This window comes from Ictidomys tridecemlineatus, chromosome 2 (assembly GCF_052094955.1).
Source record: "Ictidomys tridecemlineatus isolate mIctTri1 chromosome 2, mIctTri1.hap1, whole genome shotgun sequence".
NCBI lineage: Eukaryota > Metazoa > Chordata > Mammalia > Rodentia > Sciuridae > Ictidomys > Ictidomys tridecemlineatus.
The window spans coordinates 226,212,225-226,284,313 of NC_135478.1; the positions used below are offsets into that span (position 1 = coordinate 226,212,225).

General features: G+C 41.2%; 1 protein-coding gene across 5 annotated transcripts; it reads right to left on the bottom strand.

Moving 5' to 3' along the window:
* Window positions 1-2,499: 2,499 nt before the first annotated feature.
* On the bottom strand, window positions 2,500-47,968 carry Rheb (Ras homolog, mTORC1 binding). 5 transcript variants are annotated; one of them, XM_078040852.1, is made up of 9 exons: window positions 47,522-47,968; window positions 26,530-26,595; window positions 25,873-25,944; window positions 19,726-19,793; window positions 13,310-13,392; window positions 6,460-6,516; window positions 6,291-6,338; window positions 5,530-5,611; window positions 2,500-3,013 (listed from the first exon to the last, which is right to left on the bottom strand). In XM_078040852.1, the coding sequence occupies exons 1-9, from the start codon at window positions 47,571-47,573 to the stop codon at window positions 2,921-2,923; spliced, it is 621 nt and encodes a 206-aa protein (XP_077896978.1). In that variant the 5' UTR covers window positions 47,574-47,968; the 3' UTR covers window positions 2,500-2,920. The 5 variants fall into 5 exon arrangements, with proteins under 5 accessions (XP_077896978.1, XP_077896977.1, XP_005326743.1 ...); XM_078040851.1 differs by lacking the exon at window positions 26,530-26,595 and adding an exon at window positions 27,901-27,972; XM_005326686.4 differs by lacking the exon at window positions 26,530-26,595.
* Between the last annotated feature and the right edge of the window lie 24,121 nt (window positions 47,969-72,089).

Sequence of the window (72,089 nt, forward strand, 5' to 3'; positions counted from 1 at the left end):
AGCAAGTGCCGAGGTTGTAGGGCCAAGAGCCCCCTGCTTCAGGGAAGGAGCCACACCAGTTTCTGGGCCAGTCAGGGCAACAGATGGGAATGCATGGGGCAAGATCATGTCTGGCTTTAAAAGGAGGGAAGTGTGTATACAGCACAATTATTTGTGAAGAGAGTTCTAAAAAATAGCAACACAGTTTGTTGGAGACCATGGCTTTGGCTTCGGGGTAACCGTGTGGAGGGGATGCAAGTGGATGGAATACAAATCACATCACCCAGGACTGGCCCTTGGGAGCTGGGTGGGGTGGGGGTGGGGGTGGTGGGGCTGGGCAGGGGACTCAAGGGAGGAACTGAAGGAGGCTCCCAAGGTGTTAGCTTGAAATATAGTATTTAACTGAAAATATTTTAAGCACAAGGCTGGCAGTTCCAAGAATTGCTTTAGAAGCTTAGATAACACAGTAACTTACAGGGACAGGGTGAATTTTGATCATTAAAAAAAAAAAGAAAGTTTTTTTAAAGACAGGATCTGGATAAATTTCTTAGGGCCATGCTAAGTTGCTGAGGCTGGCCTGGAACTTGTGATCCTCCTGCCTCAGTCTCCTGAGTTGTTGGGATTACAGGCATGTACCACTGTGCCTGGCTATTGCTCCTGTTTCCAGTTGTGTATCTTAAATAATCACTTAACATATATAAGACAGTTTCCTCATGTGGAAGTAGGTGTTACCTACTTTACAGGGTCAATGATTGGTGAAGCAAATGAACATGGGATTTGCACTAGTGGTGACTGCTGTCATGACTTAGGGCCCCCCAAACCTAGCACGGTGTTTGGCACATGTAAGCAATTCAACTGTCTCATGGTAGGGTCACTTCTGGGCCCACAGTGGCATCTCCAAGGCTCAATGTAAGCCCCACAGGGCTACGGAGCTCTGCTGTGTTGATAGCACTTCAAACAGCCCCTGGCACATTGTAGGTGCTCAGGAACCAACCAAAGAGCAGGTGGACCACCCCATGCAAAGGACTGACACTGTGCTCCCTGCAGCCAGGAGGTCCAGTGCTTTAAGGTTCACTTCATGAAAACAGAACTAATGTCTAGTTTCATATTTGTACAACCTTCTAGTACAAGATTCTGTGAGTTTTCTTTACATAGAAATAACTTTTTAGATGCAAAGGCTGATAGGATGAACTGGATCCACATTTAATGTTGGACTCATATATTTTGAACCAACATTTTTAGTTCTAAGATTAAACCCCATTAATTACTGTCCAAATTAATACTTCAAAAGTATATATTTGGTGGAGGTCTTCTAAGGCTTGAATTTCATCCAAGGATGATAAATGACATAAAAACCTTAAAAGATTCAAAAGAATAAATAGTATGCTCTAAAACTACAGTTTTTCATTAAAAATCAGTTGTAAGCTAGGAGTGGTGGCATGTGCCTGAAATTCCACCAACTCAGGAGGCTGAGAGACTGGAGGACTGCAAGTTCAAGGCCAGTCTCAGCAGTTTGGAGAGGCCCTATATCAAATCCTCAAAATAAAAACGAACCAGGAATATAGTTTAGTGCTAAAGCACTCCCGAGTTCAATTCCCAGTTTAAAAAAAAAAAAAAAATCAATTGCAAAGCAAAAGTATATTAATAGAGTCAATGGTAGCATTTGCTGATGCTAGAAAACAACCCTGAGAAATTTTAACTGGGAAGAAGTCTTAATTTAAAAACCACAGCTCAACTCCAGGTTTGACTTAAAAGACCAGGTGAGGGCTACCCCAGCCTCAGCACTCATCCTCACACCTGGACCTGAGTGAGGCTACGAAGTACTAGGATAAGATGATGGAAACACCCACATCCTCTAAACTGCCAAACACTGTGGAGAAAGCAAATCTAAAGTGTCTCTTTATTTACTTTTAGGTGGTGCTGAGGATTGAACCCAGTACCTCACATGTGATAGGAAAGTGCTCTGCCACTGAGTTATAGCCCTATAGCCCTAGCCCTAAGGCTAGGGCTTTTGGGGTACCGGGGATTGAACTCAGGGGCACTGAGCCACATCCCCAGCCCTATTTTGTATTTTATTTAGGGACCAGGTCTTGCTGAGGCTGGCTTTGAACTCGTGATTCTCCTGCCTCAGCCTCCTGCTGGGATACAGGCGTGTGCCACCACACCTAGCCTTAAGGTGCTTCTTAATGGCTTTTCTTCAACTCACACACGGAAAAGGTGCCGGGGAATTCCATGGCCCTCCCTCCCTGCTCTCAGCATCAAGTCACAGTTCAGGGCTCAGAGCTAAAGGGGACAAGAGTCATTACTAGGGAACTACCTCTGCCCTCAAAGCCTCTCAGTTCTGGTCAGCAATCCATCCCATCACTGTCTGGGCAATGACAGTGCCCTGTGGAGAGAAGGTACCTGGGAAAGTTATGGGCCATGTCTTCCACTCATTCCTGGGATCCCTCAGAGTCCTCCTGAACAGCAGGAAAGAAAGTAAGGTTTTCCTTCAAAAGTCACATTATATAGCACAAAGAATTAAGGTTTGCAGCTATTTATTTACAAGTATACATTTAACACAATGAAATAAACACTGATATATTGAAGCCTCCTAGTTAATAGTAGTGTAACAATATGTATCATTTGGATGATTACATTATTTTAAACAACAAACTACACTGAAAAATTAATGCCGATAAAATTCTTGGTCATAATATTATTAAGAAATACAATATATAAATTGAAAATATGATTGCTTAAAATTTGAACATGGAAGTGAATTCATTTGGACAGAGTCAGAGTTTAACATAATCTGAGGGTTGGGGGGAGGGCTCTGACCCAAATGATATCTTTCAGGTTAACAGAAGAAAAAAGAAGCATAGTTTATCTTAAAGGATAACGGGCAGTTGGCTTCTTCAGGTAGAATATATTCCCAGTGTCCTCAGGTTTGCAGCAGTTATTACATCACTGAGCACGAAGACTTTCCTTGTGAAGCTGCCCCATCAATTTTTTCTGCCTCCAAAATTATCCTTCTAAAAACATCAACGGCAGTCTGAAAAGGAAGAAAAACCAGTTAGAAAGCTAGTTTTCAAGTAGTCAGTTTCACTGTGGACAGGATGAGGAAAGAGCTCCCACCACCATGGCTGCAGGAGGGGGCTGGAGGGCTTAAAGAAGTCCCAGGACTTTGGGGCCTCCTCATTTGGACTCCCATTCTGTGCCATCCCGTATCTTCCTCAGGGTCCTCTGGACCTTCAGGGCCCTCTCCCTTGTAGACCTTGCTTTCTTTCCCTGCAGCTTTCTGTTCCCAAATCCCTGGCTCTAGGAAGAGAGGTGCTTTTCTTGTCCTCTCTGTCCCTTCAGCCCCTCTCTCCCTACACCTTCCAGCCAGCTTCGACTGACACCTGCAAACCCCAAATTGCCTGCCTCCCTGCAGTCCTCCTGGTTACCACCTGTATATCACCACATCTGCCTCCTGACTCCTTCCAGCCCCACTGTCTCCTCTCCTCTAATGACTGTGATCTCTAACAAGAACCTCATGGTCCTTCATGAGAAGGTGTGCCAGCTTGAGTGGGAAACCCTCTTTCACTGAAGGACTAGGCAAATTGCCAATCCCTTCCTTTAAATGCACTGTGATGATGAAAAATATGCCGTTCTCAAAGTCCCACGGGTGGGCCCCAGCCCAGGTGTCATCATCACCAGCAGCCCTCCTCCATTACCCACCACACCATCTTCCTAGTCCATTTTCTCTTCAATTCCCAGATTCTCAATCCACAGGAACCTGATGTGCTGATCTACATTTTTCCTGTCCTGCAGCAGATTCTTATTCTCATTTTCCTTCTGGGCCAGCTTAGATTCCATAGTTCACCCTTGTGGTCACTGAACTTCATCACCCTTCTCTCCAAGTGTCCACCTGCACAGTGCTGCAGGCACAGCCCAGAGGAGCACACAAAATGGCTGCTCACTGTACACCCACAAGCAGGAACTTGGGGGACTCTTGGTGCTGCCCAGCAACCTAACCACAGCCCCCCACCCCCATCACTCCCAGAAGCAGGCTCTAGGTCTGGCCCTCTCCAGACTCCCCCGCTCTCAGCTTCGCCTGATAACCTGCTTGACATTTCACTGGCAACAGAAGCTCCATTCATAAGAGGACTCTGCATCTTCCATACACCAAATGGACCCACCCACGTACTCTGCCTTCCAGCCTGTTGGTATGAATGATGTACTTGTGTTCCTGACTGATCTCAAGCAGGAGCAGGGACCATCCTTCTCATTTAATCAAGGTCACTGGCTTAGGATCACACCTCACTATCAGAAAACATTGTGTACAGGAAAAAAAATGAGATTTGGGTTAGATTTAAATTTAGTCCTAGTTCTCCTATCATACAGAGAGATCTTGGGGAAACTTATTTAACTTCTTTAGACCTTAATTTTCTCATTTCTAAAAAGAGTTGATTCAACTACATAAAGACAGAGCTGACACCCAATAAATGTTGAATTCAATTTTTAAAATGTAGCCATCTCTCATTTACTAATCTCAACTTTTGTTACATAAATTCTTACTATCTGTATTCCAGAACAGAACAGATTCAGATAAATTGCTTGCTATATGGAACCTGGAAACCAATTACAGATTTAATATCCTCCAGGTGTGAACACAGGAATGAAAGATTTAATGATCAAAGGATACCTGGATTGATAAAAACTCACCGAACACAAAAACATTGTACTCAACAGTATGGAGAATATAAAGGTGAGTGAGACTCTTGGATCTCAGAATGAATTAGGGGTAAGAGAGAAGAAACGACTCTAAATTTCAGGTGGATGAATCAGGAAGGGGCCAGTGAGAAGATGAGCCTTGAGGGCTAGGAATTTCATCATGGGGGAAGAAGAGGAACATGACAAGAAGGATGCCAGCTGACTGCTGGCCTCATTGACTGGCCACCAGCCACTCTTGCTGGATTGCAGTGTCCTCAGAAAATGAAAACCATATATTTATCTTGCTGGAAGATCAAACTAGATCATATACAGAAAACACTTTAAAAACTAGGCAACACCATGCAAATGTATGAAGACAGGAGACAAGGACATTTCGGGACACAGACAAGACTGAGCAAAGTACCCACTATGTTTAAGGGAACAAGAAGCACGGGGACATGTGAGACCCTGTGAGAGAAGTACAGAACCGAGCACTGGGGCATGAGGGCTGCTCCACACACAATGCCAGGAACTGGCACTTTGCAAGCAGAGATGGCACCATCGGTTTGCAGGTTTAAAAAATTCAGGGCAGCAAAGAGAAGTGGTGAGAAAATTGAGGGCGGGAAATGAGCTTGGACACTAAAATATGCACTCAAGAACAGGAGTCTGAACTAAAGTCACAGAAGAAAAAGGAAAAGGCAAATATGTGGAGCCAGAGAGAACAGGCTGACATCCTTCCTAGGACATGCTGCAGGGACGAAACTGGTAATAAAATGGCTCCTAATAATTTCTGTGTTAAAAATAATAAATATATGACTCACTTTATTCTATAGACTGAGAAGGTATGCAAAATGAGTTTTAGAAACTACATACCTGATTTTCCTTAGCAGAAGATTCCAAAAAAGCTGCATTCCAAGATTCTGCCAAAGCTTTCCCTTCTTCATAACTGATCACCCTACAGGAAAAAGAACATTCCAATTCTTTGATCTTTATTGGATAAAACACCTCATTACAAAACAGGCTCCACTTTGATCGATTTTCTTGTGAGGCAGAACCATACCCTGCTAGACACCACCAAGAAGAAACAGAAGAGCACCGATTATGCCTGGGTTGGGGAATATAAAGGACCTTGCCTTATGGGGTTACCCACTCTCCAGCAAGCTCTGGGTTTAGAGAACATGACTACATTTTCCAGTATTCCAATATCTGTAACAAATGCCTACTTCATAGCAGGGATGTGAGGGCTCCCAGTTCACTTGTGCTGAGCAAAGGTTGCACAGGGCTCCTCCTCCCTGCTACTGGGCTCCCTGGGTATGTGGACCCTGCTTCCCAGTTCATCACTACAATCCCAGCCTCAGTACTCAAAGTATTTGGTGAAAACAATGGATGCTACTTTTGTCACAGCAGATAATCTCTGGAGAGTTTTCTACACAGTTTGCTGCCTATTCTAGAGAAATGTGGTGGTATTTACATTGTAGTTTTGCTTCTGCTGTGCATGACTGCAACACTGCTAAACAGAGAGAAACACTACAGCTAAAAAGACTATCAAACAATACTTAAAACTGGCAGCTCAGTGACTAAATCAACTTGGACTTGATCTTATAAATCAACAAATGATTTAAAAGGCGACATACCTTTCCATATGCAGGTCTTTCTTATTTCCCACCAACATAATTGGTATTCTATTTATAACAAAAAAAAATAAAAACCAACAAAACACAAATTAGTGACAGATTTTATCACTCAGATGATGCTATTATAATAAGTTCATGTAAACAAAAAAGATAAAATAGTGCTACTTACTGTACTTTCCCCACCATATCCAACAATTTGCCATGGATAACTTTAATCACTTCAAAACTATAAAACAAAAAGTATGAAATCAGACATCTACTTTAATGTTTTCAAGTGTAAACTGTTGACAGTGGAAGAAAAATAGCAACTAATTGTTTTAACATAGAATTATTTTCCCTACCAATCCTTTCCCACATGTATGACACTCTTTTTTTTTTTTTTTTTTGTAGTTATGGGAATACCTAAAGGGTAACAGGTGAGACATTAAATGGGCAAGTTTAACAAGAGGCCAAGAAACACAAACTTTAACCTCAACTCATTTAGTAAAGAACAAAGTATTTAAATATCAACTTGTAGTGCTTTGCAAGCTGTTGTGTCTCGCACTCAGCCCTGACATCTCCTTTTGTTTACTAAGCATAGTCACTCTTTCTGGGAGAGCAATCTCTTTATTCAATGTGCTGATGGTTTTAGACTGTAGTTGGGTCTCAATCACACATCTCTTGGACCCAACTATGCATTTTTATAATGTCACAATGATAACTTAAAATCTGCCATTGAGATTATTTATGCCACTGACTGCTGGCAAATGACCACAAACCATTCTTACCCTCCCCCAGAAAGCCCGTCATCAGCATTAGCCAGCACACTACAATCAACCTTCACAGCTGTCCAGAATCAGAGTCTGACTTCTTACCCCTTTCCTCACCCTGGCCCAGCTCCGAGCCTCCCCTATTGCAGCCTGCATTACCTACTGCTGCCCCTTCCCTCCAGCCTCTGCTCAGCACAGCATCCAGAGGGATCTGCAGCAGCAGCCTTTAATGGGCACCCACCTCAACTTGGCAATGCCCTCCCACCACTGACCTATACCCCACCTAACTCCATCCACCTCCATCCTGAGGTGACGCCACCTCTTTCTACCTACATCCATCATGCCATTCCTCTAGCACTGCCAGAGCCTCCAGTCGCCTTCCTGACACTTGGAATGCTCTTTCGGTTGAGATTCCCTCACTTCTTTCCAACTCTCCATTCAAGTGTCACTTAGAACTTTTTTGCTCACCCTACATGAATTCACAAATTCCCTCCATACTTCTCATGCCCTTGCTGCTTTCTGTCTCTTGAATAGAAACAATCTCCAAGAGGGCAGGGATTTTGCTTTGTTCACTGCTGTCTTTAGCTTTGGAACAAGTACGCCTGCTGAATGCATTCCACACTATGCTATTTTAACCTATGCACACTGTTACTTGGGTAAAAACCTAAAATAAACTTAATTGCCTTCCCACCACCACAGGTCAACAATGGATAGGATGTCCCAAGCACTGCAGGCTGCATTACAGAACCCTGGTTCCCCTAGAATGTGCTGTGTTTGCCTGAATCTAAAATGTACAAGTTCTTGGAAGATGGTGGTCAGTCACATGAGAGGCAGTTGAAAGGACTGGGACTGTAGGTGGTGTGAGGCTGGTTCCTCAGCTGCCCTGCTCCGGGAGCTATACCCTGTGCACTCTCCTAGAGGGCAGGACTTGGTGACTTGATTCTAATGAACAGAACATGATAAAAGTAATAAGAAGCCATTTTTAAGTTTAGGTTATTGGAAACTGTGGCTTTTGCCTTGCTGAACATTCTCTGTCACTTCCTGTGTCCTGATAGAAAGTACCACCTGGTAAAGAACTGAAGGCAATCTCTGGCCAGCAAAAAACTGAGAACTCATTCCAACTCTCAAGGAGCTGAAACCCAACAATGGCCACACCAATGACCTTGAAAACGCCCTTCCCTAGCCAATCATCTGCATGGGACAAAGTCCTAGCAGACTCTAGCCCCTGACTCTGCAGCAGAGAACTGAGCTAAGCTCCATCAATGTTCCAGATCTACAGAAACAATGAGGTAAGTTGTGTGTTGTTTTAAGCTGCAATATTTTTGGATAATTTATTATGCATCATCATACAGACATTCTTTTAAAGGCAAGTAATCTCTATTTTTGCCTTCAAATAGTGCCAATTTGTTATGTGAAAAAAACAAAACAGCACTGTTTCTCTATAGGTCTTAAAAGACCATGTTAGGGCTGATGAGGGAACACTGTAGGAGACGAAATTCAGAGCCTGTCTACAAGATGAGACAAGACAAAAAGATATCCTGGAATGGACCAATTGTGCACAACAAGCCAACAACTCCCCAATCCATTCCAAGAGTCCCATGGATTCCCCTTAACCTTGAAGCAGAACTTGACTAAAAGCTTAACAGACATGTTAGACCCTCTCAGCCAACCCCTACTTAAATGACTAAAAGGCTGACAACAGGTCAGATGGTTGAAGTCAGCAGATTTTAAATTAGGATGTTAGCAATTTATATGTTTTTGAAAAGTTGCATTAAAAAAATGACATAATGCCTTGCACAAGAGAAAACAATCAGTAATAATCATTCTGAGAAACGCTGTCAGTGCACCACAGCTGCCTCTAGCTAAAAAACATGATAAAAGATCCATTTGTTCCGAAACACCTGTTTATGCCAGTTAAATTCATCATAAAGTCACAATTTATACAATAAACTCTTAAAATGAGTATAGTTTTTTGTTTCTCTAAAAACTAAAAGTCAAATACTGTGGACCAATTTACTAAAGATACTGTTCCTTGTTCCTTAGTGGGGGCAGTGGTACATGCCTGGAATCCCAGCTACTCAGGGGGCTGAAGTAGGAGGATCACAAGTCCAAGGCCAGCCTCTCAGCAACTTAGCGAGACCCTGTCTCAAAAGAAAATGAAAAGGGCTGGAGGTGTAGTTCCGTGGTAACCACGCCCCCCGCCCCCCCAACCATACACACAAAGGAAAGAGACAAAACACTACTCCTTAAGAAGGCAAGAAGGTGCACCAAAATTACTGCCAAAAAAAAAAAAAAAACTAGGGGAAGAAAATTGTACAAATCTGTAAATAGTCCAGAATTAGACTGTTTCACAAGTATCTCATTCTTAAGAAACTGGAGATCAAAGTTGTCACATTCTGTGCAAGTGATATAAGAAAGGGAGACACAGAACATAAACGAGTAAGCTCAGACTCAAAGGCAATGATTCCAGAAAATTAATGTATTTATGCTTTAAAAGAAAACACTATAGAGATTCATGATCTCCTTTATTGATTTTTTTTTCCCCATTAACTACTTTTGTGTGTGTGGAACTAGAAACTGAACCCAGAGGTGCTCTACCACTGAGCTATACCCCAGTTATTTCTATTTTTTTGAGACAAGGTCACTAAGTTGCTCAAGCTGGCCTTCACGTGAACTTGCAATTCTCCTGCTACTTTTAGCCTCAGCTTCAGGAGTAGCTAGGATTCCAGGTGTGTGCCACCACTCCTGGGTCATTAACCAAAGTTTTTTTTTTTTTTTAGTGGTTGGGTACTAGTGATGGAACCCAGGAGTGTTTAAAAACGGAGCCACATCTCCAGCCCATTTTATTTTTGAGACAAGGTCTTGCCAAGTTGCTGGGGTTGGTCCTCCTGCCTCAACCTCCTGAGTCCCTGGAACTACAGGTGTGCACTGTCATGCCCTGCTAACCAATGTTTGTTAAGTATGTATCCTGAATGCCTCAGGCAGGAGTTGTTTGTTTAAACAGACCTAATTCATAATTTACAAAGGTGACTCATCCAACATTATCAAAGGGGATAAATGAAAACCCAAACATTCCATTTTTCAAATCTGGGTTCTTTTCTATTTCTAGGATTAATTAATTAATTAATTTTTGGTGTGTGTGTGGGTGGGGGGGGTGTGCTAGGGATTGAACCCAGGGGCACTTAACCACTGAGCCACATCCCCAGTATATATATATATATTTTTAATTTTGAGGTAGGGTCTCACTAAGTTCCCAAGGCTAGTTTTGAACTTGCAACCCTTCTGCCTCAGCCTTTGGAGTGCCTGGGATTACAGATGTATGCCACCTGTAGAAATTATAAAATGGAATATATTCTTCCTTTATATTTGGTCAGAAGAAACAATTCTTTAGGGACTTTATGATAAAAAGGTATAACTTGATAGCTCTGTTTTATTTCACAAAATAATGAACAATGATTATAATTCAGGTAGAGGCTGAATTCAACAAAGACAATAGTTCTGATTAACAAATTGACATTTTCATAAAGTTTTATACAGATTTCTTTTAAAAAAATAAACAAACAGCACTCCTCCCTTATTTTCTCATGTTTGAGATGTACTGAGAATCCTCATTAAACCAGGATGAAAAACATCACTCAAACAGAACACTCCTACTTCACAAGAAAAAACATGGTCAGAACTTGCAAAGGTACCACTGCGATGACATGGGACACTTTTTTCTCTGCTTTGCATTAGGTCATAACACACAAAGTCCTTAGTGAGCAAGTTTTCATATTTTTAAATCTAGTTCAATAAATTTTCCCCAGTGACAAATACGGAGTTTCCAACTTCAATGTCATCTATTCTATGGCCACCAAAAAAGGAGGTTAAAAGAAAAAAAAGTAATAAACACATTAAGAACATTTTTTATCCACTATTTTAACTCCTCAGAGTGATAATTATAAAGTAACAAATGTTATTTTTAAAAAAATTATATTTACAAACAATGAAAAAAACCTGAATAGTGTTTTCCCAAGTAAATCAGAGAAATAATGGAAAATTCACAATCAAATCTGATCTTGCAACATTCATCAAATTATTGGTATATTGTTTTGGTCAAGGCATTATATGTCAGGTATATAAATTGAAAATTGTAGAAAATATTTTTTTTAAAAAAATATTTATTTTTTAGTTTTCGGCGGACACAACTCTTTGTTTGTATGTGGTGCTGAGGATCAAACCCAGGCCGCATGCATGCCAGGCGAGCTCGCTACCGCTTGAGCCACATCCCCAGCCCTTAGAATATATTCAACAAATGAAGCCTGGACTAAGTTTTGTGTGTAACAAATAAATTCTAAAAACACATAACACAAATTAGAAAAATATTTGTAAGTAGTATGAAAAAAAGAATGAACGTTTCACTATTTAAGGTATTCTTCCAAGTCAAAAAGTAAATTAACTCTGGTACCAAATTAAAAAGAAGGCAGTGATTTTATGTATAAAATCTAATCTTTTTTTAGTGACCAAAAAAAAAAAAAAACCAAAAACAAATAAACAAAAAAACCCCATACAGGTAGAAAAGTAAGTCCTTCTACTATTGAATAAGGAATCTTATATAACAACTTACTGTTTTCAAATAGTAAGAAACATGGGAAAATATATATGGTAAATAAAAATATGAAACCATGAAAAATAAAGTATAAAACAGCATCCAGAAAGCAAATATTAACAAGAGAACAATCTACACAGAATAAAACAAAGACCAGAAAGAAACACTCGAAGATGCTAATAATATCTATGTTTGGGTGGCCTCCCCACTTTCTATTTCTCACATTTCGCCAGTTCTCTTTAACACATAGTTCTAATCCTTGGTTTTGTCTCACTTGTAGGCTTTCTCAGGGACTGCCAGTGTGGGGTCTATTCACAAGAGTGGCCACAATATCCAAACAGTTTATAGTTAAATCTTAACATCTCAAAGTATGTTTCCCTGCCATGGAGAAAAATGTTAAGTAACACATTCCTAGAGAAAAGGAGACTATAATTTTCACTGGCAGGATAGTGTGCAGCGATAAGGATCCTAGACACTGTCCAATATGGCAGCTGACAGCCACATGTGCCTACTGAGCACCCGAAATGTAACTAGTGTAATTGAGGAAATGAATTTTTAATTGTAGCCATTTAAATAGCCACATGCAGCACACTACAGACTTCCGTCACTGTTGGAAGTTCTACTGGACAGTGCTGGACTTGATTGTGGCATTGTAGACGTGGATATGAATCACAACACTGTCACATACCGTCAATGCCCCACTGAGCAAGTTACTTTACCTCTCTGTCAATCTACCTCTTGTCAATTCCACCTTCTACTGAAGGTAGAAAACAAAACATTTCTGATCAAAGATTGTTTACGGTAGCAAATAATATATTATTAAGGCAGACTGCATAGCAAACTCCCTCCCACTGACAATGACATTTCCATTAAGTCGAAGAAAACAAGCTATTCCTAATGCCCAGGGGTCTGCTTCTACATAACCATCTCCATTCTGTTCAGAGTCACTAGTGACAATACTTGCCAGCTTTGGTAATGGGAGATAGCATAATAAATACATGGCTAGAGGAACCAAAATCCACCTTAGCAACAAAAACAGTGGCTTCATTTTTATATAGATGAGGTTTTATTACATAAAACCTCATTTTGCAAATTCAAAGAATAAAGTATTCACCAAACTCAGCTGCCCAAATTGTATTGGAAAATCTATTCCAGATCAATATGGTGAAAACACAAAACCAATTCACAAATCTCCCACACCTTTTCTTTTTTCTTTCTGGTATTGGAGGTTGAGCCCAAAAGTGCTTAATCACTGAGCAACATTCCCAGTCTGTTATTATTTTTTATTCTGAGACAGGGTCTTGCTAAACAAGCTTATGCTCGCTTTGAACTTGTGATCCCTCTGCCTCAGTCTCCTAAGTCATTGGGATTACAGATGTATGCCACTATGACCAGCTGTATTTCCCATTTTAATTAGCAGAAAAACTCAAGTCATGTTCCATCACTATCTAGGCAACCTAAAGTAAGAAAAAAAAAAAAAAAAGATTTTATTCTATTAACATAACAGAATTTGTATGGGTGACACTAATTTTCCCCTTAATAACCTGACTGCTTTGGGGGGGGGGAACCACTAAAATACATTTTGTATAATAATCAAGTCTAATTGTTACTACTACTAATTTAGCATCATCCTTTAAAAGGATTTGTGCTATCTATGTGTAACAAATAAACTGAAGCCTTACCTTTTGATTGATGTAACAGAATACACAAGAATATAACCATTAATATCTATGGAGTATGTCTGAGGAAAAATGGAATATTCATCCTGTGAAAGAAAAAATAATTAAAGTCTTCATAGACCATAACAAACACACATTTACCCAAAGTTTTTCATATACTACAGAAATCAAAAAAAATCAAAGAAAAACAAATAAACACAAAGTGTATTATTATCCTAGAAATGTAGTTTTCATACTGAAGATTTAAAAACGGTTTAGAGGTGATAATGTGCTTAATGAAGACATTCATCTTAGACCTCATAGGAAATTATAATGCCTACTAGTTACACCTATCTGTATTTTCTTAAACTGTCAAATTATGGCTTGTCCTATTCTCTGCATGTAAGTCAATTGGCCTGGGCATCATTTTATGGGTTGTTTGAAAGCTGCTGCCACCATTTGAGGGAGAAAGAGGAGAGTAAAAAACTATTAGAACTAATCAGTGTATTCAAGACCTTTGAGGACCAAAAGAATTATTTCTGAACAACTTTAGGAGTTAAATACGAAGGTACACACTATGCAATAACGTCTCTAGTCTTATGAAGCAGTTTCACAAAATTTTGCTTTAGATACTAAATTGTTAAAGTGTATAAAAAGTTCTAATATCAACATAGATTTCATCACCAGGAGTCACTGGTACAAACATTTCATCCTCAGTTGAATGTAACTGTCAACATACCACATACCCCAAGTACCCAAACACTATCAGAGAAAACTCACCCCACCATCAGATCAAGCAGTGTCTGCTGACTTTGCAAACCCACAGTATGGTCACAACTACTGTTCATGGCCCAGAATCATGGGTATTGTGGCACACATCTGTAATCCCAGCTACATGTGAGGCTCCCAAGTTCAAGGTTAGCCTGGGCAACTTAGGGAGAGTCTATCTCAAAACAAATGCTAAAAAGGGCTGGGGATGTAGTTCAGTGGTAGAGCACTCGCCTAGCACGTGCGAGGCCCTGGGTTCAATCCCTAGTACCACCAAAAAATAAATAAACAAACAAATGGGTTTTGTTTTAAACTTCTTTGATATTATTAAAAAAATAGCCATTAATCATAAAATAGCTTTTCTACTTCATAGAACTTACTATAAATGCAAAATTAAACAACTGCTTTCATTATCAGTACAACTTTCATTAAACCAGTATTGAAGATTGAACCTACCATTGAGCTAAACCCCAGCCTTTTTTGGTGTGTGTACTGGGGACTGAACCCTGGAACACTTATTAACCACTGAGCCATGTCCCCAGCCCTTTTTTGTATTTTATTTAGAGACAAGGTCTCATTGAGTTGCTTAGGGCTTTGCTAAGTTGCTGAAGCTGGCTTTGAACTCGCAGTCCTCATGCCTCAGCCTCCCGAACCACTAGTATTACAGGATGCACCATGGCGCCTGGCCTCCCAGCCATTTTTAAATTTTACTTCGAGAGAGGGCCTCATTAAATTGCCCAGGCTATCCTGAATTTGCAATCCTGCTTCAACCTCCAGAGTAGCTGGGATTACGGGGTTGTGCCACTATGCCCAGCTCAATATTGACATTTCAAATCAGTAAGAATAAAAATGTATAGGAACAAGTACAGAGCAGTCTTGGGATGGTTGGTTATGTCAGATCTGTGATATGCACTTTGGCAAAAATGTAGTTGAGAGGAATCAAGTATTTAAAGATGAAAATTTAGAGTAAATGCAAAGCAGGTGGGAGAAATTTAAAAAAATCAATTAAATAAATGAAAAATCAATAAATTTCAATGTAAAAATGTTCTTCCTGGCTGAAATCTCAAACAAAAGCCATAAACAAAAAACAAACTGAGGGGCTGGGGATATAACTCAGTGGTAGAGCCCTGCTTATTAAGCATGCATGAGGTACTTGGTTCAACCCCCAGTACTATCATAAGGAATAAAACCAAAACCAAACCCAAACAAAAAAGACAAACTAAAAACAAAACAAACCTTGCATCTCAGGTCATAGACAAACTGCTAATTTTCTGCACCATAGTAAGGGATCTCTTAAGTCAATAAGTAAAGACTAAGCACCCAATAGGTAAAAAATGGCAAAACACACAAACAGGATAACTTACAGAAAGTGAAATACAAATGTCCTCAAACATAAGAAAATAGCATCAAAGTCCCTTCTAATAAGAAAAAAAATTAAAATTACATTGGGGTGCGATTTCCCTCCATCAAATTGGCAAATATTTAAAGATCTGGTAACACATGGTGCTGGTAGGGGGCTGGGAAGCAGGCATTCTCATTTGCTGATGGCAAGAATGTAAACTGGCCTTATGCAATATCACACCCATAAGTTTCCTTACATATATACTCTTTCAGATCTAAAAAGACACCTGGCATGACACCTGAGACATTCACAGCAACATTATTGGTGGTGGCAATAATGGCAACAACTTAATACTAATTTGCATATTCATGTACAAAATACTTTAGAAGCATATACCAAAAACAAAGAATAGGGGTTGTGAAAGATGCTAAGAGTGGAAAAGACTAAGTTTTCTATTTATTTTCCTATGCAAATTTTATTTTTGTACCATGTGCATTTAAACTGATTTTTTTTAAAAAATTAAAGGTGAATTTAAATTCCATTTTAAAATTGACCATTACTCACTGTCTTGTCATTGAATTATTTCAATTACTAAAATAGAACTTTTTCTCCTCAGAAGTGGGGATTGAACCCAGGACCTCATGCATACTAGGAAAGTGCTCTATAACTGAGCCATATCCCCAGCCCTTTTAATTTTTTGAGATAGGGTCCAAGTTGCCTGGGCCGGCTTTGAATTTACAACCCTCCTGCCTTAGCCTCCCAAGTACCTAGGAATGAAAAGTCCAGCGACAGCTCACATTCTTACTCAAAAATTCATTTAAGGTGTATGCTTTCACCTCAAAATTAGGCCAAGCCAAAGTACTTTATACAAACTAAAAACAGTCCTGTTTTTAAACTAAGCTCATCATTATCCCTAGCTGGGCAATGAAACCACAGTGCTATACAGTCATGTACCAAGTTAACAATGCTTTGGTCAGTGAGGGACCAAATATATCGTGGTGGTGCTGTTAAGATTACAACTGAGCTAGAAAATTCCAATCCCTTTGTGATGCTATAGTTGTAGCCATCTTAACAGAGTACCACAACACACTTTGTGGTGATGCTGGTTTTATATGACTGTACTTCCAACCCAGTTGTATAAAGATATACAACACATATAGTCATATAATCACCAATGAAGATGACAACAGTTACAGGTTTCTATACTTACACTATAGTATGTTTTTTGAAATTTTACAGTATACTCCTTCTATTTATTTTAAAATGGGGAGGGTGTAGCTCAGAGAGCACACATTTGCCCAGCATGTTCCAGGGCCTGAATTCAAATTCCAGTACTACTCCTCCCACATATAAAAAAGAGAGAATGAAAAAAATAACACTGTCTCTTGAATCATTTTTCTCTTCGGTTGTTTTGTTCCCAGCCCTAGGAGCAAGTCTATACTAGAGACACACACATACACTGTACAGCCTAGGCTGCAGTAGACTATGCAAGTAAAGTGTACTCTATGATGTCCACACAATGGCAAATGGCCTAATATTGCATTTTTCAGAAGATGTCCCCATCTCATCTACTGATCAAATACCACCTGCTATCTGTGTTGTAATTTAGCAATATATTGAGTGTAATTTTACTCCTAAAAGGAGTAACAAGTAAACAAATTTTCTCTGCATCATCTTTTTTCTTTTTAGGGGGATGGAATCTGATTACATTGTCCAGGCTAGTCTGGAATTCCTAGAATCGAGATATTTTGTCGGCCTCCCAAGAAGCTGAGACTACAGCACCTGGCAACAGATTACTTTTAAAAGAATTTGCCCTTTCATCATTTCTCCCTACTATTATCAGTCTTAACCCCAGAACTAGCTCAGTTTGAATGCAAATGTAGGAGTTTCATTTTCATCAGGTTTTCTACAGAATGTGGAGTAGAACCAAGGCAGGAAGATGCCAGTTATTTCACCCTCATGAATCATAAATACAAGTGTATCTTATTATTTTTATCTCCCAACTGAATATTATCTTTAAGAACTATCAGCTGCAACAAGAACCAATTATTCAAAGTCATCAAGTATAGGTATACTTTTGTGTAAAAATTCTCTAAACACTGTTTTCCAGTAGTAACAGAACCCAGAGAAGCAGCAGAGCTGGTAATGTAACCTCTGCTCCTGTTCTATCATATGCCATATCCTCACTCCTTTAAGTGTGATTCTTTCAGTTTCATTATCTGTATTACAATATCATTAAAACACTTGCGAATGTTTCAAGCATAGGCTCTAGTGTAGAATAGTACCTCCAAGAACAGATCTTCTAGGCTGATAAGGAAAACTAGCATCAAAACATTTCCTCTCCAGCTCTGCCAGTGTCTAGAACCCTGTGCTACCACACCCCCCCCCAGACATTCATGGCTGTCGATATCAACTGTTATCACCTAGGTCTCTTCCAGTCTCAGCACAAGGACTAGAGAGAGTAGTGTATGATAATAGTCTATGAAGGCAGATGACACCGTCTCCACCCCTTTAAAGATGAAGGTGAGGGCCCAGCAAGGCTCATTCACTTTCTTGAGGTCACTGGGTAAGAAATGCTGTGTCTCAAAGCCAGGCAGTGGAACTGTCCACACTCTAGACACCTGGGAAGCCCTGGGTCCCTACTGGCTTGATGTAAGTTTCTACAGCAATATTCATGGAAACGATTTATCAGTTTACATACTTACCTCTACTTTTCAGGAGCTTAAATAAGTTCTTAAAGAAGATTTCAAATAAGGATATAAAAGCAAACCAAAATCTTAATGCCAGAATCCCAATATCAATGGAAAGGCCATACTTATTGGCCCAAGATACTCTAAGCTTACACCTGTTGCCATTACCAGCAACACCCCCTCCACTAAATGTCTTGGCTCAGGCAATAAATGATCTAGTTACCTTAACCATAAAGACAAGATACAGGATCTCATACAATTCCCTGCCCAGAGGCTCAGGGAAATCTTGTCAACTGCTTCTCCTCTGTTCCAGTTAGCCCCAGTTTACATTCTGCCACAGAACAAGTGCCTTGCAGGGCAGAGCCCACGATGGCTCTGCTTGAACAGGACTGCCAATACGTCCTGATTATACTAAAGTTGTATTATATCCACCACCAAGTATGATCACATGGGGTGAGGGAGGGAGGTGCATCCCACAGCACTATGTATCAGCTCAGAGATGGACACATTTGGTTTATTTTCATCCAAGCTTTCAGAATGCAAACTCCAGGGTTTCTCCAGTGCTAACACCACTCAATATAGCTATTTCTTGTTTTATGAGGGGGACATACTTTCCTTCTATATTCACTTCAGAACATAAAGCAGAGGGAATTTATTCCCAGACCACAGGACACATTACATTATCCTGGGTATACTCCAATTTCCCCAGATTCCAGAGAAGTCTTCATTCAATATGGCAGATCAGATTATACCACCCACCTTGCTGCTAGCCTAGTCCTTTGTGATTATGAGATGCAAGGGAAGGAGGTGTGAGGCACTGAATTCTCAGCTCTTTACACTCCCCACCCTCCAGTGAACAGGGACAAATTCAATCTAATAGAATGGTTTCTAGTAAAGGCGGTCCTGGGTGCCATGGAAACCAGGCAGCTAAGCTGTCAAAAGGGCTTTTTTTTGTTTGTTTCCAGCAATACTCTTCTGTCTTTTCCCTTGTTCCCAAGTCAGTTCCCCTGGTGATCCATTTTACACATCACTGCTATAATGATTAACCTGTGAGTGTCCTTTTGGAGGGATAATTTAACTTGGGGCAATCACCTACTGTCTAACAACTCAAACTGATAATCTTTAATCTAGTAATCACTTTCAAATCTGTTCTCATCATATAATCTAACTACATAAACTAAAGACAGCACTCAGCTGGATCTTGGGCTCCAATTAAAGCAGTGTTCCAGTGCCCAAGTCTGTGTAAGTGTAACCAGCTATTTTTGCCCCTTACTCTTCTCTTGCTGGTCCCCTGAGAAAGATATGCTTTTGCTCTTAATGTAGGAGAATACATAGGATGGAGGGAGCGCTGATGCAATTCTCTTAATACAGAACTGAGGTTCAGAATATAGAAAAACACCGTCCTGCAGGAAGTGTCAACCCTCACAATGCTAAGAACACACAATCCTAAAGTAGAAAACCAAGTGACTTGGAAACCTGCCATACATGTCTTAGAAAAGACAAAACAGATAGCATATTAACATTCTGTTTTACACAGAGCATGAGGGGTTTTCTTGGCATCACTGCAGTGTTTGGAACTCTATTAGGCTCGGGCCATTGGACATGCTGCATGAGATTCTGAGGCTCCAGAGGTCACTTACTTGCCCAGCCGTGTCTACAAGTTGAAGATGATATTCTTGTCCATTTACTGTGATCAACTTTGTGAAAGCTACAGGGAAAAAGGGAATTAAGTATTAGTTTAAATAAATTAACTCTAGACCACTTAAAAGTTTGAATAATGACAACTCATCAAGCACAGGGTCCCTAATAATCTCACAAAAAGGTTCCATGAATGAAAAGAAATGAGTCTTTGGAGTTGTATAGATTCTCCCCTACTTCCGTTATTTAACTAAGAATCACTCAGGCTGACCACAGCTCAGCTTGGGAAAACCCGGAGTCTTTTCCAAAAGAAACTGTAATTAGACCATTGATATCCAAGAAAAATAATCGGAACGCTCTGTGATGAGTCCTTTCTCTTGTAAATAACTGAAATGTACTTCATAAAGTCTGAGGTCTAGAATGAAACAAAACCACAAAAACTTTCCATTAATGTATAGGTATTCTGGTATCAAGAGCATAAATAACTAATATTAATTGAAGTGCTAAGAATTTTTAAGCACATAAAAATTTTAAACAATTTTATCAACAGATAAAGCAACAATGGAACAAATGCTCTGTACTGAAACCACCATTCCTTCTTAAAGATCAAAGCAATTGATCATCAACTTCTTTACCTTACCAAGGGTGATGGGGATCAGATTTTAATAACTTTGGGAAGTCAATTCAGAATTCTAAGGAGAGAGGCTCCAAATAAACATTCACAAAAAAGAGGAAAAAACCATCAACAGTAACAGAATATTGTATACCCAGTCCCAGCCTATCTTGGCTGGTCATTCCCTGTGATCAGAGCCAGGTAGCAGAATACACCCCTTGCACACCTGAGGTCCTACTTTGTTCTCATACCCCAAAAGAAGAACAAAACAATAAATGCAAATTATTCAAGAAAACTTTACATTATAAGGAGGAAGACAGGAAATCCCATCTTAACTATAAAAGTTCCACAAGAAGAGATGGTGGCTAACATCACTAGCTTTACTCTCTTCAATACAAGCAGGAGTGCCAGCAGGCCAACACTGTACACTATCCTCCAACCTTTTCTGAAATGATCACTTTAAGGAATCAGGTGAACCAGATAAAAACTGAACCGGAGTATTTCAAGATGGGAAATGCCAATGTGACCTGTTCACTGATTCTAAGAAAGAACTGCATTGTGATTTTTCCAATTTGGGATCAACTGGCACTGCAGGACCTTGAGATCACTGTCAGCCAGTGGGCTATCTGTGAGAACCTTTCAGTCAGGTGTCAAAAAGTGTACATTGCCAGGCATGGTGCTATATGCCTTAATCCCAGTGACTTGGGAGGCTAGGGCAGGATTCCAAGTTTGAGGCTAGAACCAACAAGACCCTGTCTCAAAATAAAATAAAAAGGGCTCAAAAGGTAAAGGGCCCTAGGGTTCAATCCCCAACATCACCCTACCCTCCACACAAGTGTGTGTTTCAATTTGATGAAAATTATGAGAAACATTGGTGAGCAATAAAACCAATGACCCTTAATTAGAACTCAGCACAGATGGTTATGATGTGTAAATAATTATCACAAAATTCCTGAAACAAACATCATTCATTCATTCAAAAACTACTTCTTTGCTGTCACTACCAGCAGCACTGTTCTATGTGCTTGAGATGCTATAGGTTCCTGACTGGGAGCTGACATGTCATGAAGAGACTCACATACCTACCTACCCTGCTTGGTATCCAGTGTGATCTGGGGAAAGATCATTTGACACAGGTCACATGGGAAGTGAAAAAAAGCAATAATGTCAAAGCACCTGAAGCTAAGAAAGAAGGCAGGTAGATAGCTAGCTGGAGAGTTATACAGTTTGGAAGAGTATAAGGTGGCCTTAGGAGACTTTGGATCTTTATTCTCAATGTGATGGGAAACCATGATTCTTGAGTAGGGGAGTAACCTGATCTGATCTATATCCTTAAAAGGTCACTCTGGTAATATTCGCCTGAATAACAGGTGAAAATGAACACAGCGGTAGTCAAGCAGAAGCCAACGACACAGTAACCAGCAATCCTGACTAACCAGACTGCTGTGATCTCTAAAAGATGATGACGGACTGGATTGGGGGGGGGGTGGGGAGACGGACGCTGGATGTGCTCAGAGGCAGAACCAAAAGGATCTGACTGGTTAGAAGTGGGTCATGAGAGAATAGAGTTGGGATGATTCTAAAATTTGGCTTTAACAGTAAGATGAAGAGAGCTTTTGCTAAATCTAAGAAAAGACTGGGGAAGAAAACTGGGGGTCGAAGAGAAAGGGGATGAATAGTTTGGTTTGTTAAGCTTGCAATGCTTATTAAATAACCACGATAACGAGGGCAGTTAAATAAAGATATCAATGAAGAGAATGAGGCTGGGGAGGCACATTTGTGGGTCTATAGCAAACTGAAGAGGGAAGGTCGGGAGTGCAAAGCAACCTATACTGCTAAGTCAGGGAGATGCACAAGATCAGTCAAGGAGCCTGGGGAAGTACTGGCCAGTGACCTAAGAGCAAGAGGGCAAGAAATATATTGTGCATAAGAAATAAAGGAAAGAAAATACTAACATTCAAGGAGATCTTCACATATAAAGGGATTTAAATTCCTTTACACAAAGCAGAAAATGAAACTGAAGACCTTCTATTTTATCATGGGAAAGGGCCTCTGCTGGTACTGTAGAAAAAAATGGAAGAGAGGACAGAACAGCAGCAAGTCTATTCTGTCCTCTAATTCCAACCAGGAGTAGAAACAGAAAGCTGACTTTCTCTTGATATCACTTTCCTTAAGCCTTCTTTATCCTCCTTTTTCAATTACTAGAGAAATTAATACACTCCATTCTAAAAACCCTCAAATTCCCTTAAGTAGATTAATAGCTATTTACCAGTAGCAGCTACGAGGCAAGCTAACAGAGGTTGCTAAATTTGGCATTCATGAAGTGAGATTTGTGTTACTAAAGTAACACAAATCTCACTTTGTAATGTGCTCAGTGTTGTTTTTAATTCATATCCCACTGAGAAAATCTAGCAGCAGGCAAGCTTGATAACACTGCAAAACGTCTAGAATTCCCCAAATTCTCCTAGGAGCTTTATCATTCATCAATAGTGCTACTGTGAGATGGCAGAGGTTATAAACTATTGCTATTTTTGCTTTTTAAATGATAAGCTCACATTTGTTTAATTTTACTGTATCAGTAAGTCTGTATTTTGTTTGATTAATGCAATAGTAGATGACAAAGCACTTCTGCATATGCATATTTCTGGCCTAAAAGTTTTCCCAAACTACAAAACACATGGTTTTATTCAAGTTATTTTCTTATACCCCTATGGTTAAAGATGACAGGATCTCCAAATTTTAGCTTTTACAGTAATACTTCATTGAAATCTGACACCACTGAATGTCTACTATAAATAGCCCATTCTCCCACTGTAAAGATAACTATAAAATAAATTGCTAGATAATTTCCAGACCTAGGGAGTACTGAATTTTTTAAAATCCGAAAATCATCCATATTAGCAAAATGTTCACAATAACCTTTTCCTCTCTTTAGAATTCACTGCTATTGCTAAAATGTTTTTCCACCAAATAGAATCAGGGTAGAATAGATAGTCTAGCAAAGACTAACAGAAACATGATGTTGTTGTCCAGGTATGACATGGACCCTGAAAGCACACGTGAGACAAAGAATACTGATAAGTGAAATGCTTGGGAAAGCTATAACCTAACCAGTGAATTCATCCATTTGGTGGATTAATAATTTGAATGGATTAGTGGGTGGTAATTATTACAGGTGGGTAGGACATGACTGTAGAAAGTGGTCCAGGGGAAGTGCTTGGGGATTATGTATTTTGTCTTTGGCTCCTCAAGTGCCTTCTCTGCTTCCTGGTTACCAGGAGGAGAGCAGCTTTCTCTGCCATGCCCTGCCATGATGTTCTCTCTGCCTCACCTCTGGCCCAGAGTAACAGAGTTGGCTAATCATGGACTGAACCTCTGAAATTGTGAGCCTAAGATAAACTTCTCCTCTTCTGAGTTGTTCTTGCTAGGTCATCGTGACAAAACTAACACAGAGTGGACAGAAATTGAACAGATTTTCATGCCAGAATATGCCTCACAAACCCTCAAGGGAGTCATGAAATTTGACTTTCATCTCTGCTCTTGCCTAAAAGACTTTAATGAATAAACTGAATTCATGTTTGAAATTTAAAAAAAAAAAAAAAAAAGCCCTCACTGTTGAGCATTTTGGGAAAAAATTTAAAAACACAAATAAAGATGACATTGACACTGTTGGGAAGCCAGTCTAGCCAAGAGAGGAGGTGTGTGCCTATTGTCCCAGCTACTTGGGAGGACACTGCTTGAGCCCAATAATTGGAAACAAGTCTTGATGATATAGCAAGACCCCATCTCAAAAAAAGTAGAGTTATACCATTCTGTTTCTCAGATAATTTTCTCAGATAATATGTAAGTTGAACTTTCTTCTATCAATTACTTACCTATGAAGAAAATGTATTTATATAAAACACCATGATCTTCCTTCCAACTCAACTCTAAGTGGTACAAATCTACAATCATAATAACCATTATTACATGCAGAGCTACCAAGAAAATGATCTTCTACTATTCTATGAATAAAATTCCCAAATCAGCCTTATCTTTTTAAGACCATAAAGTCCCAATTTGCTATATTTAGCAAATATTAAAGCTAAGATCTTTGTTTTCTTATGTTCTTATTCCAGCGGATAGATAACCAAACCATTCACCTTAGCATCAAATTAATGTGCTTATTCTCTAAGTACCCAGCTAAATGCAATACAGCCTGTTCAGGACTCCTCTCTGCAGATAACCAGCAGTGATTACTTCCAAAAGTGGTCTTGAGTTAGTTTAGCAAAGGACAGATTTCCTTTTTCACCAGGATAGTGGGGCACAAAAGAAATTTTAAGCCAGCAGTTAAGCAAACTTTCCCCGTAGAGGGCCAGAGAGTAAATAGTTCAGGCTTTGTAGGCCACACAGTTTAATTATGCCACTATAGAGCAAAAGCAGTCAAAGATAATATGTAAAGAAATAAGCAAGGCAATAACATAAATGTTCCAATAAAACTTTATTTCTGGGTGCTGAAACCTGAATTTCATATACTTTTCACATGTCACAACATTCTTTGGACTTAAAAAAAAAATCATTCTTAGCTTGCGCTATACAAAAACAAGCAGTGTGCCCTTCTAACCTGCAGTCTGCAAACCCTCTGTTAAAAAGCAAAGCACTGAAGTACTTCTTTTGCAAGATGCAGGCATGAACAGAGTTGTTCAGTCTGCTTTATGTCTACCATAACAGAAGGTTTTGATCCATCCCATATTTAAATCTGTGTTCCTGCTGACAAATCTTAGATCTAAGACCTGATTTCAAGAATCTGAGAAGACTGGTTCCAGGGTTTACCTAGGATTCTAAAATAGCTTGAAATAAGATCAGTTTCACTCCCAGCAACTCAGCTTCCCTGGATGTTACTATTTAGATTATCCTCTGTGGTCCCTAGAATTCTTGTGGAAGATTTTTAAACCATTGATTCAAACTAAACAAAGGTTGGCTGTGGCTGGTTCTGGTTGTCTGTGCTTTTTTTTCTGCACATGGCCTGAAATGCCAACAGGTTCCCTGAGCCAACTTCTTTTTAATGCTATAACTATTTGCTCCAACCCCAGAATAGCTTCTTTCTATGTAACCTCTTTCACGTCTTTAGGGCTGGAAGTGGTTGGGGGTGGCTAAGCTTCTGCAAGAGTAAGGGATTAGGGTATGGAGTGTTTTCAGCTTGAACTCTCTAAAAAGGCTACTTCAGAGAGGAAAAAAGAAAGGAAACAAAAACAAAAAGAATGTGCTCTCTACTACTATTTTCTTGAAGCATATTCTGGATATGAACATTCAAGGAGAGGACCAGATCCTAGTGACATGAGTAACAATTTCTACATGGCAAGGAATTTGGGCACTGAATGAAAATAATCATTCAGTGTAAAGTAGATAAAGTTTCTGGAAACTTTCTTTGACCCTAGTTGGAAAAACACAGATTTAACTGAATATCTCCCTACAATAAAGGCCTCTAGGAATACACACGACCATCTGTATGCAAAAGAAGCCTTCTCAACTTAGAGGAACTCAAAACAATACTTACTGTTTTCTATGGTTGGATCATAGGAGTCCACAAACTGGCCTTCAACAAACTGAATCGTCAGTGAGGATTTCCCTATGGAAGAGAACAACAGCTCAGCATGTACTGGCATGTTAAGGTAGACAGATTCTGCTTAAAAAAAAAAAAAAAAAAAGTCACTCTAAATTTGAAGAAACTAAAGGACCAGGGTCAGAAAACATCTGTAATTATCATTTGAGCAATTTCAAAAAGCAAAGTACCGTTCCTTAATTTGCTTTACATAAGACTTAAAGCAATTAAGCCATTATGAACTAAACAATTCTAAGACATTAACAAGTATCACTGACCAATAAGGACTTCACATATCCAGTTAAATTGTAGACTCTTCAAGAAGATCTAAACTAGGCTGACTTCCTCTGGTGTCCTCGAAATCTGGCTATTTAATTTTATTATGAAAATGTAGTTTACATGTGCTCTTTTATATATGGCTGTTAAAAGCGTTACCAAGTATAGCTTTCAACATCAGTAATATGAAAACATGTAACATAAGCCTTTTATTTCAAAAACTCCTTCAGATAGAAATCCTATTCCAATTGTTCAGCATTAAAGACCTGGGAGTGTCTAGAAAATTAAGAAATATTTTAGGGGCTGGGGATGTGGCTCAACCGGTAGCACACTCGCCTGGCATGTGTGAGGCCCGGGTTTGATCCTCAGCACCACATACAAAGATGTTGTGTCTGCCGAAAACTAAAATTAATAAATATTAAAATTCTCATTCTCTCTCTTAAAAAAAAAAAAAAGAAAGAAATATTTAGATTTCACCAGTACCAACTGGGCCTACATGTTAACACAAGAACTTCCCACTTCCCTATTTGTTTTCTGAAATTTCTACTGGAGAACTTCAGAACAGGGTATATAACTATTCTGGGAAGAAACATGGAGAACTCAAATCGATTAAGTTATCATCAAGATGGGATTGTGGCTCAGCGGCAGTGAATTGTCTGGCATGTGTGAGGCACTGGGTTTGATTCTCAGCACCATATATTAAATAAATAAATCAATAAAGGTCTAACAACTTAAAAAGAGAGAGAAAGAAAGAAATAGTAAGTTGTTCCTCCCTCATGTCACTTCTAAACCTCTCTCTTTCACATCCTCAGAACATTATTAAACACATGCTCCACATGCTTGCCATATTCTCTTCCATCTCAAAAGGTATGTATGACAATCACACCCTGCACTGCTAGGGTCTGTAATGATGGGCACAAAACCACAGGGAGGCAGACTCACAAGCTGTGAAAGGTTTTCACACCAAGACATTCCCCACAGGCTCAAAAATTAAATCAATTCATTAAAAAGCTGGAATAAAAGCAGGATCTGCTGGGAGACAGCTAGAAAATCAAGAAAATCGGCAGACCCATTGACTCCTGCTGCAGTCAGAATGAATTCTCATCTCTGACCACAACCTGCCAGTTCTGGCTGCCTCTCTGGCCCCTGAACCCCCCAGGCTCCAGTCACATCCCTGGTGTTTCTGCCAAGTTCCTACTACCTTAGCCTCTTTATTCTAGCTACCATCCTTCCAGATCTGATGGTATGACTCATTTTTGTCACTCTGGTCTGTGCTCCAACATCAGTTCTACAGAGAAGGCCACCTGACTTAAGATAGCACCTAGCCCCTAACAGTCTCTTATCTATCCTGTTTCACTACTTCTTACTACTTCAGGTTAGCTGAAACTGTCCTCTTATTTGTTCACTAAGACCAGTGTACTACCTGACACATGTAGACACTCATTTCTAAATCAACGAATGAGATTAAAGGTCAGACCCCAGTCTTCGATTCAGATACTACAAAAGATCTTAACTTGATATAAATATAAAACAGTTCATAGAGACGAAGGAACAATAACTAGTATTCATTGGCATCCAATCATGGGTCTGTCTACCATATAGGGATGCAACAGTAGTTTAGAAACTCCATCAATTTCAACTAGATTGTGTTCAAAAGAAATCATGCTGTATGGGGCTGCTATTGTAGCTCAGTGGTAAAGCACTTGCCTAGCATGTGTGAAGCACTGGGTTCGATCCTCAGCACCACATAAAAATAAAAAGTACTGTGTCCATCTACAACTGAAAAAAAAAAAAGAAATCATGCTAGCCCACAAAATGTAACAATTATTTTAAGTAGTGAACAGAGAGAAAAAAACCTTGTCAGTGAAACTGAAAAGGGAGTTAAAAAAATTCTTATTTATGTATATCTAATATTATTACCTGAAGAAAAAAAACCTTTAATTTTATGTAGGTATGAGACACTATATGTACATCTTACAAATGAAAAGAAGGAAGAAAGCAAAATTTACCCTAAGATAAAGGTCCAAATTACAAAGAAAAAAGGAAAGAGGATAAAGAGAGTCCTGTAATGTTTCTAAAAGTAGGACTGAATTAAAAGTAGTAGAAGAGCTGAACATGATGGTACATGCCTGCAATCCCAGCTACTGGGGAGACTGAGGCAGGAGAATCACAAATTTGAAACTACTCTGAGAAATTTAGCAAGACTGTCTCAAAAAACAAAAAGGGCTAAGGATGTAGCTCACTGGTAGAACACCCCAAGGTTCAATTCCTAGTACTGCAATCAATCATTCAGTCAACAAATAAAACAAAAGAAAGGGATCGTATATGATATATAAGATCCCCAAAGGTGGGAAACTAGCAGAAACCCTGGAGGGGACTTTCTCTGCACTGGCCTCTATACTGGCCCTAGAAAAAATTACTAGGAAGGGTGAAGGAGGGGGTGAACGGCCTCTAGAACTACCATATGAAATGCAGAAAGCCACATTTAAGCAAAATACATCCAAGTTACATACATTAAACAAGATAGCATAAGAGATGGGCTGGGCACAACAAAGTGAAAAAATGGATAAATAAAAGGGCTTGACTATATTTAAAAGATACAATATTGTTACACAGAGTTCCCTATTTTTATTATAAAGGGAATAAATTGTTTGACAGACAATATTAACATTTAACTTGAAAAACATAAGTAATCATTCTGGCAAAAACAAAATCCTGACTGGTGTCTGTCTTGAGTTGGGATACCAGAGTTGGCATAAACTGGATCTCTCAATCAGACAGCCCCTGGGAGGACATTAGCATAAGTGGGACTGAAGAGAAAAGATGATTTTCCCTTGGACTCTCCTCCTAAGGGAGATGATTAATTATTGAGACTTTAAAAATGGACACAAAAGCTCTATTTGCTGACATGACATAGCTATTTTACCCCATTTTCATTAAAGGGGGGATTATTAGAGAACTAGTATTTGAATCTTTATAAGTCAGCATTGAATATTAATCTTTGTAAGCAAATCCCCCTACTTATTTTCAAGTGTTCTCAGCTCTGGCTACCAAATTTTCTGGCTTTAGGGGATGTCTCTGAGGAAACAGTTCAGCGACTGCAGTCCAGCTCTGTGTGCAGCTTGCAGGCAGCTACTAAAAGGCCAATACTGATCTATAGCCAATTATGTTCTTCATTGTGATCATTTTTTAAAAGCCTCCCTCATACTTTCACGCATTAACTTGGCTTTTGTCCTTAAAAACCCCAGGTTCTGAAATACCAACTATTTCCTAAAGATGACTTGGTGCTTAGAAGGCTTATAAATCTGTACAACTGAAGATGAATCCCAAACTCCAGATCAACTCTTGGGAGAAAAGAGTTACATGACAAGAATCCAAGAGAGATCTGAAAACAGAAAAGCAGCACATGATCAGGTGTAAGCATATCTGCACAGTAACAGATATAAATCACTCATTTCCTAACACATGTTACCAAAAGGTTTTAAAAGAATACATCCCAATCCCAACAAACAATTTCCACATACTCTTCCTCCAAACTAAAAAACACCAAATATACAAACCATAAAAAAATCATTTAAATTAGGCCTGGTGATGTACACCTGTAATCCCAGTTACTCTGAAGGCTGAGGCAGGAGAATCCCAAATTCAAGGTCAGCCTAGGCAACTTAGCCAGATCCTGTGTCAAAATAAAATCAAAAGGGCTGAAGATGTAGCTCTGTGGTAGAGTGCTTGGTTCAACGCCTCATTTCTCAAAAATACCAAAAACCAATACAAAAGCCAAAAGTAAAACACTCTTCTAAACTTTTAACAGGTAAAAATGGCAAAGATAAAAAACTGGCAAGACAAAAACAGTACCCTGCAAGGTTTTTTTACCCAATATTTTCGCTATAGAGGGTGTGCCTTTAAGGTTGTTAGCTGATACTTATACTTTGTGATTACTGAGAAACAGGTACTGTTTTACACAACTACTCTAATAGTTTTCAGATTAATTTTGAACTTGTTTTCATGTGTTCTGAAAAAAGAAAAACTAATTGTACTATCTGTCCTACCCCCACCCTCCACTATTCTCTAGAACAGTTTACATATTACTAGTTCACTGGGATGATGGAGAATAGGTTTTCTGTCTACTAATTAGTCTCTCAAGTTTCATATACTGATTTTCAGGACTGCCCTCTTCTTCCCTAGTTCTTCTTCAGTATTTATTTATTTGCTATAAGGGATTGAACCCAGGGCCTCCAGGCATGCTAGGCAAGTGGCTCTGCCACTGACCTACAGCCCCAGTCCCTAGTCCAAATTCTTAACATTATTTCAAGGAATTTTGATGTTCATGCTAGTACACTCTTGAACAACTTAGCCTCAAAGCCCAGTGGTCTTGCCACCAGTATGATCTCCATGCCACTTCAGTAGCCTACCTCCTGAGTACCCAGTGCTGACCAATCGACAGACCCAAGTACTCTGGCAGTGAATCCAGACCACCTCTGAAGCAGTGTTTCTTCACCACTGGATCATGAGATCAACTTAATGAGCCATGACAAGAACACTGGGTTGTAAGTAAAGGTGTCATGAAATTTGTCTTTGTTATACACATTTATGACTGAGTAACAATGTAAATGCATTTCTTACTGGGTTGCAGTCAGAAAGCTTAGAAATATGCTACAGTAAACCATGATCCTACCAATTCCTTAGGTTTCACTTCCTTCTGTATGTAGCTTAAACTCCAAGATAAATCATTTCCCATTACCCTCTTGTCAAAAGCCTCCAATTTCCTTTTTCTGAGCCTTCTGTGATCTTAATCTACTCGAATGCTATTGCCTAATTGTTGGAAAAATCCCCCGCACCTGTGTGGGCTGGTGACCCTTAACAAGTCAGGTCTTCCCCTCTCCACCCAATCTCCATAGGCTCCTCTATGGGTGACTCCTTTTCCTCCTACACTAGCAGTTCTATATGTTTAAGTGTGGGCAGAGAGGACGGCCCAGCATTAGCTCAGGGTACTTGTTATAAATGCAAACTATTAAATCTACTTAAACCTCCAGGATGGAAAGCTCTAGGTAAAGAATACAAACAAGCCCCAGAGGTGAAGTTTGAGAACTACTGCCCTTGGGCAACAAGTTCAACTATTACAATCAGTGGCCTCAGCCTCCAGGGTGTTCCCTAATCCTCCAGTTCAGACCAGGAGCTCAGATCATGAGCATTTAAAGAATACATAATAGGGGCCAGCCAGTATTAAGACACAGCCATGATTAAAAGATACATACAGGAGGCACTCTCTACTCCAAATCCTCTTATCCACCCAGTCTTCGTGCACATCAGACTCTGAATGGAGCCTGAAACCTGTGATGCAGGCCTGGCTGTTATTAATCATCACTGACTCCAAGAAATAGGCTGGCACCAGTGCTTACCTTAGCTCTTCTATCTCTTTTCTCTACCTGCTCCCTCCTGGTGTCCTCTAAACCTTTTCATAAAATAGTTCAGCAGTCTCATTATGGAATAATTCCATTCCAGGTAGCTTGTTATAACCCTGCCTCTGAAATATATATTAAAGCCAAGGGTTTGCACTAATTTGTGCTCCCTTATGCTGTATGGTCGGAGAAAGATCTCAATAGGTGCTGTTGCAATTGGGTGCTGCATGCTTGACCCTGAAGATGAGTGCAGCCTATAGAAAATCATCTTAGCCACTTACAACTCCATCCCACCAATCCAAGTTAAATACACCCATGGGGGTGCAAGTACATAGTATGTGTCCTACAGGAAACTGGCTACAATACTTGACAATAGTATGTAGATTCTAGTTTGAGGAGTCTTGAACAATAGGTCAAATAAATAGAGGTTCAAACTCTGGAAGCAATTAAGGAAAAGAACCAGCTCTCTAACTTTACAAAGGAACTCAGACATCAATGAAACCTGCAGGAAAACAACTGAAAGAACACAACTGATTTAAAGAATCAACTAGAAAACTACTGGCCAGAGGCAAGCTGTGACTTCTGGATATTTATCTCCATAGAGTTAAATTATGACATTTCCAGAGAAGAGGAATTTGGTTTATTCACCTTTCCAATTCCCTGGAGCTAAATGAGTTAAGCATTCACTTGACCTTCTCATTTCTTTAGATGAAGGCAGAACTGCTTTTGTAAAACAAGATCAGCTCCCCAATATGTCTTTCTTCCGTTTCTACCTCCTACAAGCTCTAATTTTTATAATTCCAAGCTTGGTAACATTTCATTCCATTCTGATACCCGAAGACATTCATAAAACTCAATTATTTTTAAAGCAGCTATTATGTGCCAGCAGGCACAATTTCAGGTACTGGAATACAGTGAACAGATGAAACCCCTTCCTAGGTACAAAAAAAAAAAAAAGATAATCAGGAGAAACACACTCAAAGTAAGTGCAATAAATGGGAGAAAATCTGGATATCTATTTCCTGTAACCAAGAGGATACAGCTTCAGCAGTTACCATGGTTTTTTAAACTAATGAATAAATGTAGCTAAGCAATAATGATCACCAGCAATTATCAACACCATAAGGAGAGAAATACTCAGATTTTATGTGCCTTCTGATGGAAACACAGACCACCACTCTGCAATCAGTGGGGTGAAGGGAGAAACTATCCAAACCTGATCAAACTGCTGTATCTAATTACCAATTTACAGCAAACAAATGAACATGCTAAGTATATATGGGGATACAGTAGCCAAACCTGGACCCGGGTAATACTTTAGGACGCCCCCTCCCCCACAAATCAGAATTTCTAGAGATGGACCTATGCTTCAGTATTTAAATCTTTAAAAATCCATCCAGTGATTCCCATCTGCAGCCAATTTTGAAAACCAGTATTCTAAAGCAGTGTTGCCAACATTAATGCAAAGAGTTCAGTGCAGATTCATAGCTCTGAAGTGAGGTGTGGGTTTTCTCTTTGTCTCTGGACCACACTTGGAGAGGCAAAGCTCTGGAGAGTTTAGAACACTGAATCTCAAACTTGGCTGCCCCAGGAATCACTTAGAATTTCCAAAACTACTGTCTGGATCTCACATCCACTGATTTTGATCCAACTGGTACAGGGTGTGGGGTCAGGCACTGAGTCTTTTAAAAGCTCCTTCCCCCAGATGATTCTAATATTCCACACCATCTCAAAGTCAACATCATCAAGGAAGACAGAAAAGGAAGGATGGAAAGAACCTGTTTTTGAGTTGACTGTCCACTCAATCAACCTCTAGTCTTCTATCCATCCATTCTGTATAACCAGAATGACTTAATTTGCAGTCAAAACCATCCTGATTACAATATTAACTGTATGAAAATAGAACTGAAAAAAAGTATAATATCTCCTTAGGAGAATCATTCAACTTACTTATCTTCTAGATCATAATTTTGTATTCCACAGTGATAAGCACCTTCAGCCACTTCTACTTTATGGAACTTTACCTACATCACTCTGACTCTACACCCACTCTTGACAGTCCAGAAGTAAAATTCCTCCATGAACTTTTACTTCTCTAAAAGACACAGGCAATCAGTGCTGCCTTCTAATAATTGGTTTAAGTGATCATCATAGGAAGATTCTAGAGCCAGAAATCTAAGAAAGCAGCTGAACAAGTATGGAACCATGTTTTTTCTTTTCTTTTTTTTTTTTTCTTGGTGCTGGGGATCAAACTCAGGGCCTTGTGAATGTTAGGCAAGCACTTTAAGAATGAGCTATATCCCCAGCCCTTTTCTGAGACAGGGTCTTTTCAGTTGCTTAGGCTGGCCTTGAACTTGTGATCCTCCAGCCTCCACCTCCCAAGGAGCTACAATTACAGGTGTGAGCCACCATTTATCACGCATTCTGGTAAAGACAAAATTACAGGGTTGGGGTAGGGGTGCAGCTCAAGGGTAAAGAGCTTGCCTATGCTGTGTGAGTCCCTGAGTTCCATTCCTAGCACTGTAAATAAAACAAAATCCACAATTACAAGGATGAAAAACAAAAAGTGGGGAGGGACAACTAGAAAGAGGCACAGATCATCTTTAGGGTTCTATTCGAACTACTTTCTTTCGGAACTATTCCATATCCAGATTGTAGTCACACAACTTTGTCAAAACTCGCTGAAAGAGAATAAATTTTCTATATGTAAATTACCTTGAGTTTCAGAAAATCTTCACAAAAATCTGAAATTAATCATAAACCCACTTCAAAACCATAAACTTCTAGAGGAAAACTTCTGAGAAAATCTTTATGATCCTTAGGTAGGCAAAGATTCCACACATGATACAAAATAAATAAATCATAAGCAAAATATTTACAATATACATTTCTGAAAAGAACTTTTACTCAGAATATGTAACAAGAAACAATTCTTACAGAATATGAAGAATACTATATCCAAAGACATATACAAATGCTTGTGACAACTTTATTCTTCAATAATTAAGTACAGGAAACAACCAATAGGTGGATGGAAAAACAAATGAAGGTACAACTATACAATGTAATACTACCCACAGTACAACAAAAACTTACCACATTATTCAATTTGTGAAATTTCAGAACAAATAAAACTAATCCACTGGGATGGAAAGGAGATCAGTACTTGCCTGGGAGAGAGGTGTGAGGGACTAATTTAAAAGGGTGCAAATTTCTGAGATGATGCAGATGTTCTGTTTGATTGGGATAGAGGTTACACAGGGGAATTTAACATCTAACTCTACACTTATAATTTACATATAAGTATCCATTCTAACTCAATATTAACTTGATTTAGGAAAAAAAAACAAGCACGGGGAAAGTGGAAACAAGACATTTACATTTTTTTTTACTATGCAGGTGAGGATGGTGACTACTATCTTAACTTTCCAGTGTTCTTGAACTATTTCCTCATAGTAAAATGGAGGTTATATAGGACCTACGTTCTAGAAATATTGTACATAGTAAATGAAAATACATGTAGAATACCTAGGATGTATTTCTGTGCTCAATAAGTGCCAAGTGCTCAATAAGTGCCATCATTATTACTACTAATAATAATCCCCCATAAGACAGATATAAGCTTAGTGAAAAAGTGTTTTCATAACTACATCTATCATTAATTTGAAACTACAGATGATTTATAGTAACTACTTTAGTTAAAATCTCAAAATAACATGATAAAAATATCATTAAATACAAGCACACATAGGTCCCCCTCAAGCAGTAAATTGCTATTTCAGCTATCCACTGCTACATTTCAAACCAGCACAAAGCTTAGTCAATGAGAGCAACAATTGCACTGTTCACTTGCTAGTGTTTCTATAGCCAAGACTCACTTGTTCTGAGTCTCACTTGGGTCATTCTTCTGGGCTCCTTGGGCTGGGCAGCTGAAGGGGGACCTCTGGCATGTTACTTGAGGCTCCCAAGAATATAAAAGCTGAGGCTGTTAACTTCTTTAGGCTGAAAGCCTGGAACTAATACATAGTCTTCTCTACTGTGTTCTACAGGCTCAGGGCAGAAACATCAAGGCTGTACGAGGTATAAGGAGGAAATCAATAAAACAGACTGGGTTTCAAACAGCAGGGAAGACTGCAGAATCACTTGTGGTTATAAACAGACTAGAACTTATTGCTGTAAGGGCTAGAAAAACAATGGATTATAAAAAGATTTCCTTTTTAACAATGTGTTCCTCGTATGGTGATTACTTGCTTTACAATTAATATGTACCCACTTTAGGATAAAAAATGTAATTCTGTCAGTGGTAAGACTGAGGGGAAGAAGTAACTGTGTATATATGAAGATCACTAAGGAAGTGTGCTCTTAAGAGAGCATAGCTACCTGAGCATTATAATTTTAACAGGATGTTTATCATGACTCTAATGTTAACACCTACCCTGTGGCCAGCACATGGTCAGATGAGGGCACCTGGTACAGACAACCCCATCTTCAACATTTCACACAAGGCACTATTTTAGAGTCTGCAAAGCATTTTCACATAATTATCTCACTTGATCCTATGAATTAAGCAGGATTGACATCATCTTGCTCTTTCTCACACTCATTTCCCAATTTTAGATGCTGGTAGAGAAAAAAATGAGGGGAAAAAATTAAGGTGCAATTATTATGACAAAGACATGGCAGAATAACTAAGTAAAGGTGGCTCATAAAATTATTACTCACTCATTCAAACATGTATTGTGTATCTACTACTGCCAAGTACTACGTTACCAAAAAATATTCCATTGAGGAAAGTAAGAAACAAGTTTATGTATATTTTAACATGAATGAGTTACATAAGTGAAGAATTTTATTAATTGTCAGGAATATTAATCTAAAAAAGAGTGCTGCCTAACAAGCCGAGAAAACTACATGTTTTAATATTTTAAACATGTTTTAAATAGAATATTAATACTGTATGATGACTTAGAGGTAAAGGCAGTTATAAGACAAGGGAATAGATGATGACAAAGAATGAGTTTTCCTAGATTTGGGCCAAAACTGGGGAGGTAGGCTAGAAGTGGTATTGAGGGTAGGAAATAGAGAAAAGCAGAAAGAAAATCTCAAAACACAATCTTTAACATATTAAAAGAGCATGAAATTTAACATTCTCAAACTGCTAATAACAAAATAGGAGATTTTAAAAAAGTATATTCACCAGACAGCATGAATGGTCAAAATATTCAAATTTATGAAGATAATTTCTTCAAAAGTCCTTAAAAATCTGCACCGACCTTACCTCCCAACACCAGTTAACTTCTCACTACACATGTGCAGTCCAATTCTAGCCTGGAGCCACACCTGGACAGTTAGCACATGAAATGTAGCTAGTCCTGAGATGTGTCACTGTGTAAAATATGCAAGAGACTAAGGATTTAATATGAAGATATGTAAAAGTATCAATTACATGTTGAAATGACAGTATTTTGGACATCCTGGGCTAAGTTAAATATATTAGTTTCACCTGTTTATGTCAATGTGGGCACTAGAAAACCTAGTAACATGTGGCTTACATTCTATTTCTATTGGAAAATGGTGCTCTATGCCACAGGCTTAAAGAAACAGGAACATCCTATTTGTATAAACTCAGATGTTATAAATGTTAGCTAAAAGTCATAAATTTAGCTCTAGAATGACCTCCACAGAGGTCTAAAAAATTGAAGGTCGTCTCATTTTGTGTACAGTGCAATTTTTTTAGGATACCGCACATCCAGAGACTTGGCTAGATTAAGGAAGCAGTTTATTACTATAAATGTATTCACACATCTGTGCAATACAATTATGCAGAACTAAAGATCTAGAGATGGAGCTGAAAGAGGAATGACGAAAACATCCTGCTGCTAGACAGGGCCCCTCAGACACCCTGCCTGGCTGAATGGACTGTGTGTGTGCGCGCGTGCACTTGTGCAAGTGCATTCCACCACCCACCTGGGTCCTGCAACTTCATTTCTCTCTGAGGTGACAGGGAAACAACTTGCAGTGAGAGGATGCTGCATCATACCCTTGGGTGATATGAGGATCCAGGACCAGCAAACCCCCTAAACCATAGCTGGAGGCAGCCTTGTTTCTAGAACCACAGGAACTATGCAGGCCATTGCTAAGGCCTTGCTGGAGAGAAAGCAAGGTAGGTGTGGGGATCTGACAGTCGCCTAAGTCAATCTGTTCCATCCCCTAAACCTGGTCCTATTCTATTTTAGCCAATGGCAACATTTCCCTCTTGCACTAGAAATCAGAAGGTTATCCTTAACAGCTCCCATATCACAAAGACTTCTTGCCCATTCTAATGAAATCTCAAATGTGTGTCCCTCCCAACCACAGAAGTCTACAACATCTTAGTTGGTCTTCCCATTTCCACTCTCTTCTCACTTCCCAGAGCACAGGAGGCATCTTTTGGAGGATGTAAGGCAGGATCAGAAACTACAGATCAGGAGCCAAATTTGGCCCTGAGCCTGTTGTGTTTTTATACAGTCCATGAGCCAACTATGTCCTCCCACCCTGCCAGCCCCTTTCTTCATCTTTAAATGGTTGGGTAAAAAAAAAAAAAAAAAAAAAAAAAAAAAAAAAAAAAAAAAAATCAATGGTATTTCATAACATGTGAAGAAAATCAGATGAAAGTTCCAACATTACATCTATGCATAAAGTTTACTGGCACTCAGCTACAGTCACTCAATGCACTGTCTATGACTGCTTTCATGCTACAAAGGCAAAGGTGAGTAATTGCAGCAGAGGCCACTTGTCCAGCAAAGCTTGAAATATTTACTTTTGGGCATTTTGCAGAAAAAGTCTGCCAATTGCGGGTATAGATCATTATCTTATTTGTTGCTTAAAATCCTTCAGTGACTTCTCACTGTTTCTAGAAAAAAGTATGAAAATTTTAATAGAATCTATAAAGTTATTCTTCACAGACAGGTGGCACACAGTTAAGTCCAGACTTCCTTGCCACTCCTTGCCCCTGTCTGCAATTCACTGGTGGAGCCAAAAGTACCTTTTCTTTGGAGACAATCCCCCACCTCCATTCCCATCCACAGGTATGTTAGCTATCCCTCTCTCAAGCACTTACCCCAATTGCATATCAATAATTTTTGTAGCAACCAGCTAAAGTGTGCCAACTCTTAAGCCAGGCACAGCATTACCTGTAATCCTAGCTACTCAGGAAGCTTAGACATAAGGATCACAAGTTCAAGGCCAGCTTGGAATAAATTAGGCATGGTGGTTCAAGCCCGTAATTTTAATGACTCAGGAGGCTGAAGCAGGAGGATCACAAGCTCTGAGGCCACCCTCAGCAACTTAGGGAAATCCTATAATTTTATATATAAAAGGAGGGGTTAGTACTATAGCTCAGTGGTAAAGCACCCCTCAGTCCAAACCCGGTTGCACTTAAAAAAAAAAAAAAAAAAAAAAGTTCCAGTTCTAGAGTGACTGCTGGTTTCAGATAGTGGTTTTATCACTTAGTAAACTTTTCACCCTGAGCAAGTCACTTAACTTTTTTTGTGTAGCCCCCCCCCCATTTCCTTTTCTGCAAAATAAGCACAGTAACTGCACCTACCTCAAAGTTTAAGGGCTATTAAGAAAGTTAATTAGTACATGGATGGCACTTTAGATAGTGCTCCATATTAATCAATGGCTTAAAAAAAAACAATTACTGTTAGTATCATCATAATCACTGTTTCCTGTGCCCCCCCCCTCACTAGATTGAAGAAGCTCCATGAAGCAAGGATCATCACTGACCTAGTCTTAGAGACTAAGTCCTTACTGTGTACTTGGTACATGGTACAGACTTAATTTATGCAAGCATTTAACTCACACATATTTGAATGACATTTAACACTTTCTTAACATACACATTCTTCAATCAATAGTTCTGGTGACTCAATCTTTTGGGGGAACTGAAATAGTTTTGAATAGTTGATAAAAGCCCTGAACTCTTCTTCAGAAAATAATTTCAAGGATTGCTCAGCAGATCCAAGGGAAGAGCCTTCACTCTAGGTTGGCAAGTGACACCCAGCACTGAGAAGAATGTTCTACATGTGGTTCAGTATGGCTGAACTGATTCACAATGAAAACACAACCTGCTAAAATCCCTGGAATATCAGGCCAGGTCTCTCAACTTGGATGCACAATGAAACTTTTTTGTGTGTGAAATGTAAACACAAGAATTTACGGTTGCATCTTGAATTTTGTGGGCTGTCTTTCTCCAGAAGCAAATGTAAGGATGCTCTGGTCCAAAATCTCTGCACAGTTTTTATATTCAGGGCCAGGTATTCCTGCCCCTGTTGTATGTAGGGTCACATGAGCCAGGGCGTAAGTTCCCTTCATCACACTCGGGTGTTTCCCAGCAAAGAAATGGAAATTCCACTTCTACTCACACTATGAAGGCTGCCATCCCAGGTGAACCTTTGCCATTTGTTTATTTCAGTCACTCATACGAATCATAACTGACAAAGAGAACCTGAATTTCAAAATATCCTTTTAAAAATATCAAATGTAATTTAGATTTTAAAACCAGACACATACATACATACATGCAAGACATAAAAGCCTGAAAAAAGCATTTTCATTATATAAAATTCATGTAGGACAGTACTGTATAATACTTAGTGAATGTAAAACCTCTTGTAACTGCTTTAGAAGTGACATTACTTTTTAAAAAAATATTTTTTAGTTGTTGATGTACTTTTATTTATATTTATTTACTTATATGTGGTGCTAAGGATCGAACCAGGTGCCTCACACATGGTAGGCAAGTTCTCTGCCATTGAACCACAACCCCAGTGGTTTTTGTATTCTTAAGTAATCGTGCTTTATCAGAGCTGTTTAAAAAAAAAAAATTGGGGGGGGGTATTGGAGATTGAACCTAGAGGTGCTTAACCAGAGAGCCACACCCCCAGCCCTTTTTGTATTCTATTTAGAGACCAGGTCTAACTGAGTTAAGTTTAGGGACTCCCAAAGTTGATGAGGCTGGCTTTGAACTTGTGATCCTCCTACCTCAGCCTCCCCAACCACTGGGGCATGCACCAAAATGCCTGGCTTCAGAACTGTCTTTAAGGTTACTCTAGAATATTTTCTCTTTGGATAATGATCAAGAAGCTACTAAAAAAAAATGGTGCCAAGTATCACAACAATATCCAAACAGAACTTTGCTGTTTTCTTTTATCTTTCCCCCCCCTTTTTAGTGAAGTGTGCTGGATATCTCTACAATTTTGTTCAGAACCTGGAAATGCTGCTGCTGCGACTGATGTATAACACACTGCTATTATTGGTCCTTTAATATAGATATAAAATTTGAATTTTTTATACTCCAGCTGTGCTGTCAACTTTGGAAAAAGTATCTCAGCTTACTGAATTTAGTTGGCATCGTCAGCTTACTGTATTTAGTTGGCATCGTATAGAAATTAATAGTCATACTGGTTTAGAAATGTTAAACTTAATTTTTTCTGTTTGTGCAGGGATAACACACAAACAGAAAGGCAAGGTCTTATCCACATGGGTTTGATTACAGAAAATAATAAAATATTCTCTAAATAATGAAAAAAACCTATTAACTGTAAAGACCAGTATTTGCATCTCATGTTCACAAATAATTTATTATTCCATCCTGTAGTTAACATTCAGCTCTTCATCTTACAAAAAAAGCAGAATTACATATCTGTAAAAGTATCAATTTGTTTCAAAGAGCCTGGAGGAGTCTTTCTGTAAACAAGCACAACAAAAAGAGAAATGTTGGCAGGAGACCCAACCATAAAGACGAAAACGAAGTATGCACATACAGGAGTTAATTTCATCAATCCCCTTAAATCACCCTTCTCTGACTTTTCTGCAGGGCAAAGCAGGGCAAATTACAAAGGTTTCTAGAGCTTCCAGTCTAAAACTAATTTATGTTTAAAATTACAATGTCCTACAGGGAACTCTTATTATAAGCCAATATACATTTAAGAATATTAAAATAGTACTCTAGGACCTTCATGTTTGAGATATTTATGATAAAATTACCCAGCAATTTACGGCCAGTTAGCAGTTTGATATTCTATGAGGCAAGGCACAGTGGCACATGCCTGTAATCTCAGAATTAGGCAGGAGAATTCTAAAGTAGATGCCAGTCTAGGCAGCTCAGCAAGACTCTGCCTTTAAAACAAAACAAAACATGACATTCTCTGAGAATACTAGATCAACTGTTCAGATTTAATTTGGTACTTCATAAATAAACTAGAACTAAGAATAACCGTTCTTTCAAGTGTGATCACTAAAGATTTCATAATGCTTTCACTTGCACAATCATGTCCAAGTTCAGTTCTGACTTATTAAATAAATACAATTCACTCACAGACAATATTAAAGCTATTCACTTGTTATTTTGGACCTCAAACTAAGAAAACCAGTGTGCATTTCATAACAAAAATTTTACACTATTAGATTATAGGACCTGGTATGATACCATCTTGGCAATTTTATTAAATCTTTGAAGCCACACTATTACTGGTTCCAAAGAAGACAACTCAAACTAAAAGTGAACCACAATCAGAAGCCATGTTAACAGGCACACAGATATCCTAATTTTCCCAACCATTTTTGTAACGCATTGCTTACTACCCAATAAACAGTTTCCCAAAGTCCCAGCAAAGCACTGCGTAATGCATCTCCTGACTACCTTTCCAATTTCATTTCCTACTCCCACCTCATTATGTTCTTGCCACCCCTGTACTTCCTTTCACTCTCAATCATGCCAAGTTCTTTCCTGCCTCACCAGCCTGGGCTCTTACAAGAGCCAATCCCAGCAGAATCCTCCAAGATAGAGTTATCCACATCTCATTCAACAGCACTTAGGATGCAGCTGCAATCAATTAACTTAGTACAACAGTAATAGTAAGATCTTGGAATAACACAATTTTCAAAAGGGTGGTCTGTGAACGCCCAGAGGTCCAAACTGAGATATCTATCTGCTTTTTATATTATGTTCACAGTTGTACTAGCAGTGCAAATGCAATGGTGGTAAAACTGCTAGAGTGGTACCCTTTAGCATGAACTAAGACAGTGGCTACAACTAAATGGTAAATCATTTTATTCTTCACTACTACATAGAGAAGGGGGGAAAAGTCCATTTTCACCTAAAAATGCCCTTTAGAATGCAGTAAAAATAATTTAAGTTAATTGAATCTTGATCCTTAGGTGTGTGTCTTTTTAATATTCTGCTTGACAAAACGGGATGTACAAATAAAGTACCTCTGCTACATACTTAAGTATAAGAGTTATGACCAACAAAAAGCACTTGGGCAACTGCTTGAGAAGTGGTCTGCACTAGCCACTTTTTATCAGGGCATACTTTTTTTTTTTTTACTTCCAAGAACGACAAAAACTATATATCAAATTAGCAGATATTTTTCTGAGAATTAAATGAAGTTGTAAATTGAAGGAAAATTCAAATCTCAAGATAATAAGAATTTTTGAAAGTTTTTAACAATATCCCAATACTTTTTGAGATTGGTGGCAATACTAGCAAATGTAATTTTAAAATATATGTATACAAAAATTAACCAACTGGGGCTAGGGTTCAGTGGTAGAGCACTTGCCTACCATGTGTGATACACTGGGTTTGATCATCAGCATGACACAAATAAATAAAGATATTGTGTCCATCTATAACTAAAAAAAGTCATTTAAAAAAAAAGGAGAAAAATTTTTAAAAATAAAATTAACCAACAGGGGATAAAGATCTATATAATAGTGAACAAGTGCCAACTAAAGCATGATGTTACAAAATCAAACAAGGATAGAAGATTCATTCAAAGTGTAAAGCAGTGCAATGGAGTTTAATATAACAGAGCATGACAAAATTCATCCATATGATTTCAGACTGTACACAACAACTAACCTTCAATAGACTCTCATGTATGAAGTTTTGGTGAATATCAAAGAATATCTACAGTTATCTGAAAAAGCTAATGCTTGTCCCTTTTCCAACTACACATGATGTGCAAGGCTGGATTTTCATCTTATAAATCATTAAAATAACATTGTAATGCAATAGTGAGGAGTAGATGTGAGAATTCACTGTTTTTTTAAAGCCAGTCATTAAAAGATTCTTTCAAAACCATAAAACACCTTATCAAAATCCCAGTTGCTTTTCTGGCACGTATGACAAGTTGGTCTTAAAATTCATGTGGAAATGAATGGGACTAGAATAGCCAAAACCTGGGGGGGGGGGGGGATTTCCATGTCCCTATTTCAAAACTGACTATGGTACTAAGTACTTGTGTGGTTCTGATATAAGGCCAAACATGAGATCAATGGAATGGGAGATTCCTTAAATAAGAGCTTAAATTTATGGGTCACTTGATTTTCCACAAGGTAATGAAATACAGACACATACTACAAAATTGATGAAACTAAATGTGAAAGACACAAGTCACAAAAGGCCACATATATGATTACATTTCTATGAAATGTTCAGAATAAGCAAACCTATAGAAACAAAGTGTATCAGTGGTTGCCAGGAGTTGAGGGGAGGAAAACAGGGGGGAGTGACTGCTAACTAGTGGGGTGATAAAAGTTATATATGGAAAGATGCAACAAACATTAACATTAAAATAACATTCGGCACTGGAAAAGTCATAACCGCAAATGTGAGCTGATTATTCCTTGTACAGAATAACAAATGAGACTAAAAAAAAAAAAAAAAAAAGTAATTACAAACCTCAATAAGAATTGGCCACTACAGGACCACCCCAACCCACAAGCACCCATCTGAATGTTATTAAGCAGCGGTATATATCATTTCACACAATGGTAGATTTTATACATGAAAAATGTTTTTTACCTTTCAATTTTTTCCAAAGACTATGTCAGAAAAAGACAAGATAATTAAAAATAGTCCAAAAACAATCTGTGTTCTACTACAAAATATCTAATGACATCTTTCTCTGTGAAATATTCAAATTCTACCTGAAACATTGCCACACAGTGATAATGTGAGCAGTTTTGATGAATTGCCTTTTGTCAAACCACACAGTTGTTTCACTTTCTTATAATCTTTCACATTCCTGTGATCCCATCCTCCCAATTAACCACATAAGAGGCTTATACATGACAAATAAGCTTTTAATTAGGGTCTAATAGTAAACCAGATTACCAAAGCTCTCTGTGTAAGATTCCAATACAAGATGTACCAGATTGAAAATAGTTTGCCTGATGATACAATTTTAACTTAATTTAGTTACCTCAGATTATGAGATTGCTCAGCTGTATTAGAAACAATGGACTATGAAGAAGCTGGCACATGTGCTCACTACCAAAACACCATAAAGCACTTCCCTGAAAGCCAGACTGAATTATAGGCGACGTGTCCTTAAATGTTTTAGCATTGTTAATAACAGGAAAATTACTTCAATAGAAAAAAAGTTACCCAAGAATTATATTTTCTGTATTATCAATGTTGTCAAAAATACACACAAAACTTAAACTCAAGCAGTAAAACAATCATGGCATTTCAGTTTTAACTTCAGAAGGACTTTTAAAATAGTTTGTGGTATGACCAAGTTACAATGATAACTATTCAAATCAAGAAAATTTAATCAATAGAACATTGTAAGGAAGGTGTGATTTCTAGATGAGCCTATTACTGTGCTTTCTTGATAGTCAACACAACAGCTTAGCATCACAACCTAGAAACACATATACTAAAATTTCTCCACTGTGGCACCATTTGTAAGCTCCAAGAAGTCTTAATACAAAAAACTCCCAAGAGTGGCTAGTACATGGAATCATGCTAACAAAAGACCAACCTTACCTCCCCCCAAAAGGAACCCACAAACCATAAAATATTCTGGTTCATAACAAAGGTAAACAACTTTATAATCAAATGCAAGACTGGAAATAACTTAATCCTCCAAAATATCTTTTAATCACTACATTTGAAAATAAATATGGAGAAAACTAAGTAAGTTGTACAATGTGACATATCAAGGACAGAGAAAAAAGGGCGTAAAAGTTATTGTGTATGCCACTGCAGGTTAAATTAGCACAGCATTTAACAAAGAGCAGTTGAAATATTAATGAAGAAAAGCCTTAGGGGTAGCAGGTCACACCTGGTTGGAGGATGCTAACTAAAAGGAAGATACAACAATGAATTTCTATTGGACATTAGGAAATTCTTTAGCAAAAGAGTGACAAAACACTTAGACTTTGCTCATTAAAGACTGCAATCATCAATCATATCCCCCCCTAAGGCCCTCCTCCAGTTTGGGATATGAACCCAGGGCCATCTGCATGCAGGCAAGCCCGGTACCCTCGATCCACATCCCCAGCCTTTTTATGAGGAAAGGTCTACCTAAGTCGACTCTCTAGGACCTCTGCATCAGCTTCCTGAGTCACTGGGATTACAGGAATGCACTACCACACTTCAAATAATTTAAAAAGTCAGGATCTTTAGGACATACAGGAGCTACTTATCTTCCATTAGTTGTTACTATCTGATGAGGGCAAGTTCTCTCAAGAGTCAGCCCATGTCATGATCCCACTCTACAAAACGCAGGGGAAGAAATTCAGAGAACAGAAGAGCAACAGCATGGTGACTCAGGCTGCCAAGAGGGCTGGATCCAGGGTTCCACACGGGTCCTGGGGAAGTAGCCTGTCAGTAACTTTAAAAGCCTCAATTCGATGCACGGTTTTGGCTACAGCTGTTCGGCTTCCCCATAATACACCTGCGATCTGGCACCGCACAACACAAGGACTGCCCCTAGGACTCCTGGCGCGTTCAGCCTTTGATCCCCCGCCACGCTTCCCGCAGCACTTTAGGGCGACGGTAAAAGGATGAGTAAGCACGCTGTAGCTGATCTCGGTCAAAGAGCACAGACCCTGGCACCCGCGGTGGAAAGTGGGACTGAGGAAGCGAAGCGAGCGGGGAGTCTGTCCAGCGGCCACAGGCAGTTACAGACGTCCCTGTGGCAGTTATTGGCACCTCGTTCCGCAATCGCTCGGGACTCAGCCCCTCGCCCTCGCCACCCCTGCCCCTGTGGTCCGGTGCACAGCCGAGTCACTTGCTAGGATCGGCACCGAAAAGACGAACCCAACTTCCCCGGCTGCTGGCGGTCGAACCCGCTACTCCCCGGGAGCACGGTCGGGCCTCCACTCCGCGCACTCAGAGCGGACACCGGGAGCTCGCCCGGCCCACTGCCCGGCCGGGCCCGGCCCTGCGCGGCAAAAGGCCACCACCGGCCGGGACCACTTTCCGACATCTGTCAAACGCTCCGGAACCGAAGAGGACAAAGACCTGTGAATTGCCGAGCAGCCTGACAACTATCTGACCTTATTTCTTCCCTAAGAAAAATAGGGCAGCGCGGGATCCGGGCGCCTTTCCTCGCCCTCCCTCCTGGGCAGTCACCCAGGGGGCTCCGCACGGGTCCCGCGTGGGGAGCCGGCCCTGGGCGCCCGGCCCGCCAGACACCCGGGTTCCCGGGAAAGGCCGAACCGGCCGCGGACGGAGGCACCCCGGTGCCGTCTCCTTTGTTAAGACCCCACCGACTCGCGGCCGGGGAGGGGCGAGGGAAGGCTGCACCGCCGCCAGAGCGAGCGGCCAGGCGGGGACAGGTGCGGCGGCGCTCCGGGAGCGCGGCGGCGGCTCCGAGGCGTCCGGCGGCTCCGAGGCGTCCCGCGCCTCCGCCGCCGCCCCCGCAGCCCTCGCCCCGGCGGCCGCCGCCCGGGCTGCCGCCACCTCCGCTCAAAATGGTGGTTACGAAACGCGCGGCGCCCGCCCGCCACATGGCCGCGCCGGCCCCAAACTTCGCAGGCCGGGCCGCGTCCCGGCGCCCAGGCAAGGCCGTGGCGCCGGCGCCGACCCTGGCCCTGACCGTGGCCCCGGCCCGGCGGCGCAAGGAGGCCGCGAGGCGCCCACCACTCACCCACAGACCGGTAGCCCAGGATCGCGATCTTCCGGGACTTGGACTGCGGCATCTTGGCGGCCTCCTCAGCCCCGGCCCAACCACATCAACCTCGACGATGGCGGCTCCTGCTGCTGCGATCGGCGGCGGCAGCGCCAGAAGAGAGCGGCATACAGAGCTGGGGCGGCGGCGGGCGCGGCTGCCTCCTGCTCTCTCGCTCGCGCCCAACCGCCCGGAACCGACCGCGCGACGGTGCCCCTCCCCCCACAACACGCCCACGTGACCCCGCGCGGCGGTCCGCTCTCGGCCCGCGTCAACGCCGCGCCCCTCCCGCCGCCGCGGCCGCCGTCTCCGCCCGCCGAAACGCTCGGGGGGTGCGTCGGAGCGACGTTTTACTTTAAAGGGAAAAAAAGGGAACGCAGAGATGCCCCGGAAAAGTCACGACTAAAAGTCGCTGCGTCACGACCCTCCCACCTTCTTCCGCCGCTTTTTAATTACGCCAGTTCTCCCCGAGCGGTGATTGGACAGCTCCTGTCTGCCCGCGCGATGACGCGACGGAAACTCCGTTTCCCATTGGGGGCAGCCAGCAGGCGGAGTAGGGGGCGGGGCTGCTTGCCTTGGAGTTAAAAATACACCCAGGCTGCGAAAGCAGTGCTGGGCTTTTGCGCGGTTTGACGGCTTCGAACTACCACTGGGTGGGGGCGGGCGGCTGAGGGGAGGGGGAAAGAGAAGGTATCTTTCCGGTGATTGGCTGAAGTGGGGAGCGGGGGCGGGGCAAGCGGCGGGAAATGTGGTAATTGGCGAAATGCTAAGCGATTGGCGGACTCGCGCCCGCTGATCCCTTAATAGGCGTGGGGTGCGTGGCGACTGCGGGCTGGCTGTGGGTTGGCTGGCGCCGCCCTGGTTTTTCTGTATTTTACTCTTTTCTCTGATTACCGTCTTGCTGTATTAGCGTTAGTTAGTCTGGGCTTGGTGTAGGTGGTGACTAACCGTCATCCGTGGCTGAAGGACTGTGGGAAGAATGGAGTCTGCGATCATTGAAAATTGTCTGGAATTTCATTAAATCGCCGCGAGCCGCCCAGGGAACTCCTGAGGCCCGCGCGGCGCGGCGCACCTCTGGCCAAATGGCGCCCGCGTGGGAACCCTGTAGCCAGGGCGTCTTGTGTCTCTAACCACTCTGCTCCTAATGGGGCGGGCACACGCCACGGCCGTGGCCCGGGGCGGCGCGGGTGCGGGGCGTGTCGGCGACCGCACGCGCCGACGGACCCTGCCCCGGGGAAGTGGTGAGGGGGCGGGGCGCGGGAAGGGAAGCCCACCAGGCCCTGGGTCGGGGAAGTGGAGTCGGAAGCCAGGCCCGAGGCACGCGGATGCCGTGGGGAGACGGGACGTCTACTTGTCCTTCACGGTGGACTTTCTTGACCTTGGTGGTTGCTAAACGGGCGACCTACCGCACCCACGACCTCCCTCGTCCCTTTTGACAGCGTGTTCGTGTCGTCCCCCGCCCCCACCAGCGGTCACGGCCCCGTGCCCTTTCCCAGTGGTCCAGGGAGATGGGTGGCAGGCCTCGAATTGGTGGGTCTGAAGATTTAGAGCCCACTGCTCTGTAGGTAGCCTTGTGGGACCCAAACAGTCCGGGGAAGACTCCCTCCACCGCCCTACCCAGGCCCTTCTGGGAGAGCCGTTGTGGACATTTCCCTCCTCAGAGGTCCGCAGATTGAGGTCCTAGGCAACCAGGGGGAAGCGACAAATATCTTTGAAGTTGTGCCTTTTAATGAAATTTGGCATTCTGCTGTTTAATTTGTGTACATGTTTTCATTATGGGGTGTGGGGGTGTGTGCTGGGAATGGAACCCAGGGCCTTGCACTGTACCACGGAGCTACATCTCCAGTACCATTCAAATATTTTAAAGCATCAGGTCTTAAGATGGACTCTCCAGAAAAACGTAGCATGTTTATCCAATGGATTTAGATGTCCTTTCCAAACTGTTTTTGTTTTTGTTTTGTTTTGATACTGAGGATTGAACCTCAGGGTCACTCGACCACTGAGCCACATCCCCAGCCCTTTTTTTTGTATTTCTTTAGAGACAAGGTCTCACTGAGTTGCTTAGTGCCTCCATGTTGCTGGGGCTGGATTTGAACTCGTGATCCTCTTGCCTCAGCCTCTGGAGACATGTGCCACCATGACTTCCCAAATTATTTTTGAATTTATGGCACCACATTCCTTAGTGGATTGTAAAATCAGTTTAATTGGTGTTACCTTTAAAAAAAAAAGGAAAGGACACACTATATATTGTAAGGGTTAGTATGTAGTATGTATATGTACTTTTTTATAGATACATACATGGATACATGACATATCTATGTAAAATATGGTACTGGGATCCATTATAAATTATAAAATATATATTTTACTTTAAATTGCCTCAAAAAGTTTGAAAGCACTGTCCAAGCCTGGAAATATTAATATTTTCTAGATTGAGAAGCACAATTGTAAAGGACAAATTCACTCAAGAAGTTTTCCAGTTATTGTAAAGCCCTTTTATGTCAGACCCAAGAATTTAGAAGATACCTTTATTCCAGAGTGGAGAGAATTTGGTATAAGAAATGTTTCGGGGGCGCTGAGGCTGTGGCTCAGCAGTAGAACACTTGCCTAGCACTTGTGAGATGCTGGGTTCCATCCTCAGCACCACATTAAAAAAAATAAATAAACAATAAAAACAAAGGTATTGTGTCCAACTACAAGTAAAAAAAATATTTTAAAAAAAGAAATTACCAAAAATAATAGGAATCAATGATCCAAGAGACCTGACTACAGCCACACAGGAACTTGATTGGTTGAAAGGGACTGTTTTTATATCTAAAGTGCCTCTTCTAATTTAAATATAGCCTTAACTAGCCAGAAGGTCTGTCCCCAGTCAACTTCTCTGCAAGTTCTGCTGTCCTGTGGTCTCGGCTTGATGTCCTCTTCGTGTGTTCTTCCACTTTGTTCTTTTTTTCTATGAGCTAAGAACTTGAGCTCTCCTATTTAAATTCCCAGAGAGAGGACATAATTGCTTCAATTAATTACCATCATCCCTTGAGTGAGAAGCTCATGTTAAACATGTGGTTGGCCGGTAGTCTCTCCTGGCCTGCACCTCTGATATTGGTGTCTATGGAAGTTATTTGAAATGTAACCTGTCTACTGTTGTGGTATTTTTATTACCCTTCTGTGACCATACACACACATATATGTGTACATATTCATGGAACACATAAAAAATATATATTTAATTTCCATAGATAACATACAAAACATTTTTTCCTACCATTGGATTTTCCTATCATAAGTTAGTAAATCACTGCTGTGTTAGTTTTTACCAAATGGACATTTGTGAAATTATTTTGCATGGGAAAGGGTGACCCTAATTAAAACATTAAGGAGGTTTGCTGCTGTTTGAATATTTGATGAGGGAAGACTCGAAAAGAACTTCTAGAAGTGGGTTCGATCCTCAGCACCACATAAATATAAAGATATTGTGTCCATCTACAACCATAAGCCAAATCAGATCAATCTATTATTCTCACATAAGGTGTTCAAAATCAAACTGCAGATTTGGGGAAACATTGTCATTCTAATATGGGATCAAGTTGTTGGAGTCAAAGGGACAGCTCTTACCTGTGGGTGGGAGGTGCTTCCTCTGCAGGGAATTGGTGGTCCTGTTCTCAGCATTTTAGGATGAGAGTCATCTGGGGGAAGGCAACTCCTTTGACCTTCACCAGGATAAAAGAAAATCCCGACCTCTCCAAGGCAGGGCTCAGCCTGATCTACCCTCTGAAGAATGGAATTGCAAGGGGTTCCTCCAAGAGATGGAAAGTGGAGTGAGCCAGCCCCAATCCACGGAGGCAGCCATGTGTGAGAAAGCTCCTTAGCAAGGAAGTCTGAGGAAAGATCTAGGGCTATGATGTTGTTTTAAATTGTCTCAGCTGTTGTGGGTTGAACTGTGCCCCTCCAAAAAGGATATGTTGAAGTCCCACCCCATCAGAAAATGATCTTATTTGGAAATAGGGGTGCTGCAGGTGTAATTAGTTAAGGTGAGATCATATTGGGGCAGGGTGGGCCCTAAAGCAATATAACTGGTGACCTTACAAGAAGACAAGAGACAGAAGGAAGATGGTCAAGGTGACAGATATTGGAGTAATGCTGCCACAAGCAGCCAGGAACTTTTGGGGCTACCTGAAGCTGCAAGAGTCAAAAATGTGGGGATGGGGCTGTGGCTCAGTTGTAGAGGGCCTGCCTTGCACATGTGATGCAGTGGGTTCGATCCTCAGCACCACATAAATATAAAGATATTGTGTCCATCTACAACCAAAAAAATATTTTTTAAATATTTTTTAGTTTTAGGTGAACACAATATCTTTATTTTCCATTTATGTGGTGCTGAGGATCGAACCCAGTGCCTCATGCATGCCAGGCGAGCACTCTACCACTGAGCCACAACCCCAGCCCCCCAAAAAATATTTTAAAAAAAGAGTCAAAAATGTATCTTGTCCTGAGCCTTCAAAAGGAGTTTGGCGCTGCCAACACCTTGATTGTAGTCTTCCAGTGTTCATAACTGTGAGAAAAAAAAATCTTGTTATTTTAAGCTACCCAGTTTGCAGTACTTTGTTACAACCACCACAGAAAACTGATACACAAACTATCCCCGGCTGGTCAATAAAGTTTTATTAAAAGTTCAAATCTGGTTTCTCCTGGGTTGTGGTTTTTGTTGGCCTCCTCCCCACAATCTCTAGGACAGATGTTTGTAATAGGAATTTCACCAGCAGAAGGTTGCAGTGCCCCACAAAGCAAATCTTTTTTTTTTTTTTTTTTGAGATTGTCCACTGGTGGCTGTTGCAGAACTTGTGGCACTTATTCCTAAGGACCTGTAAGAAGGTACCAGGGGGATGCTCAGGAAGGGATAGGAGGCTGAATCCTTGCAATAAAACAGGCGACAGCTTGTGTCAGTCCAGCTTGGATTATGTATGTTCTTCAAATGTGCCTTAGATGTGGAATTTTAGTCACAGTATTCACAAAGCCACTGAAAGTTATAATTAACATTTGAGGCACATATTCACCGTTGGTTCAGCTTATGTGAAGTGTTGTCTCAGTGTTGGATTGCTGAAGGGACTTTCTTTGGATGGTGTGCACCAAAAAAAAAAAAAAAAAAAGCTAATTTTCTGAACATTTTTATAAAGAATAAAATAATTGAGCTTTGCTAATATGTATTAGATGACCTGACCATGGCACCCTCACCACAATGCATATGTGGTATAGGGATTGATTGGTACCCTCACCACAATCCATGTGTGATAAATGATTGAGCATGGAGTCCTCACCATAATCCACATGTGATACATGGATTGACTGACTGGCATCATCATCATAATCCATATGTGATGTATGGATTGCCCCTGGCACCCTCAACATGATCCATATGTGATACGTGATTGATCATGGTGTGCTCACCATAATCTGTTTGTGATACACAGATTGATTGACAGTGGTGCCCTGGTTTGGTCAACCTTTTTTGTTGCTGTGACTAAAAGACTGACAAGAACAATTTTAGAGGAGGAAAAATTTATTTGGGGGCCTCACAATTTCAGAGGTCTTAGTCGATAGATAGCCAGCTCCATTCTTTGAGGCTTGAGGTGAGGCAGGCGAGGCAGCCCATCATGGTGAAAGAGCATGATGGAGAAAAGTGGCTCAGGATGTAATCAGGAAGCAGAGAGAGAGAGAGAGAGAGAGAGAGAGAGACAGACTCCACTTGCCAGGCACAAAATATATACCCCAAAGGCAGCCCCCCAATGCCCACATCCTTGACTCACACCCAACCCGACTTTCAGTTACCACCCAGTTAATTCCCATTAAGAGATTAATTCACTGGTTGGGCTAAGGCTCTCATAACCCAATAATTCCACCTCTAAGTCTTCTTGCATTGTCTCACACATGAGCTTTTGGGGAACCTCACATCTAAACCATAATATGCCCTCACCATAATCCATATGTGATACACAGATTAACTGTGGCACCCTCACCATAGTCCTTATGTGATATGTGGATTGACTGTGGCACCCTCACCGTAACCTATATATAATATATGGGTTGACTGTAGCACAATCACTGTGTGATTGTGGCATGTCATGACTGGTGCTGAGTTTTCACAGCAGGGAGGCATTGGCAGGGTCACCCTCACTAGTTAGTATTCAGAATGTTATATTTTGCTTTTGTCTCCTTTAACTCCTTTTTTTTTAATATTTATTTTTTAGTTTTAGGTGTACACAATATCTTTATTTTACATTCATGTGGTGCTGAGGATTGAACCCAGTGCCTCGTCCATGTTAGGCAAGCGCTCTACCACTGAGCCACAACCCCAGCCCCGCTTTAACTCCCTTTGACTGAGACAGTTTCTGTGTTTTTGAGTATTTGGTAGGTGTTTTGTGGAATGTTCCTCGGTTGACGTTTGTCTGTTTTTGTCAGGTTTAGACTGGGATATACAGATGGTTGACCGTGGCATCTTCACCAGAATCCACATGTGATAGAAGGAGTTTGGGGAGGAAGATCACACTATCTCAAGGGGACTCACTACCAACATGATACCTTGATCATTTGAGGTAATGTGTTGAGTTTTCTGCCATGAAGTACAAAAATCTTCTCCTCTTCTTTTCCATCCTGACCTCATTGAGAGGAAGCCAGCATGCTCAGCCCCCTTAAGGAGGAGGGCACTAATGCTTTACCCCATTCCCTTCTACCTGAAGAATTTCCTTTAGCATTTCTCGCACTCCCCTGGAAACAAATTCTCTCAGCCTTTACTTATTCAAAGTATCTTTTATATTTAAATTCTTTAACTTTTGTTTTGAAGATTATAGATTAAGAGAGTTCAAATAATAGAACAGAAAGGTTCTGTTACCTTTCTCCCAATGGTAACGACTTCTGTAAACATAGGTAATGTTAAACCAAGCTGGAGCTCCACAGAGTGTATGCAGATGGCGGCAGTTTCTCCTGCACTCTTTTGTGTTTTGTTTGTGCAGTTCTGTTCAATTTTACCTGGAGATTCGTGTAACCAAACCTACAGTCCAGATAGAGAGTTCTTGTGTCATTACAAAAATCTTCTCTCATGCTATACTTTTACTTATTTTCAATTTTGAAGGATATTCTGACTGGATATAGAATTTTTTTCTCAGTACTGGGGCTGGAACCCAGAGCCTGGAGCACGCTAGCCACACCCTCTACCACTGACCCACACCCCAGCCCCGGAGAGAGAACTTTATGTAGACAGTGGTGTGTGTCCGTGGGTCTGTGTGTTTTCTTTTTGTACTTTAAAGATGTTCTAGTTCCTTCTGGCCTTTGTTTTTTCTCTGGTGTGAAGCCGGCTATCATGTTGCTGTTGTTCTTTGTTGTGTTTCTCCCCTTCCGATTGCTTTTCCAGCCTGCCTCTTTACCTTTGGTGCTCCGCAGTCGGACTGTGATACATCTGTGATTTTTTTTTTTTTCTTTTAGGCTGTTTGAGTTTTACTGAGCTTCTAAATTTCTGACTTGCTGGTTTTGATCCAGTTTAGAAAACTTTCCTGTGGATATTTCTGCAAGTGCTTTCTGTCCATGCTCTCTCTCTCCTCTCACTGGGGGACTCTAATGTCATGTATCTTAGATAGCTTGATAATGTCCTACGAGACATGGAGGCTTTGTTCACTTTTTTCCCCCCAATACTTTTCCCTTTGTAGTTCAGTGACTTCTGAAAAATTCTGGAGGCGTTTTTTCAGCTCTAGGATTTCCATTAGGTTCTCTTTTACAGTTTCCATCTCTCTCCTGAAGTTCACCCCCAAATACCCATGTTTTCAATAAGTTCTTTATAATTAGCACAGTTAAAGTCCTTATCTACTCCTTGTAACATGTGGGTCATTGTAGATCTGCTTTTATTGAATGGCTGTTCTGTTAACTATATATTATATTTTTTTGCTTCTGTTCACATCCACTAATTTTTATTGCATGGTGGACATTATGGATAATACATTGCAGAAATTCTGAATGCTTTCTTCTGAAAACTCTTAAGTTTATCAAACTTTTTGTTTTGTTTATTTTATTTTTTACAAGAGTATCCATTAGTTGCAGCACAATTTGCTGAAAAGATTCTGCTTTCTCCACAGAACATCTTTGTCAAAATTCTACTGGTCATATACACATGAGTCTATTTTTTGACTCTCTTCTGTTCCATTGATTTGTCTGTATTTACATCAATATTACACTGTCTTAAGATTACTTTATAATAAATCCTGAAATTAGGTAGTTGTATGCCTCCACACCTTGTTTTTCTGTTTCAGAGTTTTATTTAGTTTTTAAATACTGGGGATTGAACCCAGATTGGCTGTACCTGAGCTACATGCACAGTCCTTTTTAAAAATTTTTTGTTTTGAGACAGTCTCACTAAGTTTCTGAGGCTAGCCTTGAACTTGCAATTCTTTTGCTTCAGCCTTCCAAGTCACTGGGATTATAGGTGAGTGCCACTGCTTCTGGCTTCAGAATTGTTTTAGCTGGCTCATTTAGGTCCTTTACATTTTCATGTGAATTTTAAACTGTTTATCACTTTTCTACAAAGAAAAGTCACCTGGGAATTTGGCAAAATTTTGAATCTATAAATCAATATTTTTCAGAGGGGTAATGAGGATTGCTCCAGGGAAACTTACCTCTGAGCTACATCCCCAGTCCTTTCTAATTTTTTTTCTCTAATTTTGAGACAGGGTCTTACTAAGTTGCTTAGGGCCTCATTAAATTGCTGAGACTCACCTTGAACTTGTGATCCTCCTGCCTCAGCCTCCTAAATCACGGGGATTTTAGGCCATCACTGTGCCAGATTCTACAAATCAATTTTGGGAGAATTTACATTTTAATAATACTAGGTCTTCTGACCCATGAACAAGATGCATTACTATGCTTGTGTAGGTCTTCTTTAATTTCTTTCAGCAATATTTAATACTTTTCAGTTCCAGCATATATATACAAACACAGATTTATTTATACATATTTAATATTTCATGTATATATCTTCTGATGGATTTATTCATAAGCATTTCATATTTTGATGCTATTATAAATGGGGATTAAATTTTTCAATTTTTGATTGACTGTTGAAAGTTTATAGAAATAGAATTGATTTTTAAAATTTTTTATTTTATTTTTTTACACAAATGTAGCACACTTTTAATTATCTGGTTGTACATGATATAGAGTCACACCATTCATGCAATCATACCCATACATAGGGCAATAATGTCCAGATCATTCTACCATCTCCTCCCCCACACATTCCCCATCCCTTCCTCTCTCCCCCTCTCTCCTCTCTGCTCAATCCAAAGTTCCTTCCTTCTTCCCTTGCCCTCCCCCCACCCATTATGGATCAGCATCCACTTATCAGAGAAAACATTTGGCCTTTGGTTTTTTGGGATTGGATTACTTTGCTCAGCATGATATTCTTCAATTCTGTCCATTTACCCATAAATGCCATAATTTCATTCTTCTTTAAGGCTGAGTAGTATTCCATTGTGCATATATACCACAGTTTCTTTATCCATTCATCTATTGAAGGCCATCTAGGCTGCTTCCACAGTTTAGTTACTGTGAATTGAGTTGCTGTGTACATTGAGGTGGTCGCATCACTGTAGTGCGCTGATTTTAAGTCCTTTGGGTATAGACAGAGGAGTAGGATAGCTGGGTCAAATGGTGGTTCCATTCCACATTTTCTAAGGTATCTCCATACTACTTTCCAAAGTGGTTGTACCATTTTGCAATCCCACCAGCAATGATTCAGTGTACCTTTTACCCCACACCCTCACCAGCACTTACTGTTGCTTGATTTTTTGATATTTTTTTTGTAGTTGTAGATGGACAGCATTCCTTTATTTTATTTGTTTATTTTTATGTGGTGCTAAGGATTGAACCCAGTGCCTCACATGTACTAGGCAAGTGCTCTGCCACTGAGCTACAGCCCCAGCCCCATAAATAATTTTTGATAATTGATTTTTTAAAATCATGCGTCTTTTCTAATGTTACTTATTAACATTAGGCTTTTGGTGGATATTTTCTACATAATCATGTGATTCTGATATTACTTTTCATTTTGGGTGCTTTTTGTATGGTTTTCTTTCCCTATTGCACTATGATGCTGAACACAAGTGGTGAATGCCGACAGCCAAACTTCATTCTAGGGGGTAAGAGTCCACATTTCACCATTTAGTATGATGTTAGCTGTAGGTTTTTATAGATGCCCTTTATCATTTTGAGGAGGTTTTCCTTCTTTTCCTAGTTTGCTGATTGTTTTTATCAAAAATGGATATTGGATTTTCTCAAAATAGTTTTTTTTTTTAAAGAGAGTGAGAGAGGAGAGAGAGAGAGAGAGAGAGAGAGAGAGAGAGAGAGAGAGAGAATTTCTAATATTTATTTTCTAGTTCTCGGTGGACACAACATCTTTGTTGGTATGTGATGCTGAGGATCGAACCTGGGTCGCACGCATGCCAGGCGAGCGCGCTACTGCTTGAGCCATATCCCCAGCCCCTCAAAATAGTTTTGAGCCCATGGAGAGGATCTTACGGTTTTTCTGTACTCTTTGATGAATTACACTGATTGATTTTCAGATGGTAACTCAACCTCACATTTCTCTATTCCTGTGTGATCCCCTTGGTCATGTTCTGTTATTCATTGACATATTCTTGAATTAGATTTGTTAAACATTTGGTACAGTTTTTGTGCCCCTATGCTCCTGATCATGAACTGAAGTTTTATGGTCTGTAATTTTCTTTTACTATAATTTCTTTTGTCTGGTTTTGGAATCAGAGTAATTTTAGCCTTATAAAGTGAGTTGGGAAAATGTTTCCTCCTCTCTATTCAGGGAGAACTTGTGTTGAATTGGCGTTAGTTCTTTCTTAAATATTTGGTAGAATTCTCTAGTATTGCTGTCTTAGGCCTGGGATATTTTTGGGGGAAGGCTTTTAACTACGCAGTTAATATCTTTATAACAGGCTAGAGCTCCTCCCTCCCTCCCTCCCTCCCTCCCTCCCTCCCTCCTTCCCTTCCTTCCTTCCTTCCTCCCTCCCTCCCTTCCTTCCTGTTTTTTTTTTCATGGTACCAGGCAGGGAACCCTGGGGTGCTCTACCACTGAGCTACATCCCCAGCTCTTTTTATTTTTGGACAGGGTTCCCCTAAATTGCTGAGGCTGACCTCAAACTTTCCGTCAGCCTCCTGGGTAGCCAGGGTTACAGTCATACGCAGCTATATTTCTTCCTTTTTTTTTTTTTTTTTTTTTTTGTGGTGCTGGGGATTGAACCCAGGGCCTTGTGCATGTGAGGCAAGCACTCTCCAACTGAGCTGCATCCCCAGCCTTTTATTTCTTCTTGAAGCTTTGAAAGTTTGTGTTTTACAAAGAATTGTCTATTTCATCTAAGTTGTCAAATTTATCAGTGTAAATGTTGATCATATTGTATATCATTACTCTTCTACTATCTCCACAATCGATATTATCTTTCTCATTCCTGATCTTGGCAACTGTGTCTTCTCTGCTTTTTTTCTGATTAGACTATTAAACTTTCACCAACTTTATTGCTTTGTTCAAATATTTAGCTTTTGATTTTATTGATCTTAATTTTTTTTGTCTTCTATTTCCTGATTTTGTTCTGTTCTTTTATTATTTCCTTTACCTTGTTTATTTGGGGGTTTAATTTATTTTTTAAGGTAAAAGCTGGGATTCTTAATCTGAGAGCTTTGTCCTTTATAATACAGGGATTTGGTGTTATAAATTTCCCCCTAAGTATCCCCTCACTTTCTATAGGCCTTTATTTATTTATATGCGGTGCCAAGAACCGAACCCAGTGCCTCACGCGTGCCAGGTAAGTGTGCTACCACTGAGCCCCAGCCCCAGCCCTGTTTTCACTTTCATTCAGTTCAGAATGCTGTCTAATTTCTGTTTGGATTTCATCTTTAACTCATAGGTTGTTTAGAGTTTATTTTCCATATGAATTATTACTTATGGATTATTCTTTAAAAATATGTAGCTATTAAACCCAGTCTTAATATAAATGTGGGGTAAACAGTGGAAGCAAGAGGGATCTTTAGTGGGAAAGAGATGGGGGCAGAGGGAACTATCAGGAATTTATTTTTGGTCAGGGTATGTTTGAGATTCCTGTTTGGAATCCAAATAGAGATGCCAAATAGGCAGCCAGATATATGTGCCAGGAGTTTAGAAGCAATATCTGGCTAGAGAAATATAGTATATTTGGGAATTGTCAGCAATTAGACTGGTGGAGAGAACTGTGAGACTGGATACCATCGCCAAGGGAGAGGACTAGTGAGAAGAGTTCTAAGGAGGAAAGCGGCTGGACGGAGAGGTCGAGAACAGGCTAAGAAGGAGGGCTGGCCAGGAAGAGACCCCAGAGAGGGTGTCCTGGGAAGCAAGGAGGGTATTGTTTGAGGACAGGGAGCGGCCTGGTGTGTCAGAGGCTATTGGCAGGTCAAGTAAGATGAGACTGAAAAATGGCCACTGGATTTAGCAACACAGAGGTCACTGATGATCTTGACCGAGCTCTTCTGCTGCAGTGGTGTGGCCAAAAGCCTGACTAGAAAGGGGTTTCAAGGGCAGGAAGAGGATCGCAGTCTGTAGGCAGAGGCACCTCTCACAGGAGTTTTGTGTAAAGGGGAGAAGAAGAGTGGAGGCAGCTGGTGTGAAATGTGGAGTCCTGGGAAGATTTCCCATTTGGGCATGGAGGATTGACCGTGGGCACTTTGTCACTGAGTCACGTCCCCAGCCCGTTTTATTTTTATTTTGAGGATCTTGCTAAGTTGCTTAGGGACTCACTAAGTTGCTGAACCCATCCCCGAACTTGTGATCCTCCTGCCTCAGCCTCCTGAGTCACTGGGATGACAGGCGTGTGCCATGGCACCCAGCCAGGCAAGATTTTTTAAAAAGCATGTTTGTAATGGAATGTTTTGGGAGGGAAAATTTTAGGAGCCAATTAGTGGTGGTAAATAACCCACGGGTCAAATAGTTTACATTTTAATACCACTGAGTAAACCTTGGTTCAGATTTACATCATATTTATAAGGGGAGAATAGTCCTTGAAATGTCCTAACGTCTTGGGGATGAGAGGGTCATACCTGAAGTTGACAAATTGTTATTTGCCCCTTGTTTCGTACTAACCCCACATTTTCCTCATCTCTCAAGCAAAATACTCTCATGGATTCTTTATATATATTTACTGATTTGATTTGTGAAATATTAAAGGTATTGGAGGAAGTGTAAATACAATTTTTACTATCAGTATTACTTTACTACATTTGATTTTTGCTTCATGTTTTATAAAGAATTTTCTCACCTATTATTTCCTTGAATACTTGAATAATTTGCTTCAAGCTAAATTATCAATGAACTGGCAGATAGGAAACTGTTAGGTAAATAGCCTGGGTAATTTTTTTTCCCCAAAAGAAATACCAACCATAACTTCCTTCTTTGAAAAAGCAACAATCTTATTCAATGGAAATAAGAAAAGGTACATTTTAACATTCAGTGTAATTAAATGGTCATAATAACAAATACATTTTGGTCTTCATATAGACTGAATGTCCCCCCAGATTCATATATTGAAAACTAATTCCCAGGGGGATGATGTTTGGAGATAGTAAGTTCACCAGGGTGGAGCCTTCATAAACGGGATTAACACCCTTATAAGAGGCCGAGACGAACTTGCTCTCTTTCTGCCCTGTGAGGACACAAGACATTGGCCATTTGCAACCTGGAAGGAGGCCTCCCCGGAATCGGCCCTGCTGACTCCCTGACCCTGACTTTGGAAGCCTCTAGGTTTCTCCAGTCGCTCTTGTGTGTTAGCCATCCGTCTCCGGCACTTTGCCTTAGCCGCCTAAATGGACTGAGAGAGTCTGAAACATGAACTTTCATTTCTCTACGGAGATGGTCCTGTGGGTGTCAGAAGTTGGTTCTTCTGAGGTTGTTCCTTGTGGATGGCATGAGGCTTCCTCCCGTCCCACTCTCATTCAGACTTCACCAAGGTCCTGATGCTCAGCAGATGGACAAGGGATGAGTGTCCCTGGAAAAATGGAAGCTGGGGTCAAAAGAGCCTGAGTGCCGAGGTAGAAAACATCGGGAAGAGGGCACCCTCTCTTCTGAACCCCGTCTTTTCATAAAAGGCTTTCTTACGCCTGAGGGCCTGACTGTCCATTTGATGACTGTCAGTCTCACTGCCAGGGCCTGATTTGGAGAGGGGGGTATGGCTTATTACCACAAGGTCAAGACACACTTGGCTTAGACTCCCAGACTTTAGAGAGACAGGTTGCACCGTAATCATGGTGAAAAGTGAGAAGTTGGCTGGTAGGCCAGTTTTACTCCCGAAATGTCTTCTTGTCGAGGTGGTGCCTTTAGTGCAGAATGAGAGCCCCCTTTCGGTTTGAATTCTGCTCTGCCACTCAAAATCTGCACACTCTCGGACAAAGTATCTTGATTTTCTGTGCCTTCCAGGGCCACTGTGAGAACTGAATGTCATCCCATAACCTCTTGTCCCCTTCTGATCCCTCTTCTTGGATTAGGTTAAATATTTGATGTGTCCTCAGTGATATACAGCATATGATATGATGAATATGAAGTTTCTCCTCGACTTTGTTTTCAAGTTTTCCTGTGATATTTACTTGTCCCTGAAATCTTTCATAATAGCAGTTCTTTTCTTATTATTTGTTTTTTAATGTGTTTTTTATAAAGGTTTCTTCCAATTAAAGACCAACTTTTCTTTGATTATGATGGAGGAGAGATTAAAAGATAAATCTTTTGAAATTAAAGCAAATCAATTAAAACCCAAACAAAAAGAGTATTGAATGTTTCCCTGAACAAAAGAGGTTCCTATCTGGATACTCCTGATTTGGGGGATGCCTTACTACTTGACTTTAAAGGAGGTAGCCCAGAAGAAAACTAATGATAGTAGTTTAGTGCAAGCCAGGAACAGCAGCTGGATAGGAACCAACGAAAGGCCTTAGAAGCAGCTCTTGGCTGGAGGAGGAAAGAGGTCTGACTGCTGCAAGCTGCACAGAAGTCCTGCTGTGACCTGTGTAGCACCAGGAAGCTTTGGAAGTCTCCATTGTTAGTCAGATGTCAGCGTGACCAAAGCCAGGGTCAAACAGAATTTACAGAGGTTGGATATTTTAAAAAAAAGTGTGTGTGTGGGGGGGGGGGGGGGGGGGTGGGGTGGGGGGGGGGGTGGGGGGGGGGTGGTCCAGCTAAAAGCCAGCTCTAATTTATTGTGTATAAGAAATTTTGACTATTAATTTCCAAGAGGATGATGATTTTTAAGATTAATGCAAGTATAAAATTAGCCAACTGTCTCTAGCACAAGAAAAATTGTCATTCGGCCTGCCATCTACCAAAGAGAAAAAATATTCAGTTTGAAAATAAATTTCATGCCCTGATTGAGCAATGGATCGCTTTTGAGAGCTCAGCGACACATAATTCTGAATTGAAATATCTGGTCCTTATTTGGAATGTAGTTTTACTTCAACGTTTGTTGAGCTGTAGAAGTTCAGTAGTAACCTGCCAACTAATAGCTAGATTCGGGTCATAAGGCTAGTATGTTAGGTCTGAATTGATAGTTTTCTTTCAGATGTGTTGGGCAGATCCACGGGTGCTTGCTGGTCAGTGATAGAGCTGTTTTCTGGGGAGATCTTACTAAGGTTTTTATGCCTATAAGACCCTTCTGGAGGCTTCTTTCTGCAGTTGTCCTGTGTGATGTGTCTCAGGCCCCAGCCCCTAGCTGATTGGGCCAGAGATGGCCCCTGACCCCAGGCTGTCAGTTGCCAAGGTGACCTAGCCCTCAGAGCTCTGCTCACATGGGTGAGCTGGGCTGCATGGTGACGGGCTTGGTCAGTCAGGGTCCCTCAGACATGTCAGACATGGACAGCCAGCCCTTGGAAGAGGGAAGGAGCCGGGGGACACCCAGGGAGAGAGCAGCCCTGAGGCAGCAGTGGCCCCACAGCAGAGAAGGCAACAGGGGGGTAGAACTACGGAGGTCCAGGGACCGCTTCCCGCTGCTCATGGGGGACAGCAGAACCAGGGCAGGAAAGCAGCATGGTGTCCCCAGCAGCTTCCCTCTTCCAACCAGGTCTCGTGGGAGGGGGGCTGTGCGGGGTGAGATCTCTGCTTGCCTGGCTGCTGCCCGCTTCCCTTCAGTGGAGTCCTGTCCCCAAGGTAACCCGCCCACAGCTGCTGCTCAGGAGCGCAGAGACCAAGCCTCACCTTCAGGGGTCTACCGCCTGCTCCCCAGCAGCTCTCAGTATCCCAGCGTGGATTCGGGAAGTGCTGGCCTTTGTCCTTGTCAGTCAGCATGCACCAGGGAGAGGTAGGTGGGCCAGCCCGTCACGCAGCTCTAGGGCTTGGGCAGTAGATTCTGTCAAATCGGAGGATTTCTGGGAGATCAGTACTTTTCGCTGTTATTTTTGTGGTCCTGGGGTGGAGCCCAGGCCTGTGTGTGCCGGGCAGGCGCCTGACCACGGCGCTCCACAGCCTTGTCCTTCTTGCTATTTTTAAATCTGGGGTTGTACATTTCTGTTCAATGAGAATTGTTGATTGTGACAATCACCAACACTTTGTCATTTGGTTTTGTGATCCTTTCACTCATGAAATTCCTTCGGCAGGCGAGGACTTCCACTGTGAACAGGGCGAAGAGGCAGAGGCAGCGAGCTGTTACAGCCACGGGACATCCGTGCCCGTGGTCTCGGAGCCGGGCTTTTTCTGAAGGCATTAACTGGTAAAATTATTTTTGAAAATTATATTCTGTATACATGTGTAATATAAACGTAATTAAGAAATAATGCCAGGGGCTGCGGTTGTGACTCAGGGGCAGAACGCTTGCCTAGCATGTGAGGCACTGGGCTCCATCCTCAGCAGTGCATAAAAATAAATAATTAATTCAAGGTATTGTGTCCATCTATAACGAAAAAAAATAATAAAGAAGAACTAATACCAAGAAATTCTTCCCCCTTCTCTGCTCTGGGGTCCCGTCCTAGGGCCTCTGCTCTTCCCACTCCCTCATTTGGCCTCCATGCTGGAAAGCCAGCAGTTAAAGAGCATCCGTGCTTCCAGAGCAAAGGGCCAAATTCCAACATCCAAAGGTACCATTATTAGTACCTTGGCATCTGATCGTATCTCTACATATTTATAGTCTTCAAAAATGAAATTAAGCCAGGTGTGGTGGTGCACGCCTGTAATCCCAGGTACTTGGCAGGCTGAGGCAGGAGGATCTAAAGTTCTGGACAAATTAACAATAAATAAATAGATAGATAGGTTGGTGATATAGTTCAGTGGTAGAGTGCTTGCCTCGTATGGGTGAGGCCGTGGGTTCAATACCCAGTACCACAAACAAAAACATAACAACAAAACTATGCTGTCTGTTTCATTTTGTGCCATCTTGGGCAAATGTACATGTATCTACTATATAATTTTGAATGTAAAATTCAATTGTATGCCTATTTCATCATATATTGCAATAATAGAATTTATAGAGCTTTCACTTGGTTTTAAGTGCTTGCAATGCATTACCTCGGCTAACTCTCACACCACTGTCCTGTTATCCTATGAGATAGGTATGATGTATTGCCTCCATTTAACAAGCAGGAAACTGAGGTTTAGGACTGTTATCCTGCCGCAGGTTGCTCATCTATTGTCCATCAAGCGGAGATTAGAACATAGGCTAAGTGACCCCGGAGCACACATTAACAACTGTGCTTTGTACTTCCTGTAGTTGGACTCTTTGGTGATTCCCCGAAAGCTACAAGCTCATTATTATTTTGGTATAACCAGAATTTCTTATTAAAATAGATGAAAAAAAGTTCAAAAAGTAAAATCTATAAAATTCTAAACCTTCCCCACTAATACTTGAATGACAACTTGTGCTAATTCTGTTCTTTGAGACAGATCGCTGTGTTAACTCTCTCCACTCCTGTGGTCACCCAGTCCAGATGGGGATCTGTGGTTTGGAGGCTGCTCTGCTTTCAGAGAAGCTTTGGCAGAGTTCCTCCCTGCTGTCTTCCCCAGACCCAGAGTGAGGAAGTGCACCTAGAGACAAAAGCACAGAGCCTCCCCTCCCCTTGCCTCTGTGCTCTGGGGTCCTGTCCTAGGGCTTCTGCCCTCCCCACTCCCACATTTGGCCTCCATGCAGGACCAGCAGTTAAAGAGCATCATCCGTGCTCACAGAGCAAAGGGCCACTCAGCTCCTATCTTCCCCAGTAGGAAAGAAGCCACTTCCCACTTGCAGGAGAGCCCAGCACCTTTCTGGCAAAGGCTATTTCTAGAAAATGCTTGCTAGGTGTAACCTGAACCAGATACAATACCTCTCCTGGGAGCAGAGTGAGTTCCTACACTGGTACAGGACTCACTCTCCTCATTCTTAGATTGTGACACTCAGTGAGGTTGGCGAATATTTTCCTTGGATTCAGATTATCTCTGAGAAACGGTCACTTTGATCCACTTTCCCAGGATGCTGCTTTTGGCACGCCCATTCAGCCTGCTGCATGAGTTGTGCTGGCTAGAAGAAACTAGCATTGTACTCAGAAATGCTGTGGGTTGAACTGGTCCCCTGCAGTCCCAGTATATGTGAAAAAGAATTGGGGTCTTCAAATGGGAGCACAGGTACCCTGGGAGTATGCAGGAGATGTCTGGGAGATACACAGCAACAGAAAATTTGTACTTTTTTGGCTTATATGTATATATTATGTCCAGATGGATCTGTCTGAAAATGTTCCTGAGTTCCTTATAGCTCTTTTCCCACTTTATAGAAGATGGCTAGACCCTTTGCCAGTTTTAGATCCTCCTGGGTTGCCATGTTCCCAGGATGACTAAACACTGGGAACCGGGTAAAGCGGATTCTCCTTTAGTGATTAATGGGAGCAAGACAGACCCCAGTGCTTCTGTTCTTACCTTTCTTCTTATCCTTGGTTTGTTAGGAGGGGGCATTCTGGCCTGAGTGGAGATGTTCAGAGTTGAGAAGCAGGGTGGGCTGGTGAAACCAACCATTTTCATTGGCTCCCCTGTGCTGTCCTCAGTACCTCTCAATTTTGAGAGAGGGTTTCATGAGAGCAAAGCAAAGAGAAGAATGTCAATAAGAAATAATGTACCGGGGCTGGGGTTATAGCTCAGTGGTAGAGTACTTGCCTAATGTGTGTGAGGTACTGGGTTTTATTCTCAGCACTGCATACAAATAAATAAATAAAATACAGGTCTATTGACAATTAAAAAAGTGCTAAAACCAAAATGTACAAGCTGTGTGTAGTGGCACATACCTGCAATACCAGCTGCTGGGGAGGCTGAGGCAGGAGGATAGTGAGTTTAAAGCCAGCCTCAGCAACTTAGTGAGGGCTTAAGCAATTTAGCAAGATTGGCTCAAAAAAAAAAAAAATCGGGCTGGGGATATATCTCAGTGGTTAAGTACCCCTGGGTTCAATCCTTGTTACAAATAATAATAATAATAATAATAATAATAATAATAATAATAATAATGTCCATAAAACCCACTTAAAAAGGTATCAGAACATAATTCTTTTCAGCTGTTCTCAATATTTATCTGTAGGATGCCTTAGTGAGTAGAAAGAAAAGAACTTAAATAGCAAAGCAGGATATGAGGGTTAAGCTGGTTCTATTTATGCAAAATAAGTAAAATTTGCCAGAACTACAAAGAGAAATAGAAACCATGTGGGATATATTAATGCCCTTCTCTTGGTAATGAGGAAATAGCTTTTACAAATTAGTAAGGACAAGAACGAGTTGAACAGTCGAGGCAACAAGCATGGGTAATGGTCACCTGTAGAGCACTGCACTCAACAAATGGAGAGCACATATTCTGCTCAAGCAGATATAAAAAATTTATAAAAATTGACCATGTAGTGGGCCACAAAGCAAGTCTCAACAGATTTTCAAGAATTCCTCACATCGACCACATTCCCTGACCCCATGCAATTAAGTTAGAAATCAATGACAACATAGAAAGAGAACCTCGTACTTGTGGAAAGCAGGAAATATGCTTCTACATAATTCATGGATCAAAATGAAAGAAAGGAAATTGAAAATACCTAGACCTGCACGATAGAAGAACAGCCCAAATAAGCACTAGGAGTCAAAATTCATGGGATGCCATGAAAGGAGAACGTCGCCTTGAACTGTTTAGGTTATGGGGAGTAACGTTAGCGAGCTTCTCTTGAGGGGGTCATGACAGGAGCACCACAACCAAGAGAAGCCCAGGGAGGAAGAGGAGCTGCGCTAAAGACACAGGAAACTCCACCTCAGCAAGAGGCAAGATGTCGGTTCTGGGCAGGACTGACGAGGACGAGCCGGCCTCTGCCTGGGTAGCAGGCTCAGGGAAGGTCTTGGTCCAGACCGAAGCAGGAAGGTGGGAAGGTGCAGGGGGGACACCGCTGGAGGTGGAGACCATGGGTTGTCGGTGTTGAACTTGAGTGAGGAGACTAAGAGGGTTTGGTTTTTCCTTTTAATTTCCACAGCAGCTGCACCATTTTGCATCCTGAAACAGTGGACAAGGGTCTCCTTTGGGGCCACAGGGGGCAGAACAAGGGGGCTCGGATGGGAGCCGGAGGTGACCACAGTAGCAGCAGATGGCAGGGGCACCAGGCACAACAATGCTGGACTGAGGTAGAGGAAGGTAGCATCCTTTCTCTAAGACAAACTGCTAACAAAAAAGGTCACACTGTTCTCTTAAATGTTTCTACTTCCTTAAAAAAAAGAGCTTATTTATTTATTTTTTTTGAAGCATTTGGGTGGACTAATTTATAGCATAATAAATAAAACTTTCAGGTGTGTGGGTATTATGAGCACATAAAAATTATTCAGCACCAAGTGTGAAGATGTAGGAAATCTATAAAATGGTTACTTGTGAGCACCTTTCTTTTTGACGTGCTAATAATAGCAGCGTGCCCTATTTCTAAGGAATACATTTCTGGCAAGTACTGGCAAGTGAATCTCTGTTGCCATTTGAAAAATCTCAAGTGCCCATTTTTAACTCTCAGCCATATCTTTCCAATCAGACACATTTTAATTTTAATACGTCTGGGTTAAAAGATAGTTACTTTAAAAGGAGAGGAAGCAATTTACTTTTGTAAAATTTTTTTGGTAAGATTTTAAAAACAACTTTTAGTTATGGCACATTTCAAATATGTTCTTAGCATCTGGCTTGTGACACAAAGCAGGGCCTGGTCAATCTTGTTACATCTGTACCCTTAGCCACTTCCCGTCTCTTAGTCCTCTGGATGATTTTTTTTTTTTTTTTTTTTTGGTACTGGGGATTGAACCCAGGGGCACTCAACCACTGAGCCACATGCCCAGCCCTATTTTGTATTTTATTTAGAGATAGGGTCTCACTGAGTTGCTTAGCACCTTGCTGTTCTGAGGCTGGCTTTGAATTAAAAATCCTCCTGCCTCAGTCTCCTGAGCCACTGGGATTACAGGTGTGTGCCCCTGAGCCTGGCTGTTCTGTTTTCTTTTTTAGACAAGGTCTCTCTATGTTACCGAGGCTGGTCTCCAACGGATCCTTCTGTCTTAGCCTTCCAAGTAGCTGGGAACATAGGTTCCCACCACCACATCCAGCTTAGGTGATTTTAAGGCAAATCCCAGTATTTTATCATTTCATTGGTAAATATTGCGGTACAGATCCTCAGTAAACCCATCATAAGTTGAAAATATCACGGGTTGAAAATGTAGTCACTACATTGTTTTAGTCAGCTTTATGTGGCTGTGACCAAGAGACCTGATAAGAACGACTGGAGGAGAAAAAGGTTATTTGGATCATAGTTTCAGAGGTTCAGCCCATGGTTGGCCAACTCCATAGCCCTGGGTGTGAGGTCAGGCAGAGCATCATGGTGGGAGGGTGTGGAGGAGGAAGGCGGCTCAGGACATGACAGCCAGGAGAAGAGAAAGAACTTGGCTCACCAGGGACAAAGCCTAACCCCCCAAAGCCTGTGTCCATGACCTACTCCTATAGCCACAGCCAACTCGCCTTTCCTTTATGTCACCAGCCTTGAGCATTCATTCTATCAATGGAAAACGGACTCCCAGTTACTCTGTCTCAGTGGATTGATGCACTGATTAGGTTGTAGCTCTTCTCACACCATCATTTCCTCTCTGAATGTCCTCACGTGTGGGCTCTTGAGGGACACCTCATGTCCAGCCGTAACACACACCTCCCCTCCTGTGTGTCCCAGCTCACAACTCGGCGCACCGCGGAGGCTCCGTTTGCCCCACGTGGTTGTGTGGCTGAGGGGAGCTGCCTGGGGAGAATCATGCCAGAGAGCATCACACCCCATACCTCTAGCCTGGGAAAGAGCCAACTTCAAAATCAGAAGCACAGTTTCTACCAAGCGGGGATCGCCTTTACACCGCGATAAAGTGGAAGGTCGTTGTCAGGAGTCTCTACATTTCTAGCAGATGAGGACTCTTTTTTTTTTTTTTTTAAGGAAAAAATAAACCCCAAATCATATTCATAATATCGTGGTTCTGTCTAAAAACCCCTGTATTTCCTTAGTGTTGTGAACCATTCAATCAAATGGTATTCAGATTTCTGAAATACCCAATAATTTTAAATAAGGATCCACAAATTGAATGCAGCTAATATTGTCTCATTATCCTCTGGCCCCTTTTTTGCTGTCTTACAATGAATTTTTTGAGGATTGGGGTATGTGGGTTTGGCCTACGGCCCCTCGTTCAGTGGGTTCCTCCGCCTGTTTCCTATGGCCAGGTAATTAGGCCTAGTGGCTTGATCAGGTTCATGTTTTATTAAAAAAAAAATTGCGGGGGCCGTGTGGGGGGGAAAGAATATACCATAGTTTTGACCATGGCTCCATCTGAGGTCTTCTTTATTTAAAAAATTAAAATAGAGAAGTATACATGAGGAATCTCCTATGGTATTGGAAAAGTACCACATGACCTTCACATGACCTCCCAACACCAAGTCCTGGCAATTTGGGGAGGAGGAGCAGTGGATATCACTTCTCCTGTGCTGTGTTTTACTTACATTGTCTCATTTAAACCCCCCAAGTCCTCTGGGAAGGAGCCTCTGCTATCCCCATTGTTCAGAGCTGGAAACTGAGACCCAGAGACGCTAACTATCCTGCTTCATGGCTGTGGAGGGTGCAGTTTCGGTGTGTGCTCCTCACTGCTGACTACATCCCATGACCTTCAGAAATCAGCCAAGGGGCAAACCAGGAGTGTCCTGGGATTGCGTGCAGGATTGCTGCTGCTCTGCTTCTCCTTCAGTCCCTTGTTTTCTTGATGAAGTGTTTAGGATGGGTAAACTCAAAGTGACGCTTAAATTCCGCTCCCAACTAGGAATGTTTTCTTTCCCTGTAGGGGTCGGGTGGGACATGCTCCCAGGGCAATGACGGACCCCCCCCCCTCCCTTGGTGGAGAAGAGGCGCTCCCTGTTGTCCTGCTTGGCATCCTCTGAGGCTTCCTAGGCCCCGTCTCTCGGTCATTAAGATCTAGGCTTCAGTCTCGATGGCAGAAAAAATGAAAATGTCAGATTTGTCCTGCAGGAAAAAAAATCTGTCAACTAGGTTGTGAGGGAAAGCATTTGTGTGGGCTTCCTGGGGCTCCGTAATGACCTATCAGAAACTGGGGGCTTACAACAACAGAACTTTGAAATTAAACAGAACTTTGAGATTCTTTTACAGACTGGAGAATTGAAGTCGAGGTCTCCTTGGGCCGCGCTCCCTCTAAAGCCTCCTGGGGCCATCTGTGCAGGCCGCCTGAGCTGTTGGGGTTGCCAACGATCCTTGGCATTTCTTGGCTTGTGGCTGCATCAGCCAGGTCTCTGCTGACGTGGTCACATGGCATTTTCCCTGTGTGTCATGTCCAGATTTCGCTCTTGAAATAAGGACACCAGTCATACTGGATTGACGCCATCCTAATGACCTCATCTTAACTTCATTACCTCAGCAGAGACCCAGTTTCCAAATAAGGTCACAGGCACAGGTAACCGGGCCTGAGGATACCGGCAGGTCTTTTTGGGAGACACAGTTCAACCTACAATAGCCGCTGAGAACTGGGATGGAGAGCAGAAGACTTGGAATGAGTTCCAAAGGGCTCAGATTCCGAGTGGTATGGAATTGCTTCTGTGACGACAAAGACCACCCCACAGTGGTGAGGAGAGTGTGGACCTGGGCATGGGGCTCCGCCCGCTTGGCTTCCTTCACATGGATATTTGTATTAATGGTGATCATTGCTAGGCCATGGTCAAAACAGGCCTCCTGGAGAGAGTGAGGTCTGAGCAGGACTGGGGGAGGTGATGGAGTTAGAGACAGTTGGGCCCTTCTAGTCCCCCTCTCTTACTCAGCTTTGCTTTGTTTTTCTTTCCTTTTCTTTCCCCTCTCCTAAGGGCAGGCATTGGCTGCATCCCCAGACGTGTCCTGAGGCAAGGCAAGTATTCAATACATTAATTAGTCCTGAAGCCGGAGGGATTGGGGTCTGAACAGCTGTTGTCTTTGGTGCAGTTCTGAAAATGTATGAGATGATGTGTCCTGGGGCCCCAGGAAAGGCACTCAG

Excerpts from the sequence above, each read along its gene's own strand:
- Rheb (XM_078040851.1), bottom strand. The coding sequence starts at position 47,573 with ATGCCGCAGTCCAAGTCCCGGAAGATCGCGATCCTGGGCTACCGGTCT. Across the intron at positions 6,517-13,309 it reads TCTGTTACATCAATCAAAAG|TTTTGAAGTGATTAAAGTTA; the intron begins GTAAGGCTTCAG and ends TTTGTTTTATAG. Across the intron at positions 3,014-5,529 it reads CTTCTGCTAAGGAAAATCAG|ACTGCCGTTGATGTTTTTAG; the intron begins GTATGTAGTTTC and ends CTTCCTTTTCAG.